Raw genomic sequence first — 72,089 nt, forward strand, 5'->3', positions numbered from 1 at the left:
ATGGCATTAACATTACTATAATACTCTGTCAAGCTAAATATAGTAGCTGTTTTAACACTAAGGATAGTTTCAAGTATTGCACCATGTCCATAAAAGTTCCATTCCCAAAGACAAAATTAAGGACGGTTGAGAGGAAGATTGAAGCTGATATAGAATATTTACATAGAGAAGAAATACGACAGAACCGGCGAGTCTTGGGGAAATTGTTTCGATACACTTGGATTTAGCTTGAAACAAGAATGTTACACATCGAAGGAGCAGGGCCTGAGTAGACAAGTTTTAAGGTTTTCTACAGCAACCATTCTTGGTAGGTTTTGTCAAAAGAAATGGAGCTTTACAATTTTTTATTATTAATCACTTTCACACAATTTCCATGAACAAATTTGTGCTTGTTTACTAGGTACAGATAACAATTGGAAAGAAATACTTTTATAACCATGGTTAACTGTGGTTATGAACACTAGATATGAATTAATTACGAATAGAATCTATTTTGATAACTGCTTCATTTTACATTTTCCCTCTCTCCCTTCTTGTTTAAAAGAGGAGGCTTAGGGTCACATGAGTTGAGACATAATCAAATTAGGTCATATATGATGACATATCGGGAAAGATATGTTTTATACTGGTATTAATTTGATGACTGCAGTTCCCAATTTTAAACCTTACATTTTTTTATTGAGACAGCTAAAAACTACTGGATTCCAAAAAAATAAATAAATAAAATTGTCTTTAATTTATCAAGAGTTAAGATTGCCACAACCTTTATTTTCTTTCACAATAACATCAAAGATAAGACTTTGGCATGTCAAAAACCAATGATTTTGGTATTAGGCCCTAATGTAGATTTTGAGCATAAAAATTTTAATTGTAACGTAACTCCCATAACCGAAACCCCTGACAACAATATAGTAGATAACTAATAATGATTAGTGGCAGATTATGATGAGACAAAATCATCATCGAGGTCACCAGCCTTGCACTTAATGGTTGTTTTGTAACCTTGTCTACATTTACTATCAGACTTCAAAGAGCAAGCATTTAAAGAATGAAACATATAATCTCCAAAATAATCCTTTACACCACTAATTGATTATCCAGAAACTTGGTCATCCTGATTTGTCTTGCGTACTTTATTCTTGTTTAGCTGGCATGTTTGGCAATACAATATTGTATATTTTTGAAACTTCTTGGCAATGGAAAGTTTTCCTAAATGGCAAGTTTTGATGTTTATTTAATTAAATAGGGTCTACTTGATGACAGTAATGTTTTGAGCAAGAGAACTATTTTTGAAGCAATACTAGAAAAACACAGAAAGGGAGAGAGAGGTCTTACCACCTAGATAGTAAAAATAAGTATTAAATAATTCAACAACAACAATTAGAACAGTTTATTTGAACAATAGATACCAGGAAAAGCCATATTATGGAGCAAAAACAAGTTTTGAACATTTGAATAAAGCGACTCTTGTACATAATCCTTCAACAAACTCTGTATACTGCAACTGAAAGACAAAATAACATTACAAAACAGAAGGAGTCGATAATAGTGCTGTGCACTGTACAATTACCGACATATGTGCACTATACATTCATTCTGTTTACAATAAATTCAACATTTCAATTTATACAACACCGTCCTCTTTGTTTCCGACTAGAACTTAAATCACATCGACGCTTATAAACTCTAACAAATAAATCAACACTCGCAACACACTCTTTCACTCTTAGACGTCGTAGATCCCGTGATATGTGTAGCATCGAGCAAGCATGGTCACTCCATCGAAGCGTTGTGAACACAATATATCGACTAAATCTAACATTGACATAAACGTCCACTGATACTAAGGTTTCCAGTGTATTCTCTTACCACAAGCTATGTCACATAACAGAGGCAGAGTTTGAATATTGACTTGTTCCATTTACGTTTCATGAGCAAAATCAAAGTATACTTCATCACTTGATGTACAAGTAAACTTATTTTTTAAGCAAGGTGATGTTACTCAATTGTTTGGATAGAGAAATCAAATAAGGGCAGACACATTGCAGACAAGACAACAATTTTGACACAAACAGAATAAACATATATAATTCATTCAATCATTAAACTGTCAAAGTGCAGTGGCCAAGTCGAGAAATCTGAGATAAATAAAAGAAACAAATTAGCTTAAATCTTTTCAAAATGTTACATATTTCAATGTAGTTAAGGTGTAAACATGGATCTTTATGGGTACAAAACCACATAACACATTTTTTAAAGGTTTGATTAAACTGAACTATCAGAATTCAGTACTTAAATTTCAAATACAGTTCCAGTTATACTCCGTTTACAAAATTAAGGCAATTTGAGGGGAAGCAATTTCATGCCCTCCACTTCACCCCAACTATGAAATAACAGCCAGCAAACATTCCCCTTAAACCGCCTTAATATTTTGAACGGACTATAGTATACTCTGTGTTCTAATTACATTCATTGTGTAAAAATCGATAGAAAGTGAAATGCAAATTAATTTTAAGCAGGCTTTTGGAAGAGGTTAACAAATTTTCAAGTCAGTCCGTTCCATTTAAGAATATAATTCTTTTCATTTAACTCGCTGCCCTTGAGCCCTTTGTTGTACCTTCAGATCTTTAATTATAAATTAAGCTCCTTTACATATAGTACATTGTGGAATTTAATTTTTGTACCATCCTATAGTTGACAATTATTAATGATACTACTCTTAATTGTGTTTCATACAATTGACATAAATTAAGTTTACTTTTGTTTCATACACTTATGAACATAAACATTGCAATTTCTATTTTTATAGCAGAGTAATTAGTTGTTTATTTACATAACCTTAACATGTTGTGTACTAAATAAAAAATGTTGTGTGATAAAAAGTGTAAAAAAAACTAAAATAAAATCTTTAAACATTACACTTGAGAAAAAAAATTCTATAAACAAAAAGCTCTTTGCAAGCCTAGTAGTGTAGTACAGAAAAATATATCCAAACGGAAAATTTCAACCGAGGCAATTCCTAATACTGATTATTCAAAAATACTTATGGAATGTTATGAAACAGGAAAAGTATGTTTGGTGGAAATTCGTCTCATGAATACTATATGAATTTCTCCAAACACATTTTATTCTTGGAACACGAAAGAAATTATTTGTCTTTGTACATAAATACAAAAAGTAGGGTCTTAACTTGCTCTTGTATATGAAAATCAGTCTTGATGGATTGGTTATGAAAATGGAAAATACCCTTTTGCCCTGTTACCTATTAAAATAAATGAGGAGTATAAAACTTAGATCAAAATCTGTTTCCTATTTTTGTGCTTCTCTAACACTCAACATCTTTCACTTTGTCAAGAACAAGCTCGTGTTGTTTTTATATTACAGACGACATCAAGATTTGAACAAGTCGTTAATTAATCCAAGCTTTTTTTTATATTTCCTTAAGTAATAATCTAATGAATGCAAAACATTGTTTGAGAAATTACTTTTCATTATGAATTATAAATATCCCCGCCGCAGCAAACCTGCAGACTAAGAGAATTTCCATTTGCTTGATTGGATTTAAACGAAAATTTGCAATGTTTCTTGTGTCATTTATCACAAGGCTATCAAGAAATCTTCAAGAATAATATATAAATATATAATGAATTTGAACAGATGGTGTTTTTGGCCTCTAGGGACCTCAAAACAAAGAAAAAAAAATCGGTCCTGCGTCCAGGTCTTACCATGAGTACTACGGTAATAGCTTATTCGCTATATGGGAAATTCGCTAAAACAATCAAACTAAAGGATAATATTGATTTTTTATTCCGATTTTAATTGATTTTTGAAACCAACAAGAAAAGCTTGAATAATTTATAAGTTCAACAATTGTTTAAGTTTAACAAATTTTCAATAAAGGTTTGGTGGGTATACAGTTAATAATACGTAAAAAAACCTGAAACTAATAAATTGAGCAGAAATAAAGCACACAAGTACTTTAAGAGAATAAATTAATTCCTATTCTAGAGGTCAAAACAAAAAATAGCAATCTCATCTATAATGTATTATTTTGTATAGGCATTTTCTAATACAGTAGCCTATTGATAATCAGTATTTTAATAAAAACTCAGAGAAATACTTATATGGGAGCAAAGATTTGCTGATAATTTTTATAATATAATCAAATTTAAATGGGTATAAATTGGTGTAGTTAAATGGCAATAAGAATGAGTACCGTAACTTTTGATAAATTATCGTGGAAGTTGTTTACGTCCTGACATTTATTTTACCAGATGGAAGTATATAATACTTCAACTTGATATATTTTGCTAGCTTGAATTCAATGTAAAATAATAAGAACAACATACTTATGTGTCATAGCATAAGTATCTGTTAAGTAAAGTGGGACAAAATCTGTATGAATTAGTAAATTACTTTACCTCTCAAAAACACAAGCAGTTACAAAGATTTCGCAAGCAAAAATTTAACAAGTTATTGTCTTTGATAGCGCATGTATGATTATTTTATAACTTGGTTACATACAATAACGAGACTCATTAACTTTGCGAAAGCACTAGAAAGTAATTGACATAGTTCGAGGTATAATTTGTAAAATATCATGAACAGTTGGGATTTTTTTACCACAATAAACTATTGTACACTCAGGTTTTTGTTAAGGTTTTGAAAATTCATTTCACAATTAATTTATATGTTGATTTATTTGACTAGACATATATATTTGCATTTTTGAGAGGCTAACATAATATCATTATATAGTATAGCTATTTCAAAGTGAATATACTATCAACAAATGATAACTGTATAACGTAAGTAGCCCAATTTTCACCGACTGGTGGTCTATTTATTGCTATCATTCTTAAATTGTTCTAATTATCACAATACCTACCTATATTCATTCAATCTTTATACACTAGAGCCCCTGTTTGCTTTGAGATCTGCACTTTATACACAACTTTGTGCCCGATTTCATTCTTAAAAAAATTGTTTTTAACAAAACCGACACTAAATTTTTACATATAGAACAAACAGAGGTTATTCAGATTATGTACAGGTTAGAAAACAATATGTTCAGATATTGAAGTTAGAAATTTGAAAAACCGTTACATTAGAATCAATAACGTAAAATGTTTTTAAGATAAATAAGTATGGCAGTGAAGATTTCTTTTCCGCGTCCGATTCTTACTTCTGACTCATGACGTCGTTTTCAACTTCATCATCGCTAGCCTCTTCGTCTGCTTCTACCCCTCTTTCCCCGACTTCTTTCCTAGAATCTTCTTCGGTTCCGGTCGATGAACTCGGCGTCTCCACAGAAAGCTCTTCTGTCTCGGCAGTCGAGCCCTCTGGAATCTCCTCTTGGAAATTATTTTTTCCATTAACGAAGCCTGGGCTCACCTTTGGAGAGGACTTGTCTGAATCGTAGGCTCCCCCCATTCCCGGCGACTGTGGTGACTTCTCAACCGATAAATTGTGAGGAAAATTATTGGAGTTAGAGAAAATTTGGCGGTTGTGGTTGCGACTGGGTACGGCGGGAGGGGTAGAGACTCCGTTCTGGCCGTTGTGTTGGGGCTGGTACACCCTTGGAGGGGGGGTTCGTTTCACCGAACCATCACTAGTTGGCTCCTCAGTATCGTCCGGGGAGGACTCACTGGTCGGGGAAGCTACGACGACTGGCGTACATCGGGCTGGAACTGACAAAACAGTCTGTACAGATACTTGGTTGATTGTTAATACATATACTCTAGTCAAATATGGTATGTCTTTAACAGTTAATAAATGAAAAAGTAGATTATTGGTTCTAGGACTGCTAAAGGATTGTATGTATGACAACTTAGTTTTGGTAAAGAATGGAACTAGTTGTAGGTTTGTTTAATTTATTCTTATAATGTCAGTGGCATTTCATAAGGTTTTATCTTTTGTAAATAAGTGTTCAAAAACAAAACAAAAAACTAAAAAAAAAATGGAGTCTCAAAGGAACTTGAGAAAAGGAATACCAAACATCACTGAGAGTAAGTCTGTTGAAAAAGCAAGAGTTGGGGAGAGGTGAAACAAGTTTATTCAGAAACATGTGAGGTGAATGACATTTGTTGCAGCTCTGTGTCCTCCCTGGAATAAAGGTTGGTAAAGTAACCAAAGATAGTGCAAACTACAACACCAGTGTTACCTGCAGGAGGAGGCTTGCGGATCCCCTTGGAGGGAGTGGGAACGACGCCACCCTTCAGAGGGGAGAACCCGGGAGGTTTGACTGGCAGAGGGGGTGGCAGTGGCAGTGGCGAGGCCTTGGGGGGGCGGAGCGGAGGGGCTGGTGTAGCGGTCAATAGCTCGCGGACTGCCTGTGAAAATTTGACCTGATGAACACTGTCATAACCACTAACCTAAGTCACAATATGTACAGCTAAGTATAAAGATTTATGGCTAGTGAAAAAATACTAAAAGCAAGCTTCCATATATTAAGTGTGATAACTACTAACAGAGGGAATGATTTTATAAATACAGCTGATACATTCCTTTTAAAACAATCTAGACATCAACTAAGCTCTGTAAAATCTGCATAATTTCAAGAACAGCTGACTCACAAATAAAAAAAACTCACATTAAAATGTAACAGCAGTGTTTACATTACCTGACTTGACAGGCCAGATTTCGAGGAGGTAGCGGAGAGCGTTGATTGGCTGATTGAAGTCGAGAGGTTTGTCCGGGCCTTCGCTCTGCAGCATGAACACAGGGCCGAAACAAGCAGCGAGGTTCTGAGGAGACATCTTGTTGTGCTCAGACTGCGACACTACCAGTGCCAAATGGTCCATCAGGTAAATAAGTGTGGCCTGCAAAAACACGTACATGAGGAGACAACCAAATTACAAAATATAAAATCCATATTATTTCCTAAGCAGGTCATAATATAGAATCAGCTATATACCTTGTTAAATAAGCAATCAAAATAAAATATTTTCATGTCCCTAAAGAGGCTAAAAATATGTACTGGTAGGATTGTTTTGGCGTCACATAAGTGGTATTTCCGAAAAATACCTTTGTATCATTGCCCTGCGAATGTTATCCCCCTCGTCAGCCTTTTAGGGAAGGGGTGCGGGTCTAAAAATATCTTCAAGGTCTAAATAGAGCACTCACCCCTTCCCACTGCCCACTCGACTCACGGTGACCCGCGCTCCTTTCGAGCTCATTGCCCAACCCCTCCCACCTTCTATTGTTTTGCCTTTCTAGTGTTTCTGTTCCAACTTTTTTAAACATTAAATATAGATGGGTATCTACTCGATGTTTCGGGTATCCGCACACCTCTAAAACCAAGCTGTTTGAAAATAAATTTTGACATGTGTAAATTGTTTAAAATTTGTCAAAAAAATTATTTTTTTTTCAAAAAATGGAACCGACACATAACTAATGTGTTTCAAGTGCGATTAGACATATTTTTTTATTTTGGTAAGTAAAACTCCTCATATTAACAAAAAGAAAAACGTTGGTTTTGCTATCCCGTTGTTCCGGGGATTGAAATACGCTAATCCCAGGATCCTGGGATTTGGAATTGCGGAATTGATATCCCTATGTGTGTTTGGTAAATTCTAGAATGGTTGATCAAAATGATCTGGGGTCACCACACAAATTTATCACTACAGTTCATTTGTATACTATAATAGTTCATCTCTGTCTTTGCTATTTTTATTGTTATGTTCCATACATAAGCCTTTGAGGGCGATGTAGACAAGCAAAACCAAAGTTAAAAGAGGAGTTTCAAGGTAAAATGGAATCCAGAACTACGGCTTTTTACATACCCTGTTAATCCTAGGAAGGCAGTCTAATATGGAAAACATGAGTTTGGCGTTGCCTTCAGGGTCGTCTGGCAGACAGACAGACAATGCGTCGATCATCATTTGGTAAAGACACTTTGTGAACAAAGGCTCCGGTAGCTCTCGTAGATAGTCCTTCAGTACCCCTGCAAAAACATTGTAATGGATGAAATAAGAAAATAATACATCAGTTGGAAATGTACCCTGCTGTATTTGTAACTGTTGTATTTTTGCCCCGTTGGGATAATGCTGTCATGTTATCCTCAAGTAGTATCTTATGTTATTGTTTTAAGTCAAACCCACCTGTGATAACATTAATGTCAGGAACATTGTCAGGAGATAGGTCGACAGTTCTTGCATTCCTCTCAAAGGCTTCTCTCAATATCCTCTTCTTGGTGGCTGACCCACATAACCGGTACAGACCTAGAAAATAATTACTGTCATTAGCCTATTCGATAAATAAGGCCTGAAAATACTCCCAACAATAACAGTAAACACCGACTGTAACATTAGTAAAAAAACAAAAACACCAGCAAAACAGAAATGTGTTTTCCAAACAAGAAGTATACACGCCTGTCCCAAAAAACACAATTTCTGCCCAATAATTTATGTGACCAAGGGACACACACTTCACCATTATCGGGAAAACTGTATAACTGCATACATCTATTCTGTGTTTGTTTTGTGGTTTTGTCTATCACATCAACAATTCAATCAGGAAAGGTCATAGATGTTTGACCAGTTATGTTGATCTAAAGATAATATAACATCACTAAACCCACAGTCCACTAATTTTAAGTCAAGTTTATTTTTGGGCATTGGTCCAAACAGACATACCTATGATGTCCAGTCCTCTCCTCTCAATCTCCTCCACACAACGTCTCACTATGATGGGTACCAAGGTGTTGGTGCCAGTTGCCAGGGTGACGGAGGTGGCCACGCCTCCTGGCACGCCACCGGTCAAGTTCTCTCTGTTGACAACCGTCTCTAGCTCGGTGCCGAATATACCTGCAAACACAACATTTCAGATTCTATCTAGTGTGTTTGTTGAAATATGAAGTTTAAACAAACAGCTGTTAGTGTGTGGTATGGTATCTGTTAAGTGTAAAAAATGGGCCTCTTTACTTCAATTACACACAAATTGTTTTTTTAATTTGTCTATGAAATAATTTGGAAAACTATCAGTATCATGAAAATTCATTGAGTTTACTCATGTTATGGTGTAAGTAGATTTATAGAAAAAAATAGTTATGTTTGAATTGAATTGATTGATGATTTCATGACAAAGCATATTGCCTGACGTAAAACCATTACAGTAGAACATTGATCCATTGATGATTTTGACATCAAAAATCCAGACCGTCAGTAATCCAGATGAAATTTGTCTCTAGCAACTAGCAAAAAATGAAATTCTATGCTGTCTTTTAACACAGACTAAGAACTTAACTGCAAAAAAACGAACCACCAGCACAGTGTAAAAGCCTATCACATATTTTCAAAGCTCAAAAGTATGTAATGTCTGATGCTTTTACTGTACACTGTACACATGTTACAATAAATGAAATACGAAGTAGTGCTTGAAGCAAAAAACTTTAGTAGTTAATTTCACAAATGATTTGATACATTTGAAAAGCTACGAGATGAGTCAACTAAAGATTGCAGCTCACAGTCCCGGGTTCAAATGCTTATCCTGAAAAAATGTGTAAAACGATTCCATGCTAGAGTCGTAGGATGTGATGGTGAGACGTGACAAAAATTGTAGTTGAATAAACAAATGATTGACTGACCAGAGACGAGTGACTTAGAGACGCCAGACCGTGAGGGCAGTAACAGCTGTTTACTTCTCCTGAGGAACGTGTGATGCGGGTCTGTGTGTCTGAGCCGAAGGTACAGTGTGCCTCGAGGCTCTATCTTGAGTGCCAGCTGGTGTATGGGTGAATCTCTCAGTAGAGTCGCCAAGTGTACCGAGCCCTGCGACAGGATGGAGTTATCATACCACAATTAATAACTATATGTAAATATTACTTTCATTAGATCAACTTAAAATAGTGTTTTTTTACATCTGTACATGTGTCTTCAAATTTAGTTAGATAAATAAAGAAAAGAAACAACTGATATATGAATAATGGTTAGGGATGTACACTCTTGTGTTTGAAAAGATTCCGTTTGAGATTGTAAATACTATGTTGTTAGACCAACAACTTTTAGTTCGTAAAAAAATCAAAACCTTGGAAAATTTCAAATGTTTTTCTTTTACAATAATATGACACTCAGGTTTTTGTAATGGTGTATGTCACTCAGAGAAATAGTGAAATAAATCTGTAGAAAATCAATGTTACCAGTGAATATAGAACTAACTAGAAACTATGCAGCTGTTAAGGATTTTTTGATGGGATGCAGGCTTAAACCTGATTGGAAAAGAGTCCTTCTGACATAAAACACTCATAAAATTTGAATATTTCACTTTACCGTCATAATTTTTAGTCAAAAAGGTTTAAATTAAATTAATGTGAGTGACAGTGAAAATAAATATTCCAAATATTGTGTACATGATCAAGCTTTAGTGTTTCTTGTGCCACTCAAATTTAATCCTTCTATCAAAATAAAAACACTCACAACCTGGGCTTATACTATATTGTTTGGCTGAAAACAGTAAGAATTATGAGTATTGATAGCTGGAAATAAACCAAAGTGCAAACAAATTCAGCTAATAAAAAAAAACTAGTAATACACACATATTTTACCAACCTTATAACATAATTTGTGCCTGTATTGTGGATCCCATGAGTATATTAACAGATCCAATTCCCTGTTGGACACCAAGTCCAGTTCGAATGTCTCGTCCCAGTCAAACACCAAGTCACCTGTCCTGACCACAGTCCTGGCCTTGTGTACTCTGTCACACTCCAGCACACAGTACAAGTCTCTCATGCCACCTGTACAATCAGTAACAAGTCATTACACTCATAGCTCTGAATACAGGGAAGAACACAGTAGAGAATAAATTGGTTCTTTGGAACTGCAGAAAAACAGTTACACAAATCGTCTGTTGATTATAGAAATTGGATAGTGCCACTTTAAAAAATATTCTCTGGTTCAATTTAATCAGCTGGGTGAAAGAGTAAATTTTATGACTTATGTTGAATAATATCAAAACAGCAATATCAACAACTATAGTAGAGTCCCACTATTTTGAAAATCCACCTATTCCAAAATAAAGTTCAGAAAATCTTTTAAAAACGTTAGTAGAAAGCTCACTATGTCACCTCAAACAAAATGTTATAGTTGAAGTTGAAACTAGCAAGGTTGTGCAAAAAGCAGAAAAGCTTGCAATGTCACCCCAAACATCGAAGCAGCAAGTAATTTTGCCATCACAAACTTCGCCAACGCCAAAGTTATGCTGTGAACGCAAGTAATGATGTCCATCAGTATGAGTTGTACAGGACTGACCTGATGATGATGTGACGGAGGACCTAAGTCCGCGGCCAGCCAGCAGATGTATCCACAACAGTCCACTGACACCAGCCACCTCACTGTTGAGTACTCCGGCTGGCTTGTCCATCTTGTACTTTAGGAACTCTGCAGACACAACACTATATTAGCCTAATGGTCGTTACACTTATACACAATATGGTGTTTTTTTTTTAAATTTTACACCAGTGTTTACGAGGGAGGTCACAAAAGAATAAATGTTTAGTGGATGTGCCGGGATTTGAACCCATCCCCCCACACCGAAGTCCGAGACGCTAACCACTAACTAGGCTAGCAACACAAATAATAATATAATATAATAAAACAGCTTAAATGCAACAAGTGTTTCCATATCTACTAATTATTTTTATGTCAAAGCAATTAAAACTCCTTTGTTTAAATACAAATTAATATAAGTCGGAGACTAAGAGAGCTCATTAAAAATTAATTTATGAAGTGATCCGATCAATAATTTTCAAAACAGACCAGAGCTTTTCTGTCTTCAAAATCAATAAACAATATTTTTAACAGGAGTTTTTTACATTCAGCATATCATCAATCCATAAGAACCAAATTACGGTTTCTCTTCCTAGACACCAATCATGCAAGATTTTTCAGATAATTTAAAATTCAAACCTTCCTATCCATTTAAATCTAAAAAACGATGTTTCATTGAGAAAAATTTAATTTTTTTAAATCCGCAATAAACTTTGGATTTTTGCTATGAAATACATTACAAATACTCATTCCTTGTCATTCCACTTATTTAAGCCACAGAAACATCCACAACAATTCCTGCTAACCAACCTGCAGAGTTATTCTTTTCATGATAATCTATAAACTACTTATAATTTAGAGGGGATTTCTGACACATATTTGGATGGTCAGTTGGTCCCACAGATCTGCTAACTAACCTGCAGGATTAATTTCCAGTACTCTGGCTCGGTCGTCTTGAGCCTTGCGCTCTCCGAGGTGTTTGGCCTCCAGTTCCAGCAGGTGCCTCATGCGTCTGAGCGAGGTCGAGCGCTGGGACAGTGTGTGCCGGTCCAGTGTAGACGTGCCTGTAGGTGTGATGGGACCCATCGTTGCCAGCTGACCCGGCCTGTACGACGAGTACAGCAGCTCTGACTGTAACAACATGACAATTAAGTTACAGTACAGTTTATTTAAAACAATTTGTTGGATTTAATTTCTTCATTGCACACTAGGGTGCTTTATATTCAGCATTGCCTCCAGGATTGATTTATGACAAATGAAATAGATTTACATACCTTTCGTCATCAAACTTTATTGTAGTCTCAGGCGACTGTTATCAAAACAATTGTTGTTTCAATTTAAGCTTTTGTTGTCAAACATCAAATTATTTAAACACATTGTCGTCGTCAATATACACATGTTTTACATTTAGGACACACAAAAAGAACGAATTTAATAATATATTTGTTCTTATCTTGTGTCCTAAATGTAAAACTTTAGTATACTGACGATAACAATGTGTTTAAATAATTTATTGTTTGACAACGAAGGCTTGATAATGAAACTACAATTGTTTGGAAACTAGTCGCCTGAGACTACAATAAGGATTGACGACGCCAGGTATGTAAACCTATTTCATTTGACACTAGGGTGAAGCTAAGTGGAGTAAATAGAATATGGCTTCAAACTAGATGAGTGTTGAATGCATGAGATGATAGCTTTGTTACAAAAAAGATGAGTTCTTTAGTTAGGAAAACCACTCATGGTTGTTAGGACCATTTATGTACACTAGGGAGTAGGGGTCTCAAGGGTCCCCAATTTTTTCAAGTTGGATCGAGTCAACAGTTGGCCAGACAAATTTTTTGACAAGCTTAGATTCTATTTATGTGATCACAGAGAGTATCTGTGAAGATGCAAAATGGAGATCTGCCAATTTTGACACAATCGCAAGTGATGTTTACTGTTTTGCTATAATCGTAGGAGAGGTTGATGATATTACAGTGATCGTGGAAACACGTTCTTGATTTCTCTTTGATCTGGACAGATGTTCTTATCTGTGACCACAGAAGATGATCACAATCTTCCCGTGACCCAAATGTTCACAATTTCTCTAGGACTGCAGAAAATATTAACAGTTCCACAGCAATATGGGGATGATCATACTCAATATTGTATAAACGATTGTAGTATTTAATTTTTTGACTGAAGACAAAAACATTTATAGTTATAGAAGTTACTAAAAGTTTCCTTCTGAGAACTTTATTTTTAGAGGATGAAAAAGTCTGTTCATATCACATTAGCAAACTGGAGTTAGTAAAGTGATGAAGATGGCATATCCTACCTAATTCAGTAAACCCTCAGTTTATATTTTCACGCTTTTCTGTCTGTTGAGAAAAATGAAATTCACATAATACTTCAAGAAACAACATATACAGACCTGTCGGGTCCTCTCAGGCAGGTTCTCGGCGCTGAATGTGAACCGCTGGCCCTTCTGTCGCAGCACACTGGCGCTGGTTATGTTGTCTCGTGCTCGTATCCTCTCGTAGATGGCACTGGTGCTTGGCGCTCGTGACAACCAAGCGCGGTACTCGTCTGCTGTGAACACACCGGATGAGAGACCTACACACAACACATACTCTAGCGACCCCAGCGCTCCGTCTCTCTGTTAGTGGTCTGGTCTACGCGTGCAGCACATTCAACTAGGGACAAACAGCTACACAAAGTATACAGTAAATTGGGTTTTGAAAAACATTATGCATACCCATGATGATGAGGTGGAAATACTACATGTTTACTAAAAGGATTAAAAAACACTTAACACGTTCGCTGCTGAGCGCTAGATGCCGGGACGGCGCCAGTTGCTGAACTAACGCTCGGCCGCTGCGTGACATTGCCACCGATACACTGAGTTACAGTAAAAACAACAGTAGCTATACTGGATGGCAATGTTCTGCAATAAAACTGGCTTTGGATATAGTACTAAGTGATTCTGATAGATAGCAGCACTACCCAGGTTACAGTCAGTAAAGTAGTGTCGCTATCTAGCAGGAAAGAGGTAAAACAAAGCCCTGTTCCAAACGACCCTGGTGGTGATTTGGGAAACTATATTTTTTATTGTCAGAAAAGTACGTCCGTACGAGCTGCAAAGAAATATAGAACGCTTGTGACGTGCTGGCTTATCCATAGCAAAGTTAAACAACAATGAACGGTGACGTTCTGGAACGTTCTTAGCTCCTGGCGCCGTGGCCCGGCTGACGTTCCGGAACGTCCGTAGCAGCGAACGTGTTAAAGTACACCTTTATAGTAGACAAAATATTATTGTTGTATTTTCTTCTTTTTATAGTTCAATCAATGCCATTAAGTTTAAATTGGACAAGCTATATATTTTGTACAGTTACGCATGATGGACTAAATGGTAGGAGCAGCCAATTGGGTGAAAAATTAGAAACACAGCTATATCGGTTTGCAAAGTGGATATTGGTACAGATGAGGGAGGGGACCGAAGGCATTCGATGGTTCTATTGCTTTGTACCATCCAACATTCAACTACAAAAACACACTTTCTAATACTACTTAATACTTAATAGGTTCACTACAAACTGTGTTAACATACCGATGCATCAGGGGTTACATCTAGTAGAGTGGATAGTCAATGAAATAGTCTACCAATGATTTCTAAGAAAACAGTCAAAATTGTTGGATTTATACTTTGTTATTATAGAATGATTGTAAGAAAATAATACCATTATTGTATTTCTTAACTCAGCATAAAATTTATAATGTTTTGCTACTATAGTTGGGAAAGATATATAAAAACAAAAACTTGTGGAGCTCATTCCACAGTTAAGAATATAAAATGTGAGGAAAACAGTAGATTAGAAAAGATTTGCTAGCAACACTTCTGAGAAAGAATAACGTTTTCCTGTTACAACAAAGATAAACTCATAATTTATATCTCTAATGTAAAACAACAGGGGATCAAGCTGGTATAGTGGCAGAGCTCGAGGCTTCGGAGCCTGAGGTCCCTGGTTCAAGTCCTGCCAATCACTAATGGATTTTACCTATATGATAACGCCACCACCCTCTAGGACTAGGTTGAAGTAATATGTGAGAGTTCCTGGCTAGAACCTTTGACTATTAATACAATACAACAACTGTAGCCAATAGTCAATGCTAGAACCTAGCATCCTAGTATGTGAAGGTGGAGCTGGTGAGTATGCACATTTTCATAAATTACAAACCTACATTACTCCAGCTAACACTAAACACAATATAACACAGAGGTGGTAGGGTCTACACGAATGTACCTCGTTCTTTTCTCCTGGCGATGGGCAACTCAGGGGCAGACAAGGCTCCATCACTGTCATCTTGGTCCAGCAGTGACCTTGAGTCCCTCTCAAACCTGACTCCACTGGACTGCCGGGAACTGAATATAACATTACCATGATACAAGGGCTGGCTAGACCGTAATTCTATAAGATATCAACCAAAATTTATCATCAATTTGTTTAGTATCTAAATCAGTATACAAAATTATTTTGTGAGGCTACTACTTGTACCATTTATTGTGGGCAATCTTAGCAAGTGTGTGCAGAAAATCTATCTTAAAAAATCCAAAGAAAATTAAAACTTTGTAAAATACAACAATTTTCACACTCTTAATATCTCACCAGACAAAAAGTGTAAAGTAAAAATGCAACAAAATTAATTATTTTCAAAAAGTGTAATATTTTTAAAGTTAAAAACTTGATCAAAAACCTAAGATGTGTTGGGTTAAAAACCTCTCTTTCTATGATCAGATTGAAGTAGATGTTGGTTTGATTCAAATTTCATCTATATTGGATAGCTTTTACAAGAGTTATCGTGTCACCCGTCACTTGACATTCAGGAAATCATCGAAAACAATGATATCACTGAGACGATTTTGCCGTAACCTCAAAAACGTTCACGATTGCAACATGACTGTGGAAGATGGTCAAAACTTTGAAGTGACCACGGAAGCAGTTCAAAATTTTGTCATGTCTACTAAAGATGTTCTAGATTTTGCTGTTATTGCGGAAGACATAGATTTCATCATGACCACTGAAGAAGTTCTTGTATCAATGTGGTTTGGCTTTTCTCGATTAGCTATGAATCATGCGCTTTCCTCAAACCTAGACTCAAATGACGTGACTGTTACCTGACAGTGTGTTGAGCTAGTGAAGGTATCTGATGATGACTCCTAGATCCTCTACTGTCCCTTGGTAGAGAGTTGGACCTCAAGCTGATGCCCCGTGGTGTGGCTACGGGGTTGGTAATACTGTTTGGTGTGGCGGAACTCATGTGCGATAATGTTGACACTCCTGCAACACACTTGACTTACTGCCTGTCCAACGATAGGTTGACCTACAGCTGTTTGATGTATTGAGACTCCCTCTTATTTATATTTATTCAGCATTGCCTCCAGGATTGATTAAGCACAATATAAAATAGGTTTACGTACCTTGCGTCGTCAATCCTAGTATAGTCTCAGGCGACTAGTTTTGAAACTGACGTTTCATTTTTAAGCCTTGTTGTCTAACATAAAATTATTAAAACACGATGTTGTCAAAATACATAGATATAACATTTAACACACACGGATATATTAAGCCAGCGAAAAATGTGCGGCTGGCCATAACACGCACAACGGACACGACTCAACTACCTACTGCCGCTGGTCTGGGGACATTGACCTTGGAGGGGTGAGACAGCTGATTATGAGCGCCTTTGTTATCAATGTCCTCGATCCTGTCAAATACTATGCTGCAACCAAAATTTAACTTTTCATTTAAGATGTGTTTTAACTGGTGTTTACCTAATAAATGAAAACCACGCCAACAGCTGTAGTGATAGCCTAGATATTTTACATAAATGCACCAAAGGCTCCTTAATGAACAACAATGCTTGAAAATGAAACGTCAGTTTCGAAACTAGTCACCTGAGACTACTAGGATTGACGACGTAAGGTAAACCTATTTTATATTATATTTCTTAGGATTTTTTGAGAGGATAGCAGGCTTACCTGAATGGGAAAGAATCCAAACTGGCACAGGAAACACAAAACAAAACTTTACACTATATACACAAAACATTAGAATATTTCACTGTCACTGACATCATTTTCAACTAAGGAAGAGCTATGAACTATGAGCTATGAACTATGAGGCTCTTCCTTAGTTGAAAATGCTGTCAGTGACAGTGAAATATTCTAATGTTTTGTGTATATAGTGTAAAGTTTTGTTTTGTGTTTCCTGTGACAGTTTGGACTCTTTCCCATTCAGGTAAGCCTGCTATCCTCTCAAAAAATCCTAAAAAATCTAGGCCCTTGTGCTCTATGCTACACCCTTATATTATATTTCATGTGATAGGCCTATGTCTTCTTTGTTTGAAATTCATTATTGTTCATGGTGAATTTATGCTACCTATAAGAATATTGGAAACATTAGCGAAGTGGAAAAATATGCACAAATTTTTTTTTGCTATCATAATGTGTTTATCTTTTTTGTTCTTTTAGAAGAACTCTCAACTGCCTGTTACCTACTGGCCAGTCAATGATCTAAATTCAGTAATAGGACAGTGCAGGTGGCCGATTTCAACAGCAGCAGTCAGGTTTATCAGCCCAAGACGCAACTAATCAGCTACCATGTCCGTATTTAGATGAAAAATTGCCATAAGAACTATACAGACAGGACACACTGTAGGGTAAAAATCTTCCACGACTAAGCATTTATATTTTCTCAATGGACTACATTTGAAAGATAGTTGAAAATTCTCAACTCCTATTTCCCACATTACAAAATAAATGGTCTGATTCAGCATGTTTGGAGTAAAGTATGTAATATATACACCCTTAAAGGGCATTATTATTAATGTCAAACTAAAATTTGTTATCAAACTTTGGGGTTTAGTTTCAAGTAAGAAATTCTATTATAATTTTCAGTGGGTTTCCACACATTTTTGGCTGTTTTGTATCCATGACTCATCAGTTACGACACATACTTAATTGTCATATGTATTATTCAAAAAAGGAGAGTGAAGCCCCCAAAAAAGTAACCAACAAGTTAACCTTACCTAAACGCATGTAATTTTAACTGGGAAATTCTAGTTACAACATTGCAGCTATCATGCTGTTAAGCTTTACCTATGTCTTATTAATAGTCTTTTAAATAAAATATCTGTGTAGGATTTACCAGTGTTCCGACTACCTGTAGCAGAAGGCCGGTCTCTGTAGTAATAGTAGGAGCTACAAGTTGCCTCCGTGTCAGATGCGTAGTCCAGCGACCTCTGACGACGTCCGAGGGTCCCACTGACACTCATCGGTTGTCTACTGCCCAACAAACCGGTTATTAATTTCCAATTGTAAAGAAGCACAAATTATTATAAAACTTTACTATTAGATATATTTATTTAAACTTAAACTAATGGTAGAATTTAGTCAAAGTGATTGATTTACATTGACACTAATAACCTTCAAGGAATCATGAAGGTATTTTTCTTTTTTTCCCTCATAAAATATTTATCAAACAACTCTTCATAATACATAAAATATTGAAATATTGGTAAAGCTGGACTTGAATAAGTATTTAACTAGGTAAAGGTAATGCATTAGCACAACAGACATAATTTATCGATTGACGAGAAAATCCCATCTTGTAGTGGGGATCCCCCCCCTCCGCTTATTATTTTAAATGAGAATACATTTGTAAAATCGTCTAGACTAAAACGAGTGAGTGAAGTAACAATGATTATGTCTTTCTACTAACTGCCACCATCTGGAAATTATAGCCTTTCTGTTAAACTAATTTACAACAGAAAATCAGGCAGAAAAATAACCCTGAATTGGAATGACGGGTTGGAACGTATTGGACAAAGAAGTGATAGGTGACAAAAATAATGGTATTATTTCCCCTATGACTGAAAAGCTAAGGGACGTTCCTGAATATTATTGCAAACCTAACTGAACCCAGTTGTCCATGATCTCATGACATACCTGCTGTGTGAGCTGCCGTGTGTACTGCGGTCAGTGTAGTAGCTGCTGATTGTCCCTGGCTTGAGACTAGAGCGCAGCAAACTGTGAGTGCCTTGCCTGTGTGTTGTGGCGGGGGAACCTGCACAGAATATAATACAATCAGAAATAGTCCTATGTTGTTAATTTTCAGAAATATCTTATCAAATAATTTGCATTGTAGCATACCGGTACTTGAAAATATATAGTTCTACTTTTCAAGCTATAAATTGAAATCCATGTTTTAGCCCCTGAGCTGTGATATAACAAACGTCAAACATAACAGGCTTTACATTTTTAACAGATCAAACAGTTGTAACTTGTGTTACGGCTGTTTCGACATTACATTGCCATCATCAGACATTCCCTGAAGATTCAGCTAAAGCAGCGTTGTCAAAGTCAAAACATAAAATGAACTACCTTTTCAACAAACATACCTATATGAAATAACAACAACGAACAGTCCTGTGACACACACAGTATTGGTTGCTTGACATTGTGATGATTTGAGCAAGACGCTGAACTAGTAAGTACTGTGTGTGCAAAAGGTCTGTTTGTTTGTAATTTTGCATGTTTGGTAAATGTTAGTTCAAGTTATGTGTGTTGACTTAGACAACACTGCTCCAGCTGAATCTTCAATGTCTGAGGATGAAAATGCCAAAAACTCCTGTAACAGAAGTTGCAACTGTTTGAGCTGTTGACAAAGGTAAAGCCTATTTCTATTTTCTATTCAAGGTACGAGTTTGGGTATACAATACAGAGTGAGCTATATAGAGAAAGTTATCATTGCCTAAATAATCTATCTTTTTTTATTTTCTAGATATGTGGAATTCACTACACAAACCTCGGTTAACACATTCACTGTGGCAAAGCGGCTGCGTCACCGAGGACACAGCGTGCAATGCATTGTTTGTCCAGTTATAATGGCTCAGGATCTAGCCGAGGATGGTTGGTAAGTGTTAGTGTTTTGTCTCTAATACCAGACTATAATTGTGGTGTAGGTTGGTAGTAATTTTCCCAGCAAAATTTCCGTCTGGTGAGGTAGGAATCAACTTGTTGTCCCGTTTTTTCTCCCTCCAATTGGCAATACAATGGAACCGACTACGTTCCAAGCAGTGTTGCTATCTGTGGGTGTTTTAGGGAACTACGTCGACTCTCGTCGTAACGCAGCACATCACCGCACGTTATTTACTATTCGTCAGATCGAAATATTAGAAAGCCAATCGCCCGGCAATCGGGATTGTTCCATTTTGAGTTTGTTCGCCATTTGAAGGGCCGCAGCGAATGTGTTAAAAGCTCTCTGTGTTTGGTGGGATTCCTGCATTCCTACAAAGGCCTCTATAACATAACTCCGGCACTTTTACTACTAGACCAGCCCTTTACTAAATTTCTAAACATACAATACTTTTCCGTAATGCAATCCCTGACTCACCATAATCATACTCCACCCTAGGCAGATGTTGGTCGCTGCCAGATCTAGTGATCACTCTCTGATTGGGCCGAGCGTAGTATTGTGACTGTAGTGAGGACAGGCGAGTGGTAGACGACGTGGCGGACATGCGTCTCACCGGGGTTGTGCTCGAGTTGGGGTAGAACGAATGAACCTACAAAACACATCAAACTATCAGTTTTACAGCAACTGACTTGAGATACCAACCTTGTGTACCTGCCATAAATCTACATGATTTGGGATTGTGTCTACTCTTGCAGAAAAAAATCCTAATTAACAAATAAATGTTCACACTCAAAGGTAAGAATACAATATTTTCTAACTCTTAATTTTTTCCTCATAATATGCTCACTATATTAAATTTTGTCACAGCGATGGAAATTAAGAATTTGTCTATTGTTCACAAACACTATTGTCTTTTGGGTACCAGTGTATCTAAATAGACCTGGTGTAAACAATAATCAATTTAATCAGAGTATAGTTGAAACAGAGTGACAGAGTGAGCTACCTTTTTTTAGCCTTTTTTACTTGGTTTGACCTTTTTAAATTACAAAAAAGATGTTATATGGTCCATATAAATGGGAGGTATACTTCAGTACCTATCCAAAAGTCAGTTAGCCAACAATCTTCCGTGGCAAAAATCACTTTTTGATCATAAAAGGTCACCCATAAAATTAAATTCACAATTATGACTGAAAATACATATAAAACTATATAAAAACATAATTAGTGCAACAATTAATCATTGATTGAACAATAGAAAACTTTTAATTCAATGCATTACTTGAACCACTGCTTAAAAAATAAATTATATATTTTCAATAAAGTGTTGGGCCTAGTTATTTTTTAAATCAAACTTTCTTTTAACAAAGGGCTGTCTCACAATTTTACATAATTACATACAATTACATATAATTTTGAGAGGGAATGAAGTCTGAAGGTCACAAACAAAACACATGATGTATGGTAAATGAGCTTGCTTAAAAATGAGAATTAAAAATTACACAGTTTGTGCTTTGTGTTGCTCAAAGATTTAGAGTTTTTGGGTTCTGAAATTTCAAAAAAGCCATGCATAATCTGTTTAGATGCTTAAATTTACAGTGGTTGATGTAATACATCAATGTCCATACAAATGAAGAGACAAATTATAAAGGGAAACTTAAAATAAACATAAGTGTCTCATGCTCATGCACCATGCAGAATAGAAGCAGGTAAATAAGATATGAGAAGTGAAATCAGCAAAGTTAGGTTGGTACCCAAATAGCATGGGAGAAATAGTGACAAAACATTGTTTAGTCAGTCCTGTTAGCCCGTTATTATATTAGTCCTGTTAGGTTATGATCATTACTTTTTATGGCACTTCAAAGGGCCTAAGAAACACTACTACTTGTTCATCTTTAAATTTTTTCCTTTGTAGGCTGAGACCAATGTGGATGGGCAATTTGAAGGATAAAAGAGGTCTCCAAACTTTAAAATACATATAACAACCAGCTATACTCATGTTTTCAGTTTTGTATAAAATTGTTTGACCAACAGAAAATAATCTGAAGTTTAGATAATCCCTAGGCTTAAAGTTGTGTTGACATTACAGGTGTGTGTAGTTTCTCATTATCAGCTAACTAGTAATTTTGTTTTATTTTCTTTAAGTTTATTATGTTATATTGTTGAGGTCAATTTGTCGTTTTGATAGTTGAAATAATTTGTTTGACAGTGTAATCGAAGTATGAAAAACACTAAAGTTCCAGGAAAAGCATTGAAGAGTATTGTTATATTCTTTAAGATTATACATTATTTGATAGTTCCTGGGGGAATTCAAATATACAAAACTGTAATTGAATAGATTTTATGGATTGTGCCAAGGCCACACTAAATAAACAGACCGTAATGCTCCTCTGGCATGATGTAATCGACGTAATAATCTACGTGTAATGATGTAGGCGACGGCAATGACGTAATTTTTGCCGTTTGTGATTAGCTGCTTGTTTTCTTGGAAAACGAAAATATAACAAAAAAATAACCTTACGTCATTTCCGTCGCCTATGATGACGTCATGCCTGAGGAGCATTACGGCCTGTTTATTTAGTGTTGCCTTGATTGTGCACAGATTCTTAAAGGTATATAGCATATTGTAGTCTTATTAGAATTATAATCACTTTTAAAGTTAACATTATGTTGGCGAGCTGAATCAAATTTAAACTGTGCAGTATTTTGTTTTACCCAACTCTGTCTGTATTGTCCCAATGAAATTTAATCTTAACTTGGACATAAAATTAAATACACAAAACTTTAAACAAGAAATCAATGATATATTTTACTGTAAGGTGAAGACATAACTTAGATAATGTACCACCACATCCCCGATGACAAAAAATGTTTAGGCCTCTGGTTTGTTGCATCCCAAAGACAATTTTTATTATTTACAATGTTTTGTCTTTTCGCATTGTCGATTACACATTGTCGTCAGCGTCTAGCATATTGTAGGGAGAAACACCACATTTGACTGTCTAGTTTCATAGTGAATGGTTTAAATTAAATTATCATACACATTTTTGCAGAGACAACTCTTCTTTTCAAAGAGAATTTTTCTCCCACCTTGTAAAATTAAGTTTGTTAGGCTGATAAATAGACCTATAGTTTAAGGCATGTACTTAAAAAGGTATTAGACACTACGTTCAGTTAATCGGCATTTAACATTTCTGGGCTAGAAGTGTCAACTTGTGTTAGGTTCTTAAACTGTAGATAAGGCTAAAGTTCACCCCGTAATTATATAATAGATTGACATTGGGATTTGCCTTCAAATTTGAGAGAACACAAGTAGTCATTGCTATAAGTTCTGGGAAAACTGCTATACAAGTTGCACAGTTTATTTGTGAATGAAGTATATGTGAAATCACACAAGGACTACCTTAAAACCTCCCTAAGAGTTTTAACTAGTTCAGTAGTGTAATTATATTTCTTAACTTTCTTCTGCAGTGGTTGTTTAAACAATTTGTCGGTCAAAAACACTTTTTGGCAAATTAGTTCAAAACCTGCTTCTAAACATACTATTTGATTGTTCCTACTTGATTGTTGAGCGATGATAAATACAGTATCAGATGTAAGTCTCGATCTTAAGGTGGGTTCTAATGAAACACCTTTCACAATACATTAGGACTTCAATATCTCGAACCTTAATATCTCAAATTTTTTATAATCCCATTGACTTTTTTAAAATTATTTTTTATTAATTTCTCATAAGCCTCAGTGTTAAAAGTACCTCTATCATAAGTCAAAGGTTTTAAATTTTTTACCCCAATAAGTCAAATTTGAACTGGTTTCTATCAGTAATACTCAACCTCTATTAAATTTTCCAGATATCGAGCCTCAATAACTCAACGTTAACCTTTAAAAGTGGGAGTTTGCACAATGTGCCTCAATTACTCGAAGTTATGCCGTACAGTGCAAGTAAGGTGAGTTTTGATTCCTATCGAGACATAAAAATTCAACTTCCTTTGTTTGTCTTGCAGTGGCTAAAACTGTTAGTTTACCAGTTATTGAGAATATTGAGATTATTTTGAGTGCGTTGGACGTCATATCGTCAGTTAAGCATGTATAAAACGTTGACACACAAAAAATTGTGATTTAAGGCCGTTGAGAATGGGTTACAGAAAAATTGTGGAATCACAGGGAATTTGAAATTCTGCCTTTATTGACAATTTTAGAAAACCGGGTTGAAATATAAGGCTGAAGGTGGATTAATCAATAAGAAAATATGTAAGAACGGTGAGTTTTAACTTGGTTAAAACAATGTTGAGATAAAACATTCCTACAGAACCGATTTTGCAAGAGAAGAACATTAAGTATAACATGTATGCATGGTAAATTTCGTTATTTTGCTTCCACAGTAACCCTTCAGTACATAAAAGTAACTTGAGCTAGATTTTATAGAGATTTGGGATGTAAAAGTTGAGCTATAAACAAAGGTTATACTGTAACATCATTGTCAGAATCCAACACCTCGGTATCTTAAATTTTCTGTATAGCACTTTCATAACTGGAACCTCGCTTACTCGACAAACTCGATGTGGTAACTCAAATTTTTATCCTAGCCCCTTCAGATTTGAGCTATCGAGGTCCTCTGTCAAATAGGGGTTGTACTGCTGAAAGATTACATGGCAAACTAATTGCATTTTAGTATTTTACTGATGAATTTACAGATACTATAAGCTACTGTAAATTAATTTTTAAAGTTACTATAACTTTATTTGATTTGATATACAGTCATAATCATCGCAACACAACAGGGCGACAATCCATACTGTTAAACATTTCAATAGATGAAACACCTTTCCCAGGACAAAATAATAAGCTTTTGGATAGTATTAATAGGTGATCGCTATCACCTTTTAAACCTTGGTTTGGTTGAAACAAATCAGCTGGCCTTGGTCAGTAATGTCTGCTTAATGTTTATAATAAGTAGTTAATCTACTAAATAAAAAAAAAACACTCTTGCTGACAACAGAACCAATTAACGGTTTAAAATATTGTCAATATTTTAACATTTCCAGGATGAAAATCCAAACACTGAACGACAGATCGTGGAGGAATAAATTTACTTTTAACGTTTTAAATATTATGAAAAAGTAAGATAAAACTGTGACAGAAATAAATAGCTTGATTTAATCTTCTGGTCTAAATAACTCAGACGAGTTACAGTCACATGGGTGCATTTAAGCCTTGTAATCCAGTTTATTGAAGCCAATAGCTATACTGTGTAGGCCCTACTTCTACCTCAATGTGTTTCCTGGTATTACACTACATTTTTTTCAATCCAGAGGATACCTAACTTTTATTGATTACACAATATACATAGTAATTTTAATGCTCTACACTTAAGTAAGGTTAGAATTACATATATAGGTCACAACTGACTCTGATAAATGGTTTTGATCATTTTATTGTTTTGGGTCACACTTACGGCTTTTAATCCCATTAACTCAGTCCAAGCCTGATTATATATGGGAGTCTGTGCTGAATAGTTTCACCATAAAATATAGGTGCTGACCTGTTAGGATGAGTTGTTTTACCTAACCTGACCGAGTAAAAGAAAATGGGGCAAATAGCATCTAGCCGTGGTATTATCCTGACCTGTATCATTTACTTATAGAATAAATGCAAACAGACAAAAGCCTATTTAATGTGTGATGCCATTCAATTTGTAATATAGTGTAACTTATTACTCCCCATGCTAAATAAGGCTTCAAAATTACCCTGCAACATTCATTGCCACAAAACAAGTTTAAAATAATGTTAAAATTAAATTTAGATAATGATTTATACTTTTTTGAGTAATAATAGATCCATAAACATTATCTTTCCATTTAATTTTTTCAACTAGGAAAATTTGCACACTTTTTTCCGAGTCCTACTGTTTAGTATTATAGGCAGATTTATATTTTGACTTAATAATGTCCAATGTATCATCTTTGTATGCTTAAAGACGATAAAAACCTTGAATCTTGAACCTCACCAAGCCATAAATAGAAACCAAGTTCTGCCCAGAATCGGTTACTGCCCAAAACCACTGTGCTTAGAGGCAACAAACCAAAATTGCATGCCCCAAAAATAGCAGTGGTGCGTCAAGTGCATGAATTGTGAATCCTGGTTACGCCTGGCCAAGATATATATCTGGTAGGACAGACTGAGTGATGACGTCACTGCTTACACAGCTGTGGTGGCCACCATGTCATGTCACACATGTTGAGAATGAAAAGCAAAAGCAGATTTTGTAAAAGAAAATAAAGCAACTAATGACAACAAACCGCGTTCCAACACGTCTCACGAGGAAAGGTGGCCGCTGCCTAACGTCATCACTCAGTCTTCTCCATACATGTTGACGCCTTGCAGAACACAAGCACCTGAGTAACAATTCTTGCTGAGGGACCTAAGGGTGGGATGAGTGCGAGTGCAGAGTGCATGACGTGCTAATGACCTACTGGTGAGTGTGTCTATGTTCTACATTAGGAAGGGGTGTGGGGCTGTCAGTTAGTTAAGAACATTTACTGGGAAGGCTACACCTAGTCTGTACACACTAGACTGTACGGGTACTCACTTTTTCAGCAAGGGATTCTAATGTTTTAGGATATGCCTTATCGTACGGTTGGAAATGCTGAGCCTTTGGTTGTTCTGTGATTACGGGGGGTGGAGGAGGTTGATAAGACCATGTGTTGCTACCGTGGCTTGTTCTTCTATCTAACTGTAATAACAACCCCATTATTGCTTCACATTCTACGACCCCAATATACTGTAGTGTCAGTGTGTAAAACCAAACATTTTAGTTTAAATTAATCTAAAAAAGTTTTTCCCTGGGTGAAATTTGTGTATCTTTTAATAATGTTAATTAGTTATGTTTAAGTGTTTCAGGGTATGTGCATGGATTCAAATTGAAGAAGAAAATTGAGTCGGTAAATTACATTGCCGGAAAGAGGCCTGAATTACATATATCTGGATTCCTCATATTTAAGTATTTAAACAATTTCCTGTTTATTGAAGATTTACAATTTGTAGGACAAATTTGATAGTGAAATCAAGGAGTGAATAATTACTGGTTGTTTTCCTAGGTAAAAAAAACAACTTTTAAATGATTTAAAACAAAATATTGATACACAAGTGAAATGTTATTTAATGGAGGTAATTGAAATATCCATGCAGTTATTTGAAAGTGAAAAATTAAAGGGTATCATGCTATTTTCATGTTGTTTGTTGGCAACCAATTAATAAGTCTGTGAATTAATTGTCATTCTCGTGCAGTTGTATAAAAATGTTGTTTGCAAAAGTTAATCCAAATAAACAGAAATTCAAGTATGCTTTGTTTTGACCAAATCTTTAAAATTGGTTTTTGAAAACTATACTGAATGGTAAATGTGAAAGCGGTTTGGGGCGAGTTTTGCCAGCAAATAGCCTAAACTACCAGCCAGCAGTAAATACATCAGCTCAACCAAATACCTGTGCTAAGTATCTACAACACTATAGAAAATAACTACAAAACAATACTCTGATTCAAATATTCACAAAAGAGCTTTGCATTGTACAGCGTAAGCTTTTGTGGCTGGAATACATTTGTCTTAGTTAGAAATTAGTAACGTTACAGTAGATAGGAATACTTAAGAAGCTTTCTAAATACGTGGAATACAATGTTAAAAGTAAAGCAAAATATTACACCAAGTGAGCATAGATTTACTTTTGTAACTCAATGCTCTAATATACCAGTTATGGGAAACTCAGCAGTGACCATTTACACTAGCCTAAACAAAGTATGAAACTCTAATAAACTGATGTAGCAAGAGTCTGTTACTCGAAATTAAATGTTTACTTCCATGTCATTAAAGTCACTTACTAATTTTATCAACCTCAATGAATGGATCTGTAAAACATTAATGGTTAAAACCTATATCCTACGTGTTTGTAAATTGAAATGTGTATTGAACAAAACTAATGACTTTTGGTGATTAAAAGATTTGGGCGCCACAACTGGTACACTTTGTCTCAGTTATATCTATTATCTAACTCTTAAAAGGTAAAACTATTTTTTGTTTACTTTTATTAAATTTTTTATGCACTGATACAAAACCTTACAAAGACAGCCGTTAAGGAGATAATTGAACTGCAGATATGTGTCTTCATGATAAAAAGGAATATTAGCCAGAGAGTCTAAATATTAAAACTTCTTTAAATTTGAACCTGTGTAGATATAGTTATAATAATTTGGGCAGATATTCACTTTTGTAGAATAAATGTTTCTAAGATATGTTGCAGGAAGTAAATTTTACTCTGTGAGCTTTGCACTTTGGTTATTAACACCACTGAACAAGTAAATATTTAGGATTTTATTTATCTGGTTGTATTAGTAGTCAGTAGTCTAATAAGAAATTAAACATTTGACATGCGCACAATCATGTGTGCACAGCACTAATACAGGGTATTTTGTTGATGATTTATGTAGTATCAGAAGGCATTTCCTGCGAGAATTTATATTGTTCACTTATTAAAATCAATCCATCATAACCCCTAAACTATATTTTTTTATTTTTTTTTATTATCAATCATCACATTACATCAAGTTAATTGACAGGTGATTTGTCCATAAGTCTTAATTGTTACTAAAAGTAGACTAAAATTAAAAATAAGAAAATTAAAATCTATTTTTGCTCTGATAAGAATTCCTCAACACTGTAAAAAGCCTTCTCCAATAACCATTTTTTACTAATAACTAATACATGACAAATAACTGATGCCAGCAAACTATTTTATCTCCCCTTTGGGTCATTATGATTGCAACATGTTTTGTTATTGTTGTGGCATCATTAAATGTTACAATGCTCTTCACTTTTATGTTCAAGGATTAATATAGATTGTTTAAATTTTCAATAAACAATAAACTAAAATAGTCTTATTTACGGGAAACTGATTTTTCTTACTTATCTTGTCGTATTTCTTTTGTTTAACACAATACTGGAGTTAACTGATTTTCCACACATAATGTGTGGTTTGGAAACGCAACTATTAATTTTTTCCTAACTTTTGATGGTTGAGACTTGTTTTAGATTGAGGTCTCGTCCTGATACATCCAAAAGAGATAGCAGCTAGCTTAACTTTGGACTAGGAACGGATAGGTCTAAAACACACAGAAGACACAAATCTCACAAAATGGTTGCTTTCACAGCTGTTACCGTAACCATTTTGTGAACTATCTTCGTATATACTTGAAAAGTTTCCCTAGGTATAAAACACATTCCTTCACCTTTTCTCAACTAAAAATATACAAAACAGACGGAGTCAACTGTATATTTTCACTACTCACACTCATGGCAGTGTGTTGCGGCTGATGAGGACGAGAGTTGTAATACAGGTCTCCACCTCCCAGCATGTAGTTGTTGAGCTCGCTGTTGTCTTGCATGTTGAGACTCTGCTGTGACGACCTCAGTGACGTCACGCCCAGCGCCAGGTGAGACCGAGAGGTCTGCATGCGCTCCCTGCCCCCTCCCACCATGTCACGCTCGTCACGGTGTGTGCGCCGACTGCCTGTCATGTCCCGGCGCAGGCTGTCAGTATGGCGTCCGTGTGATCTGCAATAACCATTTCTTAGAATCTTTGAATGGATGGATTACATTCTTGTGTTCTGTTGCCAGTATTTTTAGGATAAATTGTGTTGACGCCAATTACTGATTTTTGTTCTATACGCCTTCTCTTTTAGAAAAATAACAAGCAAAATAAACTGAAAGGACTAACAAGTAAACAGTAGCACCTTTTTTGTCAGACTAACAATCATAGTATGGAAAATTAAGGTGAAAAACAGATTCTGTTGCACACTCTGTAGTGTCTCATTAACTGTTCTATTTTGACAGAAAAATGGTACATTTGGTCCTATTATAGGATGTCTTCTTTAGCATCTCAAGTCAATGCTGGAACTGATCAAATCAGCTGTTTCTTCAGCCGTTAGTATTAACCATAAACAAAATTATCAAGAATATTGGGTCCAATTTGAAAAAAATCCAAAAACTATTATATTTCTGCCATCCTGCTATATGTGTTGTATATGTCTCATGTAGCAAAGGTGTTTTGTAAATTACAATACTTTCAAAATCTAGCCTATAAATCTAACACTAAATTTTGTCCAAAACTTTCTGATCAATCATGGAATCTAAGCGATTTAGCATTAACCCTTTGCGGTCGAATGGTGAGTATAGGTCGCCTCCTGCCACTTTCCCAAACAATCAAAAATAATGACCTATATATACTAAAAAAATAGATATAAAAAAAATCATTTTTGCGGTTGAATGGCAAGTATAGGTGTCTGTGTGCCATTTTCCCGACCGTTCAAAGGGTGACCTATATACTCACTGGAAAAAAATTCTACCTTAAAGGGTTGATTAGCACTGTGATTCCCATTTTAGACACTCACATGTTGTACCGTCGGTCGCTGAGGCCGTTCTCATCATCGTCGTCATCAGGCTCGTCGTCCCTGGTGAGCTCCTTCTTGATGACCACCACAGGGGGCGGCTTGGGCTCCAAAGTGCGACTCTGTTGTTGCGCCGCACTCAACACTCCACGGGGCTGTCTGGTCACTAGCACTAGCCGCCGAGGTATGCTCATGATGATGACAACGTCATCCAGACTCATCCGTGTCACATCCACTAGGTTCACTGCCAGAATTTCATCTCCGACCTATTGTCAAAAAAACAATTATAACATGAACAATACAGTAGACGCTTGCTAATCCTGTTCAGGACGTTGGCGGTGCCATAGTGAACATGCCAGATTACTAGATATCTTCTAGAACAGCCACTGTTGTGGGATTTGCAAAAACACTGCTAAATTTAGAACCAACGTCACAAGGAAAGCGTTGGCTGGGGAGCATAATATTGAGTTTCATAGTGCATTCTCTTATTTTAGTGGTATAAAATTCGGAATATAAAAAATAGTTAAAATAGGCATAAAACAAATTCAGTTAAGTTCAACCATAGACAAAATTAATTAAATATAGACTGTCAGCTGTGCTGCGGTTACCATAGGTTCTGGCGCTCACTGCTGGGAGCGCCATGTAGTTACGGCCTACGCGCTACGTAACTATACGGCGTTCCAAGAGGTGTGCGCCAGAACCTATGGTAACCATAGTAACCACTGCACGGCTGACAGTCTATATTTAATTCTTTTTGTCTATGTTGTAACCGACATCTGCTATTCGCTGGCAATGTCTGCCATTTGCTAGCGATATCTGCTATTCGCTGGCAATGTCTGCCATTTGCTAGCGATATCTGTTGTATGCTTGCAATGTCTGCCAATTTCTCTCGACTCTGCTGAACAAGTCAATGATTTACGAATTGTGAGTTGAAAAATCTTAACTCATCATGTCTGTGTGAAAAATTGAACACTAACTAATTAAAACCTCAGCATCTGATAAGCTAACAGTCCTGATTTTCTAGGAATGAATTTAGTATATAAGTTTCTCACAAACCAGTGCCGGTGTTACTTAAAACCCTGTGAGTGACCCAGAAAAACCAAAACTATGGAACTAGGTAGCTTCAATAGTTACATGGTACATTGCCTAAGCCATTTGGACATGAGGACATTAAACCGGAACTTGCAAGGCATACCAGACTATAGCAGCACTGGCTAGTACTCTAACAAGTCAGTCAGCAGAATAACCATGAACTACTGTAGAAAATGTAGCAACTAGGCTGTAAGCATGTTTAATAGAATGACAAAATGTACATTAAACTATGTGTACTTTTTTAAACCATAGTTTCTTAAACTAAACAAATTTAAATACCTCGGAGTCTCAGTTAACTGGAATAACGAAAGAGGAACAGAAATAGAAAAGAGACTGATTGCAGCAACCAAATGTTTCTGGGGTGTATCAAAAATATTTAGTTCAAAAATACTATCCAAAAACACAAAATTAAGAATCTATAAAACTTTAATTCAACCAGTCCTTTTATATGGTTCGGAAACCTGGACATTAACTAAAAAATCATGAAAACAAACTTATCATTTTTGAGAACAAAATTTTGAGGAAGATTTTCGGACCTATAAATGAAGAAGGTATGTGGCGAATAAGAAAAAACCGAGAGCTCCGAGAACTGTACAATGAACCGGACATTGTAGCCATAGTGAAGAGTAGACGACTGAGATGGGCAGGCCATGTAGAAAGAAGGGAAGAAGAAAGTATGCTTAAGAAGATCGCCAATGGACAACCACGAGGCACTCGCCCGCTAGGAAGACCGAAGTTAAGATGGAGAGACCAAGTCCAGAAGGACCTACGCAGAGTGGGGGCATCTCTTGACATGGCGGCAGACCGGCAGCAGTGGAGGCAACTTGTTGGCGAGGCCAAAAACCTTCTTAGGTTTGAGTGGCCAAGGAGGTAAGGTAAGGTAAGTTTCTTAAACTCAACAACCTTGTATTACGCCAAGTTTGTGTGATTTTAATTACAATATTACGGTAAAGGGAAATGTAGATTACCTTAAGACAACCGCTGTTGTACACAGCAGACTCCAATGCTATCCTTGAGATGAACACTCCATCAGAGCGGTCCATCCCGTTGCCTTCTCTAATGTACAGACCCAGCGTCTGACCCGGCCTCTTGACAATCTCCACGATGTGCACCGCGTACTTAGAGTCCTGTGTACCAACATAAATAGATAAAAACTCTGAACTAGCATTCTACAAAACAGCTGACATTGTCTAAGCATGTGGTGCATAAGAATTGTTGTCACACAAAAATCTAATGCTGTAAGATTTTTCAAATTTGGGAGGTGAAATAAAATATTTACTCGTACATCAAGTCTCAATCTTTAGAAATTGTTACTTTAACAGGGTAGCCTATTTAATTTTTTTCTGATGCAAGCCCCTAAAACTCAGCTACACATCTAACAATTAAGAAGAATAAGCATAATAGATCAATAACTGTTAAATCATAGCTGTGTTTCTTACACAAAGTATGTGGTGAGAAAACTGTCTACTAGAAGTGTGTGATTATTTCTAGTAGTTATTCCGTTGTGTGTAAACTAGATAAGGTACAATGTTAGGGATTTCCATAATCTTTTAAATATGTCTTTCTACTACATACTGTTTGCAAATCAAATGTCTATTTGTTTGCAATAAAGATTAAAACATGTATCAAACTTTAGATAAAATTTGTTTTAGTTCATAAGGGTATAATATTTGTTTTGCATTATTGCATTTTAGCTCTTTATTGTGTATTAAGAATTATACTCCACATGTAATCGTACAAAATGTTAGATACATTTTGATAAGTGTGGCAGATAAAATCTCATTTTGTCTAAAGTTCAGTCAGTAGCACATTAACCACACTATTCTTTATTTTATGAACATAATAACGTAGCTAGAGATATGTCCAATGTTTGCATCTTAGTATTACTGCAACCTTAACCGGGTGCTTACCCAACTACACAATTTTACTACAAGTAACTGAATGCAAGAGAGTCAAAGAAAGGCACATTTGTAAAATAAAATGAAAGTTTGGAACTGTCAACCTTCAAAAATTTAGCAACGAACATTTCGCAAATCTCTGCAGTGTTCTTATCAACTAATTATTACAGGTCATTATAGACTAACCTGCAATGCAAGGTATCGCTTATCCACATCAGCAGCCGCACAACCGAGATGCCTTGGGTCTAACAGTCTTACCACCATCTCCCCTCTCCTCTCTACTGCTTCCAATGCCGCAGCTGTTGTTGCGTCATGGTCATTTTCTACTGTCTCGATCTGCCGAAATATCTCGTTGGAGATCCCGCTCACCTAGGAAATAATATTTTTTAAACCCTTATAAATAAGGCCGATAGAATCTCTAAGATGTATGTTTTAATAAGCTTACAAACTGTATATCCAATATAACTTATAAGTATAAGTGAATATAAATATACAGGGGTAGGCCGATAACTGCTAATAATATCCAAAATAATTCAAACCAAATCCCATCATGGAATCAGGAATCCACATTGTTAAATTGTTTTAAAAAATATGTGTAAATTATAGTAAGCTTACCTAAAAAACCCCAATCCTATCAAACCATTTACAGTAGAACACCTCATATCCGACCATAACAGGACCAGACCATGGTCGGAACATTGGAAAAGGTTGGATATTGGGAGGAGGAACCACTTGTTTTTACAACTAGTATGAAAGCTTATTTATTTAATACAAAAAAGACTGAAATACATAACAATCTATATAAATAAAATTACAGTTTTGTCTGTACATTGCTTAGAATCATGCAGTTTTTGGTTATTTTTACGTTTCATAGCCTAAGAAAGCCGAAACGAGTCTTATCTCAATTTCTGTCTGTATGTCTGTTTGTCTGTCCATTCTGTGACTTCGTCTGTAACGCCAAAATGTCATTTTACGCGGCCTACTCCTAGAAAACTAGAGTACCGATCAAGGTTCTAATCATTTTTCTGTATTTACCGGATTGGTGAGAGTGTCTTTGGCTATAAAAACATGGCCTCGCTTCTTTGAAAACAAAATAACGAACCACCAAAAACCCAATTTTGTTTGATTTTTGTCAAATTTTCTCCCAATGTTTACTATTACATTTTATGAAATAACGATCAGCTGTTTGGATTAGTTCTCACTTCTAGCTGTCACTGATATGTTTACATTAAAAGTTGTTTACAAATACCGCAACCATTTCCGATCAAGTTTAGTCAGCACATCCAAACCAAGTGAGATTAAAAACGTCATGCCTTACTTAACCGGTTTAATTAATCGCAAGTGCAACGATTGATTGTTCTTGAGTTTTGATAGCCGGGTAAAATACCGTGAATCAGTGTTTTATTAGTGCAAGGAAACTTACATTTTTTTAATCATCGCCACCAATACCGTAGCTTTCAAAGGTTTCCACTCATTGACGGCGCTTCAAGGACAGTTGTGTAAAGTGCAAAGTAAAAAATCACAACTGCAGTGGGTGATCGTGGATGTTGCCTTGTGGATGTTGCCTTGTGGATGTTGTGGAATGACCTTGGAAGATCTTCCTGATTTCGCTGTGATCGTACCGTAACGGAGGTTTAACTTAACAGATGTAGCTAAACTCGCTTTTCCAATATGTCACTTTTGGTTTCTACTTACTTACATTTCGACAACGATATCGGTACTTTTCCTACTTAGGAAATAAAACTACAAACGTACAAAACCCCAGATTTGTGTGTTTTTTGTCACATTTCCTCCGAATGTTTGCTAGATAGGCTATATGTACCGATTATCGTTTAGAGATTACGTAATCTTTTAAATAAGAAACCTTTGTTTGGATAAAGGTGGTTTCTTCAAACTGCCATTAATATGTTAACATTAAAAGCTGCTTACAAATAATGCTATTAATGGGAAATACCTTTGATTTTTGAAAACTTAAAAAAAATTTAAAACCAAAGGAGATTAATAACTTCGGTACAGCACCACATCAAGTTAAAGTTTTTTTAGCAAACCATAGTAAGTTTTCCAAGCTTTACGTTGTTAACGTTACATGTTACATGTTTTGTGGCCTGTGTATTTATTTATTTATATATTTGCCAACAGATTAATTAAAACCTATAATACAGTTTGATTAGAAGGACAGTTTAAATAAGTCGTAAGTACTACAGTTCTTTTTTCAAATGTAAACGTTGGTTGTTGGTACCTACTGCTACTTTTCCTTAGAACCGGTGGTAGCAGTAAGAATCATTTTTACATACAAACACATCACTATTTTCACTATTTATTTATAAACACTGCACCTTATTGCTTATTAAATTTAATTGATGTCTTACTGTATAATTTTTAGCGTTTTCTGTCTGGACTCAAAAATGTGTGGACTCAATTCTGTATTTGTGTGTGTATGTCTGTTGGTAACGCATTAATGTCCTTATTTTTCGTGGAAAAGACAAGAGCACCATTGTTAATAAAAATTTCAACCCGAATAAAGTGTGCAGTAGTGAGGTTGAGGTAGTGTTTTAACTACTTTTAACCAGTGTGAAAAGTAACTTTAAATTACAGGCCTACCTTATTAGGGCTATGCCTCATAGATCTATACTGTAAAGCAATTCCTTTCATCGTTTGATATAAAATATGGACTAACACGATCGGGTGACATTTAATTGCAAAGCATTCGTTTTGGCTTTGAAACTGTCAGATATTGTATTTGAGAAGGTTTATATGTATTCCTAAACAGTTATAGTTTTGCCATCATATCTGGAAAAATGCACACTAAATATGCAAACCAACTCCTATTCTGAATACAAGGTTTTAACTTACTACTAGATTCCCGTACGTAGAACGGGCAAACAGCTAGTTAAAACAAAATTGTGAATATTTCTTTAGAAAAAATTGAGTAGACTTATGTACTGTACTTAAGGGTTCACTGGAAATCGTAAATTAAAACTGTAATATGCTTACTGTAGGCCCTACTGCAATACCTATACATAGCATTACATACTTATACAAAACCATGGAAATCTCCTACGGCCGTTTGTCATTATATTTGTTGTCTACAATCATGGCTAAATCTTGGGCATCTACCATGTCCATCAGCACTGTCTCTGGGGTCTCGGAAAAATATTGACATCTCCCGCTGTCGCAGAAATATCATCATAGTCTGCTGTGATCACCGAAACTTTATCGTATTAATCTATGTAAAAGCGTGACATTTTAAATGTGTGATTTATGCAGACAAGTCCTACAATTGCTATTACACTGTAATCGTAAAAGCTCTGCTCAAGCTCATTTTGCGTCTCAAGCTTATAGTATAGGCCTAGTCTTGACTCGGCTGGAAAATCGAGTCGCTCACACACCCCTATGGATATATATATAGCTTTTGATGATACCTGATGTGATCATCCTGTTATGCTGGGATCAGATATGAAGGGTTCTACTACCTATTGATATGCCTATAATCTCAAGTTTCAATCACACCAACACACTTTTAATTTGTGGAAAAATGTGTGTTTAAGATATTAGTTATATAAACAAATGGACTAGTTGAGAATAATGGTAAATCACTATGAATATCAGGGATTAAAGCTCTAAATCATATTGAATTTGAGTAACTTAGATTATAAATTAATTAAACCGTGTTAAATTTGGCTGTTTTACCTATTTTTTACCTATTAGTCTTCCTTCAATGAGCTCTAATAAATGGAAATAAGGAAGTTTCTTCTGATTACAAAGACTTATAGGATAGACTAGGATAGCAAAACAGTTTGTGTCTGAGAAGCCATGAATTTTACAAAGATTTCATTCTATACTGTCAACTTCAAAGACTAAAACCTTACTTACAACCTAGACTTTACTTTAAGGTTTGAATATCCAAGTTTTTCTATTTTACTAACCTTTCGGAAATCCCCCTGCACAACCATGGGTGGTGGTTCCTTAGGCCGCGTGCTACCATTGGTTCCCTGTCCTTGGGCTTGGCGGCGCGGACTAGTGGCCAAGTCCGGAGTCGCCTCTCGCCCCTGATTAACACAAAACATTATCACTAAGTTATAGACAAACAATATTTAAATTAAAAAGCTTAGTTTGGATAATTTGAAATTCATTTTGCATGTTGTAAAATCTTGTGGAAGGTAGCTCAAGTTGTAGGTCAAAGTTATACCTAATTTGAACACTGAACCGTCAAATTAAGTCGTGAGGTAAAAGTCTTTCATATCAGTGTTTTAAATAAGCATTCTTGCTTGGCTTATAGTTATGCTATAACTTAAGGCAGCCTAAAGTGAGTTTGAAGGATTGATTAACGCATAATTTATGAATTGCTGAACATGTTTACCGCTGAGTTAACGGATAGTGGAGTGGTAGTGACGAACGCAAGGCTCCAGTTTGATTTTCTAATGCTTTGTCTAGCCTAATTCAGACATAAACCAATAGCCTACTGTGATGACATAACACTCTGCCCTAATCCCTGCTCACTGAGATTCTCCAATACAGTCACGGGACAAACTTAAATATAGGCCTAGGCCTAGGTTGTTTTCCGCTTTTCCTAAGAAACGGTGCTTTTCCGGGGAAAATGACAATCATTTTTGAATTCAGGACGTTATTAACTTAGCATAAAAAGAATAGTGAAAAAAATATACCTAGTTTTAGCAAGACGTCAGTGATCAATATAACTTAATTAGGCCTACCCATATTTTAATCAATATGAAATGAAAATTTAATCCGATAATATAAATTATTGTAGGTTCTCTGCGGAACTGTACCCCAAATAACATTAGGCCTAACTAAAGCCTAACCTAGGCTAACAGGGTTGTATATACATAAACCACAATGGTTTTTTACACAGCCAAAGCCAAGCCTAAAGTAACCATGAAACAGTGAAGCGGAAAGCCACAACCTTTTAATTTAACATAGCCTGTTGGTCATCAGTTCAAATCAAGAGAGCCTACTAGGCCTACCACTAACTAGGCTAATTTACTTCCACTACAAAAGAATTCCTGGATATTCAAGAGGGATTAATAGGCATGATTTTGTATCATTTGCTCGGAACATAAGCAATAGGACTATAAGGCTGGGGAGGGGCAAAATGTCACCATTAAAAGTAGGGGCTGTCACACAAGTTATGAAACAGTTTATCATGAACACAGTTAGGCATTGATCAAGAAAAAAAGACTATTATTACAAATTGAGTGCCTCGTGTTAAACAAATAAGTGCCAAAATCAATAATAAATAGGCCTAGGCTATAAAGAGGTTGAATTTTAAGGCTATGTAGATTGGAAACTATCCTTTGCATTCGTATTTTAGAGCCTCTCTGTGGTTAACTTGTTAGCAAAAATTAAAAATACATAAGGTTTTAACATACCTAGGCCTATAGTCAAACATTTCACGATTATCTTCAGTTGTAACCTAAAAATGCTTTACCAACAACAAAATAATAATATACATATTATGACTTAAAATAGAATAGAAATATGATGGAATTCTAGACACAGACAGAGGATTTAAGTAGAAATATAACATTTTGACAGATTCGAAATTTGTTTATACTCAAACTGTTTTTGATTGGTTAAAATGCTGATGTTGAGTCAGTTGAGTGCAGACGAACGGAAGTCAAATTATTGATCTTCCTAACACCTGTTAGTTCAGTCATTGCTGACACTGCCTTGTGAATTACGTCGCTCTATACTATACACATGTATATTATATACTGTGGTAAAGAGAATCTTGAGCTTTTCAACCACCTCGGAAGAGGTCAGGAGGTATAAATTTGAAAAGTAATTGACTCTGAAATGAAGTAGACTCCCTCCTCAAGTCCCAAGTATCATCACCAAGACAACACTAGTACAATCTAGCGCCAATAACGTCGTACCAACAGACCGTGTTAAATTAGCATGAATCTCAATTTCTTTATAAAAAATGCCACCATTCTAATAATTAACATCAAAATTATGTTCTCCACTCAAATAAAATATAATAAAATTCAAAATCTAAATCGTCAGTTTAGTTTAATTATAAGGACTACATTCTATCGTAATTTACAACAAAAACTTTGAAACCCCGATTGAAAAAGTTTACTCTAAAACAAGAATTTGTTTGTAGAAACACTATCCTCACTGTGCAATGAATATAATTGATGAATTTAGCGTTTATTGACTCACAATAGCCCTCACCTTTCGTGTGAAGAAGCAGCCAGAACTGGAACCCCGATCACACATAATATTACACTAATAACTTCGACTATAAATATAGTATTAATTGATAAAATAAGCGTAGTAATTAACCACAAGAATTGTCGGCATTTTTACCGATTACGAAGGAAAACGGCCATGACTGAACGAGGCTCGCGGGCGGGGAGCACTGTCGGGAGCATGCGCCCTTCCACCCCATTCTACTCCCGTATCCCGTAGTATCTGTCCACTCCAGTTTTGATTTTCCCAGACCTGGATTGTGCTTTGGTGGGGCAAGACGAGACGAGACACAACACAGCCGTTTCATGAATTAAAAACCTAGCAAATCACATTCCTGGTTGAGAAATGTCTCTGTTAACCCCACAGTTTGATTGATTACTCTTATATAGAGGTCGGATTATTTTTCTTGTATTACTCTCGTTTTATGATGATTGTATTTCATAAATCTTTTAAAATCATAATAAATACTACATAAAAAAATACCAAAATCAGTGATTCAGATAAAGTTTAAATGAAATTTGTCCGTTACGTAGACTTACATGATACACCTTTTAATCAATGAATAATTAATGATATAGCTAATATTATTAAAAATAAAAATACTAGCGTTACACAAATGAATATATTAGTTTAATCTGGATTACAAGTTTTTCGCATTTTAAATTAATGTCTTAATTAATTTCTAGGGAAAGATATTTCACATTTTCAACAATTAATTTATCCTTAAATCATAGAATTAGAGTACACAATTTTTACTATTCGATTCGATTGAGCTCTAAAAGAACAGTTTCTATCCAAAAGCTAATTATTTTGTAAACCCAGAATGCGCATATAGATTGAAAATAGTTTGGATCTTACTGCTTCCGTCATCTACTTTGATATGTAAATTTCAAGCCTTGTTTATACAAGGGATAGTAAGCATAAAAATCTTGACCCCATAAACCCATCCTACACTCATCTCCATTCATACTTGGCTTAAAATACCTACTTTGTATGGTCGTAATTTCATTGAAAAGTATTAAATTATTAAGTATTAAACTATTTAAAACGCCATAGATGAGACGAATCGGATGATTCACTTGTTCAATCAAGTCTTTCATTCACTACACACTTTCTTGTGATCTGATAAAAACCTAACACCACCATCTTTTTGGCAATACTTACAACTAAAGGTGAGTCAAAAATGTCAAAAAAGAGTTAAAAAGTTGTCCAAATAGTGAAACATAACTTTCTTTACTTTTTAGCGTTATTATAAGCTTGTTTGGATTTATAAAAAGATTCATTTGTCCCAATTTTGTTTTTAACTCTAACAAAATCCTTATATTTTGGATCCAGGCAATAACTTTCGATCACATCTATAAGTATAAAAGAGGATGTTTGTATATATATATGTTTGGCAGTGATAAACTCAGACACCGCTGAACCGATTGCCACGAAACTTGGTACATACGTGTAGAATTTCATGGAATAGGTTTATACACCATCAATTTCGTGATCCGTCCAATCGACTTCAACCAGGATGTGATTGATCCGAATAGAAAGACCAAAAATATTGTCTACCCACTAGCATTAATAGCAATAATAAAGAATCGGTTATCCTTTGTACTATTATGTGTTTCATTAGTTGTCGTACGTATTTTAATTAAGTTATAAGCACTTCATATACAATAAGACAAATAAACGTTACGGTACTTAAATTATAAATAGTCAAAGGCAAGACAACATCTGCCGGGTTCAGCTAGTTTGTAATAAACATACATACGATTTTGTAATTAAGTTTTTTACTCAGTCAACGTCTAACATCTATAATAACTGGTTACAACGTCCAACTGAAAGTAAAGAAATTACACAGCCTTAAAAATTAAACAAGCAGTTTGTACATAATTTAAAAACGGGTTTCCACTTGTACATAAAACTAATGCATTTTACACAAACTATAAGATCAACAAGTTTGGTTCAAACCAAAAATATTTTCAGCCAATAAGGAGAGTTTCCCAGATTATCGGAAAAGTCTGGTAAGTTTGAAAGTAGAACCTTCGTTTGACTATTCCAATACACGACAGCTTGGAATAAATCTGAGATATATTGGTAGAGGACAATGGAGCCAGAGAATGGCCATGATAGTGGGTCAGTAGAGGACTTGTGAGCATGCTGGTATGCGAGATTAACATAGCTGAACAAATACTCACCACTTTTAATATGTCCAGTATAAATCTTATACCTTTTGAATGTTTGGTTAAAAATATAAATTTGTTCAACAAATAGTGGGTTGTGTTCATATTATATCCGTGTTAACTTCAGAGTGCACAACAAAATCTGTTTATCTTTAACACGTTCTTATTCTTACGTTTTAAACTTTTTGTTGTGAGCTCAGGAGTCCGAAGTAAATGTGAAAAGTTCTATTCGTAAACACTTAAATCTGTCGAAAATATTTATACAAAACGTTCGTTCGAAAAAAATTAGGCGCAGCTGATTGACGTTTCGGCAAACATCAACTGTTTAGTTATTGTTTTAGAGGTATCAAGTGGAGGGTAAAGATTTCTTCCCCTAAAACCCCCTAAATGTTGTGAACGCAGTATAGCTTTATTTGTATTATTGTAAACTTTGGCTTGAAAAAGGTGTTAAAAAACTCCTGTCTGAACGAGGCTTAAAAAGGTCACATTATTTCTATCAACTAGATTGCGATGTTTGCTTGGGTTGGATTTATACTTCACTTCAGCCACTATAATTATTGTTGTACCAACGGGAATTAAAATTTTCTATTCAACAATCGATATGAACTTTTTATTCACAATCTTTGAGCATCAATGATATTTGAAATTGGAATTGGCTTGCTCTGTTTTTTCCACAAGAAGCTTTAAGAGAGTAACTTTGTTTGACAATGATTAATACAAAGTTTGCCAGTATAAGTCATAGATTTTGAGTCATCTGAGATTTCTCTACAAGTCGTATAAATTATTGTGTGATATTTGTACGGATAAAACCATAAATGGAGTCCAATGTGTGTTACTATGTAAGAAAGGGGGTTTTACCTAGGTAAAACCCTGGCACCACACTTACCTGGTTGTTAAAAGCACCAAATTTGAGCTAATTGGGTTGTTTATATTTTCAGTTACGTAAGACAAATGTCAATGCTAATGATACTGTTTTAAGTGCAATAAATATTGTTAACTACGGGGCCTATTTAATTATTGTTGGTTTTGGAATATAACTTAGGTGTTGAAAAGGATGCTCGTAAACCTTAACTCGTGTAACTCATTGCATACAACCAATACTAACGTTTAATCAACGTATACTGCATAAGAACAGAGAATATTCAATTGCTGTGATGTGGGTAATTATTTACTAATTATTTCAAAACAAAACATTGGAAACAAAAATTCTAAGCAAACTAAGCCTCGGCTTAACTCACAAATATGTGATGAGGTATGAGCCACGGGAAAGTCAAAGACCACCAAAGTGACGCATGCGATTAATGACGCCAACGCGGGAAAGTGGCGGTTACCAGCGGATTTACACGGCGATGACAATAGATTGTAAATAATGATGGCGATTGATATTAATCGTCAGTTGACATGCAGCTTTCGCACCTGCGATGATAGTAAATTGGTTGCGTCATCAATAGGTGAAATGGATGTAAAGTGTTGTATGGATGGGACCGCGTCTCGTTGTCCCTCCGTCTCGTTGTCCCTCCGTCTACTTGTACCTCGAGGCCTAGAGACAACTAGTCGTAGGTACAACTAGACGTAGGTACAAGTAGACGGTGGCTCACCCGACTAGTTGTACCTGCAGATTTTTAGGAGGTACAACTAGACGTAGGTACAAGTAGACGTAGGTACAACTAGACGTGTATCCCACCGACAAGTAGTATCACCTAGCTTGTACGGATGCGACCAGTTGTCCCTACGACTAGTAGTCCCTACGACTAGTAGTCTCTACGACTAGTGGTCCCTCCGTCTAGTAGTCCCTACGTCTAGTTGTACCTACGCGTATTTTGCGTCCTTATAGTCTAGTTGTATCTATCCTTCAATTCGTTACCCTGTTTAATTGATTACTGCACGAGTACTTTTTAATAATACCCTTAATTAAATCAGGAACTGCAGTGTTCCGAGTCGATTGAGTATGATTGGCAAATATTTTTCACCGCAATACGATGTTTTAGTAGTTTTACAGACGTTAATTGGAGGCTGAAAGCTACGCATTGCTGTCCAGGGTCGAAATGGCAGCTATAGTTGTGATTAAAATTTTCCAGCCCTAGTACCGAAAATCGCTTATTTAATTAAAACATTTATATATATCATTAAATATACAAGCAGTATATCCCTAATGAATTGCAATAGACCGCTGCCCAGCAATTATGTATTACTATTTTTGCTGATTCCTTTAAATATTTTTTCACATAACCTTAAAGTATTTGCATTGATTAGTGTGCATATCTTATAGTTTACAATGGATTTCCCAGTGATCAATGAACAATGAAGTGTACAATGAAGTTGAGGTCCAGCGGTTGAAAACTCGACGCAATGTACTACACATACTTCTCCATTTAACATACACTGTAAATAATAAATGTGATTGGAATATGTTCCATTTGTTTTGATTTTATTTTCATAATTAGTTGTTATTTCGTCACCAGCATAGCAACCCGTTAAACCCATGTTAGTTTTAAACATTTGTAATTCTTTTTTTATGTCTTTTTAGCCTATTTTAATTTATAAAGGCATTCTATAGATCGACAGGAAAATACATTTCCACCGATATGCGGATATTTTCTCTGTGATGTTCACGAGCTGATAAAAAGGTTGTAAAGAAACATGCTTGCCTACATTATTGATATATTTTCTCAGTTTTGTATAGTTTGGTGAAAAACAGCAATCGTACCACGGACCGATTTCATCTTCGTCTCGAACTTAAAAATGATCCCGAGCTGAAAAAAAGTCATTTTCTGAACTAGGTACGAAATATACTCTTACTAAACTCTATCTTGGAATTGCATACACTCGCTCCTATCTTTAAGTTTACGTTGTTGCCATACAATAAATGTATAAATAAACACAAAAATTCACAAGTTTTGTTGTAAGTACCTATATCATGTATAAATAAAAACATACAATAGCATCATGTGTAAGTGTATTCTGTAAAACTTTAAACAAATATTAGTAAAATAGTTTTCAGGTAAACTATTGTTGAATGAATTAGTTTTAAGTTGTTAAATTAACCTCGACCCGTGCTATATGTTTAATGGAGTTTGTCCGGAAAAATACCATAGTAAAATTAAATCAAATAAATAAAATCAAAAGCAATTCATAACAAAAGAATAATAGATACAGAATGAACGTAATTTCTGAAAATCGACAGGGCCCACATATGCGAAGCCTGTGCGTGGGGACCAAGTTGACTCAATAATTGGCAATTTGTCATAGTCTTGTAACATAATTAACTAACACTACTATAATTATCAATACATTTTTAAAGGAGAAACAAACGTCCGATTATTTCTAGGCAGCCACAACAGATAACTTTAGAAAACTACGTTATAAGAATTAGAACAACTCAAAAATTAAATTGTTAACATGATTTGTTTAGCCTAACGAAGAAAATCATGAAAACCAAATTTAACTCCCATAAGAAAAACATGGGGAGCAATTTCGTTTACGTATAAGCCGAGTGAGATAATAGAAAAATATACGCCGATGCTTGATGGCAAATCTGTGCGTGCATACCTTTAATTTGAGACCTCAATAATAAAAATGGTCGGGTAGCAGAGCCAAACGAATAACCCATTTTCTTAAATTTATAAGATTATTTAATTATTTATTTTTTTTAATTATTTATTTATTTTACTTGACTGTTAATACCAAAGCAAAAGCTTCAACTTCGTATGCGTCCGGATTACGAATAAACCTAAAACAATCTTACACCAATTTACCAATAAGTTTAATAAACCAAAATTGCACATACTCCGGACAGATTTCTTATAAAGAGATGCTATGACAATATGATCAAATCTCTATTTAATATCGTTTAGGTTGTGTATTGATTAGTCAGGACATTGATTGAATAAATAAATATTTAAACAGTATATATATATACTAAAACATAAATACAGCACAAAACAAACATATAAAACATAAATGTACAGTACATAAATAGCCTAATTGTTACAATAAATTAACAATGATCATTTGTTAAATTAATCAGTTCAATGTTATTTATATAATACGACCATAAAGATAGGCGAATGTCAATCGTGTTTATTAGGACAATAACACAATATACCTTATTGTTGATTCAGGAACACGCCATGAACAGCTATTTCTGAGAAAGTTGAACGAAATACCTGTTGTAAAATGCAGCTAAAGACATCTGCTACAACGTGTTTGACTTATTGTTTAATATAAGCAAAACCATTTAGATTCAGTACTTGGAAAGGCAAAGGAAATATTTTGTAAACAGCGTACAGAATGTCCCGTTAATCCCCACACGTTACTCCGAATGGACTTCATTTGCAAATTCTTAGAGTTTCCTTTCACAACAATCCATTCCAGTTATTGGGGTGTTGGGTCAGCCCTCTATCGCGTAGTTGCGAGAAAGTGATTGACCTCCAATCAACCTAAATATTGTTTTGATTTTACGTAGTACTGTGGTAGTTGCTAAAAAAAACTCTTTCACTCACAGTATTAAACATTTTCAAAAAAATGTTGATTATATCAAACTGTTATGAACAGTGTGATTTTTTATTAAAAACATAAGCTTTTAGTTGAGTATTTTAAACTCCTTGAATGACAAAAGTTTTAATGTAAAACAGATCTATAATCTGATGTACGCTGCCCAACAAAGACGTTATTTATTTATTAGTTTTGAAATAATTCCTGGTAATACACATAGCTTAAAAATTAGTCGATTTCGAGAAACAGGTACACTACATTATAGTGCAAACAAAACGTAAATAACACTTAGATTTTCAATCCATTACTGATTTTATACTGATTTTAAGTCTAAATCTACACAGGCAACGTAACTTATGAAATACTCTTAGTTTATGAAGGCTTGGTATAAAAAGTCTTGTAAAGTGCCATTCTTGTGTGTTCTCTGGTTAGGAAACTAGCCTTAATATTTAGTTGTTTATGATATAAGCGGTCTGATTCATACCTACAGTGTATTCAGGTTTTGGACTGGCTAGGCCTATATACAAATATGCATGAGTGTTCGATGTCATCATGAGCGTTGGAATGTTTACCTAAAAAAAATGTCGTAGTAGAGGGTGATAGTGTAAATCATAGCTGTTCCCTGGTCCATCGGCCGGTGCCTCGAGGGATAATGACCGACGGACTAGGGATAGAGCTGATGACTCATCCGGTCATGTGAACATCGATATATTAACTAATACTATTTAATAGTAACTAGGTGAAACCCGTCGAAATCGACGGTTACTTTCAAGGATTACGTTAATTCACCTAACTGCGATAAATTGGATGAAATATAGGCTACATATTTTGAGCATTTAGCATTGTTTAAAGAATAATAAGTGTAAAAACAATATTGATATTAATTGCGTTAGTCGCCAAATTCGGTTGATCATTCAATGAATAAAATATTCCCCTTACCGTACGTCATCGGAGTTATTATTAGTATGTTATCTGGTATCTCTTCCTTTGGAAGAACCTTTAAATAGTATTAAAATCGTATTGGTGGATCTTTTGTAGTTAAACACTTCCGTGATTTCATCAGTGTAATTTGTGTTGTAATTTTATACTGAGCTAGGTATGTGTACACTGGCTATGTAGTCTGCAACTAAACCAAGATTAGTTTTACTAAGAACTAATAAGCGCGCGCAAAAATAGTCATATCTGGGTTATTTTTTTAAATGGTATTTCAATACTGAGCTTTAATTACGTTTGCGTAGAAGGTAATTAAGATGTTTTTTTGAGAAAAGTTAGTAGTTAAGTGTGAAATAAACTAATTCGTCAAAGTATATGCATCAACTACCATACTACGCCAGTTTACGTAATATCCATAAGAATAACATATACATTTTTAATTTGAACTTGTTGTAATATTCTCCTTTACTAATACCGTACAAAAACACTTTATTATACTCAATTACTTGTTTTTGTAAACTCTGAATTTATTTATTTAAGATAATTGTTTAAAGTTGTTGTTTAAGCAAGTTAATGTTAGTTTTCTATAGAAAGGTAGAGTTTAAGTGGAAAAAAACAATGATAGCAGATCTTGACAAGAAATAAGGAAAACCAAAGTGTAATATGGATAAGGACTGACCAAGGGACACAAGTACGTTGTTGTCAAGAACAGGGGTTTCTCAATGAGCTGCAGACAAGCCAAATTTTCCTGGCTTTTGTAGCAAGTTGTTTATAATAAATTGTTGTAAGATTGTATGATTTTTAAAGAAATAAAATAAATCTCTTAAACCGGTGACAAGTTGAAGGGGAGATACAACTACAGCCGCAGGTACAACTAGACGTAGGTACAAGTAGGCGTAGGTACAAGTAGTCGTAGGTACAAGTAGTCGTAGGTACAAGTAGTCGTAGGTACAAGTAGTCGTAGGTACAAGTAGTCATAGGTACAAGTAGACGCAGACGTATGAGGTACAAGAAGACGGTGATGTTCCCGACTAGTTGTACCTGTAGATTTGTAAGAGGTACAACTAGACGTAGAGACAACTAGACGTAGAGACAACTAGACGTCCGCACCATCGTCAAGTTGTCTCTACAGCTTTGGACGGGGTACAACTAGACGCCTGTCACCAAAATGCAGCAGGTACAACTAGACGCCGGTACAAGTAGACATCGCCCCGTATGGATAGCAATGTATTGTGTATGTAAAATTTAAACATTTTGACCGGAGGAAAATGTGGTTATGTGATGTATTCGAGCTGAAAAATCTTCCGAACCATAGGGGAACAACGCAAAAATGTTCGAAATAAGAGTGGTTTTAAAAGTGATATTTACCCGTATCCTTGTTCAGTCAAAACTTGTTATACACAGCTGTCCCACTAAGATGAGGTGTCTGCTTCAGTATCCAAAGTCAATATTTTGTCAACGCATGAGTTGATCAGATAATCATTATCATTTGAAATAAATAAGAAAACATAATGCTAAACTCTATCCAATTTATAACATCGCCCTCAATACTGTTAAATTCCTTTTGTTTATTTAGATAAAACATACTTTTAAACACTTTGTAATCATATTCACAAGGAAATATATGTACATGATACACTAAAAGCAAACCGGGCTACACTCATTAGGAAAACACAAAGAAATTCACCTCTTAACAGCAAGAATTTTTTAATTCAATATTTTCATAAATTTTGCTTTTTATTTCGAATTGATCATTCAACACGAATAAACTAAATTATGTTTAAGTGATGTTTAATTATAACAATGTCACTGTGCAAATTATCATGATATTTTAAATAAAAAGTTTATAAAATGTTGAACTAACCATACAACCAACACTGTACTATCTGGATGTCAGTCTGCAATGCTCCTGCCGGGTGGCTTTTATTGTATCACAGATTTTATTGTCCGAGTGTGTACTAGATTTTGCGCATTCAAATTAAAAAAGAAGTAGCTATTTATTTTTTATATCCCACTTTACAGGATCCTAGGCTGCTAGGATCTAGTCCAGGGTAATTTTTACATTTCAGGCTAATCCCAGAGTTTGCGGCATTATCCATCGATGATTGACAAGATTCGAACCATGAACCTTGGTTACCGAAGCCCTAGTTTGGTTTATAAATAGAAATGAATTAGTTTCTAAAATGAGGTTGTCATAACGTAGTGGCTGAAATATACTTTTGATTTAAAGTTGATACGAATAAGAAAATTAACAAATAAATAACATACCTAAATCGGTTGAATGATATTCAGACTTTGTAAAGGCCTAGACAAGAAAAACTAAACAATTATTTACCTGGTTTACCAACATTGTTAGCAAGCGTGAGTTCAAAGCGTGCCGGATGTCAATATGATTACAGCTACATTCCGTATATTAGGTCAATTAATTGCGATCGACGACATAATTAATTGGGTTTCATCAGGCGAACGAGACATGAATATAAATAACTAGTTAATTATTGTTTGATCAAACCAGCTAGGGAACTTTCTTATGTGATTTCAGGGTCCGTACAATATTGTAGATACTCAGAAATTGTGTAAAGATATAGAATAAAATAGTAGTTATTGTTTACATTTTAAAGTTACATGTTTTATGCATACATAGTTTGGAGTCTTAACTCTTTAGTTGATAATGTTCAATATATTTAAGAGAGAATCAGAGAGGTTGTATTCCAAAGTAAAATTTTAATTAATGCCTAGTAATACGAAATGTTTAGCTAATATTGTGGAATAAACGGTTATTTTCAAAAAGACTGACAATAGCCTGGTAATGTTAACAGTCAAATAATAGGAACGATGTAAATAATAATGGCAAATGTTGTAACATTTTCTAATAGTTGCCTGAAAATGTGATTTGTACTGTTAGGAGCTGGATGTGGAGGGAAAATGAGGATAAGAAAAACATATTTTTTTAACTAGATATCAAAATACGACCTCTTGAATAAGGTTCGTACCGTAAGGAGAGGGTTCATCAAACGGTACGCCTATACTACACGGTACGCCTATACTATACGGTACGCCTATACTACACGGTACGCCTATACTATACGGTACGCCTACACTACACGGTACAACTATACTACACGGTACGCCTATACTACACGGTACGCCTATACTACACGGTACGCCTATACTACACGGTACGCCTATACTATACGGTACGCCTATACTATACGGTACGCCTATACCATATGGTACGCCTATACTATACGGTACGCCTATACTACACGGTACGCCTATACTATATGGTACGCCTATACTACACGGTACGCCTATACTACACGGTACGCCTATACTACACGGTACGCCTATACTATACGGTACGCCTATACTATACGGTACGCCCATACTACACGGTGCGCCTATACCATATGGTACGCCTATACTATACGGTACGCCTATACTAAACGGCACGCCTATACTATACGGTACGCCTGTACTATACGGTACGCCTATACTATACGGTACATAAGATCGGTAAGAGTGCGAACGGTTTTCTTAAAAGTTCGTGATCCTTATTAGGTTTATGATAGAACGCAAAATAAGGGGTGGTTTACAAATACCGGTTGGTCATAAAATTTATAGTAGAAAGTTTTCAGGCTAAGTAAGCTTACTAGTTAGTTTAGTTTCATAAACTTCAGAGCAAACAAACTTCGCTAGAGTTTGTTTTCGTTACTTAGGAATATATTTCTTGGAAAATATTGAGAGATGGAATGGAAGAGACTTTAAACTTACAAACTTTGAATAATCACTCGGGTTATAGTTTATATAAATATAAGACACTATCAACATGATTTAAATGCAAACTTTGTTCATAAAAATCCTGCATGTTGAAATTGTAACAGGTAACAGGATAAATCCATATTGATTCATACGAAAACAACACTATAATATGAGTGAAAAGACAAACCAGATACTTAACTATCAAGAGGCATAACAATAAGTTAAGTTCCTTCAGTAACTTATCTTACCTAAGCACACCAATCCTAGCCCAAAATGTTTCAACCTAACCTAGATTAATATAGGCTGCCTAACATAGCCTGATCTAAGTACGTAATTCATAGTAACATTTCAAATATGAAGCGTGTACAGAAATACTATAAATATTTAATTCAACGAATAAATAAATACTGTACACATGTTTAAAGACAACCAGTACAATGGCAGATAGAGAAGGCTGTCAATCACGATCATACGCTGATGGTAATGCTTGTATTAATGCAACTAGGTCAAACCTGTACAAGTGTACAATCTACATAGAGAATTGTTGGTTAGCAAGTGATGACCATAGTATAAGATTCCAGTGAGTATCTATAAGAATAAATGTGATGTTAGTGACGAGACATTACTAAAGTAAATTTGTTTGGATCACGTGTTTTTATGAAAATTTTCAAATACAGTATTATCAAAATTTAGTTATGATTTACTGTTTAAAAAGTAAACATTTAAACTACTGTTGGTAAAGCTCAAAGCTGGAGTAAAAAATGTATAAACGTCTCCTTATAAAATAAATATCAAGCAATTTTAAATTAAATCGTAATTTAAATATATTTTTATCCAATCACTGCTGAGGTCCCTATTTGTGCTATATTTTCTGTGAACGATAATTTTATTTCCAAGTAAATCTGATTTGTTCTGACGACCATTGTGTTCAAATTTCATAGTCAAATAAGAGGTGTACATATACTCGTAAACAAACTATGCTATTCGGTACCGAACTTGTAAATATGATTACAAAGCTCATTTTAAAGCTAATAAAGCGAAGACCATAAGAAATATTTTTATGTTAGAACTGTTAGTGAAAAAAAACTCCATGAAGAAGTTACATTTTTAAAGTAAGGTATATACGATTCACAAACATCCGAATGACAGACGATACAATTTGATTAGCATGGACGTACCTTTCACGTTGTGCATAATGTATTACAGTGTTTGCCATTCGGTTAGTTAATTTAACAGATAAAATGAAGAATTCAACTAAAAATACCCAACCAAAAATCGTTTTTAAGGTATAAAGCTGGTCTATAGGTTAAAACTCGGGACTTCTGTCCGTAAGATCCGAGTTCAACTCCCTCCAACCACACGTGGATCCCTTTATCCATGCGATATTGCCTTAACACTGTGGTTCGGATATCATGTTATCCGTAACAGAAATGTTTGTGTATTGGATAACATCATATCAACATCAAAATAGTAAACCCGGACATTGGGACAACTCGTGATATTTATATTTATACTACAGTTAAAAACACATTATAAAAAACTGAAAAAGTAATGACATCAAAATCACTTATCAGTTAAAGCATGAGATTGATGTGATGCAGTCACATCTAAATGTAATGCATGTGTTAATGTGAAACTCATGAATATATAATGGCATAGAGAGGGTTACACACACACTGCACTTGCAGTTGACAATGACTGTACTAACTGACAAATAGGTTAGTTGTAAGAGATTTGGTCTACGAATTTTCGTGCCTGAAATTGACTAATCAATTTTTTTTAAATGTGAGATACTAACTGTAATAGGATACGTAATATGTAATAGGACTATTAGGATACGTTAGGATCTGTAAAATTACATTTCTAATTGGTTCTTAGTATCAGAAATCAGTAATGTAGTAATCAGTTTATAAAAGAGTATTTTATTTTGGGAAATGTTTGTGTCAATCATGTTGCTAGTTATCAATATCACCATTGAATAACACCTGAACAATATACTGAATGGCAAGGTTAGTTTGAAAATAAATATTATGTCTAATTAAAAATACGGCTATCAAAGGTCTTCAAGTATAAGAAGAAAACAAATTTCCATTCCCAAATAATATCGATATGAAATGCCCACGCCACAGTAAACCTGCACCTAAGTGAATTTTCATTTGCCTTATTATTGTTGTAAAAATTATTCAATTAAAATGATAAGCTCTTGCTTATGACAGGAATATTTATTAAGCTCATTTTTTATGAACAATGATAGGTTAGGGGATCTTAATCCTTTCACTTACCTATACGTAAAATATTCCCTTATACATGTCAAATTTATTCCCATAACATAACATGAGGTTAAACGGGTACAGTACTTAGGTTCGCTACAGGGAATGCAGTTAAGTGCGATTTTTAGTCAAGCGGAAATACTTAAGTATGAAATAAATATATTTGATCAGAGTATATTCTAAATGAACAAACATTTAGTCAGCCTTTATAAAATGAAGACGGACAAAATGAATGAGTTTTTTTAAGAAGCGACGAAAGGCTAGAGCCAACCAATTTACGTGCTGTCTCGTGAGGATATTAAAATGCAAGAACCTCCATTCATGGGAATGTGCATGTCACTGAGCAATTGCTGGTCTCGGTTACTGGCGTTTTACATTCAGAAAATTATACCTAACATATTTCAATAGAACTGTGCAAATTGGTGGTTTTGATGTATTTCGTTACACAGAAATTGCATGATGTTTGAAGGTGGTCCATTGTAACTTCTATAATAAGCGATACTCTATATATTAATAGGCAAGCATGTTTCTTTATAACATTTTTTCTCAGCTCGTGTGCATCGCAGGAAAAATATACCCATACTGTTAGATATATTTATAATATAGATACATTTATAGTATAATATATTTGCCTTTAGATGTGCAGAATACCATTATAAATTTAAAAAAAGGCTCAAAATAAGCACAAAAATTATTTTAAAATTTAAAAAATTAACATGGGCCTTATGGGTTGCTATGCTGGTGACAAAATAACAACAAAATATAAACATAATATCATAACAAATGGAAGAAATTCCAATCACATGTTTTATTTTCAATTTGGGGTGAAAATGGAGAAGTCTGTACATTATATATTTTTGGTCGAGTTTTCGACTACTAGACGACCTCTAGTAATAATCTATACTTATTTATAATTACTAGTGTCCCTGTTGCTCGAATTCGAGCAATTGCTAAGTAAATATTTGTAGCAAACTGTTATAATACTATATTAGCAAACTTATTGACTGTTTAGGATTAACCTATGCTCTTCTTCTCACTTTTGATTTCTGACAACAGCTGAAGTTTCATAACAATTTTTGTTTCCAATGTTAATCTTATGGAGAAATACGAAACTTTAAAGGGCTCCAGGGCCTCACCCTCTCATTATTTCCCTAAAAAGAAAGTTTCCTGCACAAATTCACGCTACGCTCTTTCCAATGACACCAAAAACATGACAATCGGTTCAGTAGTTTCGGAGGAGTAATTGTCACAAAAATCCTGCTTGCGTATTAAATAAGTATAGATTACAATTAAGTAAATCTTGCTTGAACAGTTTTATTGGGGAATACTTTTAAAAGGAAGTAGTGGCTATCTACTGTTAAAAATAGGGACGAGGCTGCACTCCAAATATGACTGGTAATTTTTTACTGTAACATTTTGTAATGTTTTGAGATTTAAATTTTTTCATAAATCCAATATGAATAATAATACAAACCATTTAGAGTAGTTAATTTATTTTCCATATATTAGGATTTTTTATGTGTAGAAACAGTATACTTAACAGTAATAAATAAAAGATTTTGCAATTAAGGATATAGCTCAGATTTACACCATTCAATAAATAGCTAAATCTCAAAATACTTCAACATTTATACATGCTGATTCAAAAAATTGTAATCTCTGAAATCTTACACTCAAATATAGTACAATTCATAGTTCCATGGGTAGGAAATACATGAAAAAGTTTTGCTTTTGTGAAGTTTTCACAATCTTTGGTGTCCTTCGCAGATCATATTATGACACAAACCACGTACATTGTGCGACCAGTCCCCAAGCTGGGTACAAAGAAGAACACATGTTTCTTCCCCTAGCTCTTCACCCCCTCCATACGTCCTCTCTACAGCCCTTGCCTCTTAGTTTATATCGAGCGTTTCTAATTACCTTGGATTACACACATAAAAAATTATAACTTCAAATATTAGTATAACAATCGAGATTTAGGTAACAAAAGAGTTTTGGGAAAGGGTTGTTTCTAAACTCATTGGGTTAGCAATGTTAGCATGAATAACGCGTTTTTGAATTGAAATTAGGTTGAACTGTGGATTTTGGTTTGAGGATAATATGTCTTTGAATTATAACCTTGTTAAAATGTGAATTTTGTTTGGCGATAAATTATTTGGAATTATTGGTGTTGTATTATAAATCTTTGGAGGTAAATTATTATAGCATAAAATTATAAATGTGTGGATTTTTTGGATCAACTAATGGTCTACGCCTCGGAATTAGAACTTAATTAGATTGTAGCCTATCCAAAAATTGTTTTATTCCCGACAAAGGGGTTTCTCCAACAATAATTCTACACTCCAACAATATAACGAATTATTATACAGACAAACTACGTTAAATTATATTATGTCCTTAAACGTAAACTAAATAAAAACGAGTAAAACTATAAGTAAAACTAAAAGACTAAATTTATCGGCTGAAGTGTCATAAACCATCGCCAGTTGAAATTGACACTAACAATATAAAAACGAATTGAAAGTAAAGCCGATTGTATGTTAACAAAGACACGGCGACACTTGTTTGCGCGTAGATTGAATCTAAGCTTATCAGCTGTTTGTTTTGGTGATCGTTTTAAAAGCTGGTGAAATTTATCTCACTCACTGCGATCTTTCGCCCATATAAACCCCTGTGTTAATTCCGTTGAAGTTACGGCTTCACGAGATGACAATTGGTTGTTAAATGCCAACCAACGATAAATGCTTACATTACAATATAATATAAACTACCGAATTTAGATATTACGTAGAGTTTTCACCTGATTCTAAATTCTACATGTTTTATTAGTGTTTATTTTAATTTGAAGGTAATTTCTACTAGTGTGTTTAGTTTAGATTTCATCACTTATTAAAAAGTTTTATCTGGGTACAATGAACTATGTTCAGAACAACCAGTATATGCATTTATACTCACTCAGGCTGCTTTCGCCAATTATATCTAGTCTTTCTTGTGGATAAATACATTAAAATCCCAAACATTCGTTTTGAAAACTTCCAGCAAAAAACCAGTAGATCTATTTCGGCGTCAAAGGTTTTGCAATCAGTAGACATGCTTAAAAACTACACAGAAAATTATTCCCTAATGCATTTTTAAGAAATACTTTATCCAACTTAGCTCTATTGTTTGAATGAAGTATTACGATTATTCACGATTTCAACTCTTCACAAAACTCATATTCCATAGCCTACTGTACTTAGTAAAGGTCGAAATGTTTTTACATATAATATAAAAAGTGCTATTAATAACAAAGAGGTTATAACCTTTTTCACGCCTAAAGGATACCTTTAAAATTAAAACTTTACAGTAACCAATCTCACAATATAAATATGACAAGCGGAAACATTACTCTGTAAACTACACCTTCATAATGAGGTGAAGTTTTAAACTGTGTATGTAACTTCTCGAGTTTACAAACTCCATCATGTGCTTGTTATCTGATGGATGTCGGGAAACAATCTGATGGCGGATGTAATTGCAACCAAAATATTATTAAAACGTTCTAAATATGGAAAGTTTTTGTAACTAGATACCTTTTATTAGCCTACTATATTTGAATCTTAATACTCAATATATATTCGCCATAGTTTATAGATGAATTTAAAACTAAACCGTAATGAATACCTTATTTTTTTAGATATGGCCATTTATACTTCTCCAATTAAATAAATCGTCTAAGTATGGTCATGGACAGACACATATTATGTTCCTGCAAAAATCCATATATTTAATAGGCATAAATAATTTCCCAACCGGGAAATTCAAAATCAATACGTAATTGTACAGTTATTTTGAATTTAATCATCCGAATTATAATGTACTCCTCGGTATTCCTTATGCTTTATATTTTCAAATTTTAGTTCTTAAGATAATTATTTAATTTTTTAAATACTAAAATGAAAGAGTCTATTCTGTTTTCACGCTTATTATTTACCTATGTAAAGACAACATAGCACTCCCCGTAATATAAAATTAATTTAACTTCAATTATAGGCTACTTAGCACATCATCATGAGACCGATCTTTATTCTGTGTTTCTACTTCATTGAAACAAATAATTTACATTACTTTTGTCTTTGCAATAAAACCCACCAGTTGCACAATGTCGCATAGCAGTTCTCGACTACTGCAGCCTATTTATCTATTAGCCTATGTAACACACTATCATTGTATCGCCATTGCTATCAAAATTATAATATATTAGGATTGATTGTCAATAGGACAATGATCCTCCATAGAATGAACAACATTAACATTTTGCTGTTTAATTATTCTATTTTACACATTGACTCAACACAGGATTCAATTCAATGTATTACTTCTGGAGTTATGGTTTATTAAATTACAGTAGTGTTAAATGAGTTGTTGAGTTGTAATTAACATCTTAAAATACTAAACCGTCTAAAAACTTACACAACGGATGTGTAAAGATAGTGTTACCGACACGAGAATTTAAGGTACGAGCCTTGGCGAGTGTCTTAAATACTTCTACGAGTGTCTTTTACACTATTTACGAAAGTTGAGTACACTACTTTACCTACGACAGTGTTTTAATTACTAAAAATCACTACTCATATTATCTAAGAGAGGTTATGTTTTCGTTTATAACCTCTCATTGCCACTATTGCCACTGACAGTGATGCAACGAAACATTGTAAAAAACACGCACCCCTCGACAATTAAATTGTCATGAACAGCTGATTAGTTGAAGTTCGAATCATTACAATTTTACTTCTCCTCTCTCAATCCTTGAACATCATTTGTCCGTTACCGGTGTTGTTATGAGTAAAAATATGCTGTTGTGGAAGTAAACTATGCTGTTATGTGAAACCTTTCATTTCTATGAACTGAACTGAAACGGATAATTTAAAAAACGTTCGTATGTAAAATAATATACCACTTTACTAAGAAATAAGAGTGAATTCAGTTTCTGAAATATTTTTTTTTTTATTATTTGATACACAATACTCGTATTTCACAGTTGGTGACAAAGTAAAGGATAAACCCAATTGGAAATCTACAGTGGTCGTCGACATCGAGGAGATGTTTGTTTTATTGATCGAATATAAAACACTTCCGCTGTTTGCGTTGACAGTTGGTTTTTTTTTATTGAAACACAAAAAATCTAAATCCTCTTAGCACCTCTTTCAATTCAACCAATTAATAAAAAAAAGCACAATTGATAAAAATTTATAAATTCGAAGATTGTTTTAGAATTGTAATATATTTATTTAACAAAAAATATTTTTTCGTCATACTGCGGCAAAACTGCAGTTTTCGATGCATTCGTTGCGGATCTAAAGTAGTTAGCATAACGAGTAAAAATAGTTTTTCCTACAGTTACCTAACAATGTACATGTTCTCTCACTGATTTGAGAAAGCAAAGTGGCCAATTCGCTCATCAGTGAGACAATGTTAACATTGTCTCACTCTAATTACTTTGTCTCACTCCAGATTTGCAACGTGAAGGCACGAAATAGTGAGCGCGTAACATGCAGGCAACGTCGTATGCGCGCGAAATACGTTGGCAGCACTGGCTGTAAATCAGCTGGTCAGCTGTTGTAGTGTTGTATTTGTCACTTCACATTAAATGTTATATTAAAAGTTCTCACTTCTGTGTAAAAATAGGTTATGTTTCTTCACAAATCTATTTGTTTTATAGTAACTGTAGGAAAACTTTAATGTGCAACTCGAGTTCAAAGTACAAATGCTCACTTTTCTCACTAGTTGCACAAATAACTATTTAGCCCTAGGGAGTAGAAATCAGCTGTTGTCAACTAAGTTGTTAATTCACATTTATCGAAGTTATGTATAGATTGTTTAATTGATTGTAGTTAGTTATTGCCTTATTGTAAATACTTCAGAATATTTTTTTATTAATTTTTTTTTTTATTTACTTTACAATCTGTTCTATTATATATTGAACAATAAGTAAATACTATGTAATACGAAAAATTGACTTTGGAACATTAAAAATAGCTGTTAAGCACTCTCAACAACAAATTTTTCAATAAAAACACTTTACAAAAATCTGTAGGGCAGGTCGAGAATTGATGGCCTCTTAAGTCTGTAAATTGTATCCATGTTGTTTAATAAGTTAAGAGCTAAATGATTTTGATGAGATTCCAATTTCGTAATATATCGTTCACTTATGGTCATGATTTCGTCCTTAATTGTAGGCATCTTAAGGTCTTGATGTAGTGTTCTATTGCTGACATACCATGGTGCATTTGTTATCTTCCTCAACATTGTCGATTGGTATCTTTGGAGAATTTCTATATTAGAAGTACTCGCTGAGCCCCATAGTTGCACTCCATATGTCCAGATTGGTTTCAATATAGTTTTATATAGCAATAATTTATTTTCTAGACTAAGTTTTGATTTTCTTCCGATGAGCCAATTTAACTGATTAGATTTAAAATTTAGTTGTTGCCGTTTTCTCCAAATGTGTGTTTTCCAAGTTAACTTCCTATCTAAATGGATACCTAAGTATTTAACCTCAGTTACTCCGGGAAGTTGGGTGTTGTTTATTGTGACAGGAGGACAAGAATTTTGATTTAGAGTAAAAGTAATGTGGACAGATTTAGTTTCATTAATTTTGAACCTCCATGTCTTAAACCAATCAGTAATTTTCAGATTTTGCTGTAAATTTAGAGAAGCTTGAAATGGATCACGATGAACAGACAAAACCGCAGTATATGATGTAAACTTCAGAATATGATGTACACTAAGACAATCGTAGTAGACGAAACGATTGAATAATTTACTAAACAGCTGCTTGTTTCCATTAGCAAATTAAATTGAATAAAAGTTAGAGACAAGTTGGTTTTTAGAGGTTGTCTTTGGATAAAAATAACTGTTAGAAGTACTGTATATATATTCTCTACTGCCTTCCATTTGAAGATAAAACCATGTGTTTTATTAATTGTTATGATCTATTTATATTATTTGTTTACATTTAATCAGTTTTGTTCTCAACCATGTTAATAAACCAATTGTTTTTCATCTCTTTTATCGAGTAAATCTTATCAATCTTGCAATCTATCATTAACATTATTGGTCTGAAATCGAGACAGAACAACAGCATATCAAAACAGAACCAGACCTCAAGGAAGTACCAACTAATAGACTTTCAAGATGGCAGTTGTTGCAGCAAATGTTACAAAGTTTCTGAAAAAAGGTGGTCAAGGGAATATCTTCAGCAACTGCAGACAATATATAAATGGAGATTTCCAAACGCAGAACTTAAAGTAGGAGCAATAGTCCCTATTACTGACGAACAATATCCTCCGTCAAAATGGCCTTTAGCAAAAGTCATAGAAGTTCATCCTGGGCCTGACAATCATTCGTGTGGACTGAAGACAGCTAGCTTTCAATTCTAAGAACTTAACTGAAACGGCTACTTTAAAAAATGGTCGTAGGCAAACATATTTTAACCTTTAAATGCTTAGCTTTCGGGATGTTTTTTGTTAAGCCATAATGGTTTCAGGCTGAAATGTTATGACGTTTTAGGCTATGTATCAGTTCTAACCTAACATAACATAACCCAAACTAACCTAGCTATAATACGACTTATGGATAGTTAATTATGAAAAAAACATAATCTTAGTTGCATAATGGCAGAGGTCAAGGGTTCCAAACGCAAGGGGGTATATCCTAATTTAAAAAAAATTCTTGAAATTCAAGATCCAAGGACGATTTGTTCAATTCTCTGAAATAAAACACAAAACGATCCATACGAGGGCATTCGTATTCATTCCATAAGCTTGGTATGAATCAGGTTATCAAGTTAACATTTTATCATGACGGAATAATAATAAAGTGATGGCTAGGGATCAGCGAATGTGAAGTGACATTTGTTTATGTTGGTGATTGGATTTTAAAACGTCAGTGTTTGCTCTGGTGATCCCAAAAATCCGATAAAATGATTTTCATCGGTTTATACCATTCAAGTTTAACCAAACACACATCAAACCGTAGTGATTCTCTTAGCAATAATTTACACTATACTGTAATTAGAGCTGTATACTTTCAGTGTTTGAGTAGCTTGTGAATTTCTGTGTCGTGATATCTGTTTGGGTTTCACATACATATTTAATTCATAATCTATATGTAAATTAACACAATACCCATTTTTAGTACTTTTGGAATTAAATTACACCACACTTTCGTCTATAGAATCGTTTTCGAGTTTTACAATTCAAACTATAAATGTGAGAGTTATTAGGTTCATTAGTGTAGGTACTTAAGTTAGTTTATAACCATACTTAAACATTACTGAACATTTAACCTAATATTGATCATTACGCGTTGCAACCAAATATTGATGGTTAACTACTTTGTTACCCAAAAAATTTAAAATGTACAACCGTAAACTATATTTATTGATTTAAAATAACTCAAATATTTCTTATTTAAGGCTATCTTTGGTTTCACTAGATCTGTAAATCAGTGAATATTGTGTAAACAAAATTAAGTGACCAATACGATGACAACCAGAGGTGATAATCCTTTTAATTTACACTTGTAATTGTCAAGTACAATCCCTACTGTAGTGCAATGGATTTAAACTTCAATACAAATTCACAAACAATATCTAAACAAGATTTAACTCTAGGGTAAAACTATTGAAAACATTGTAATGAATACAGATCGGTGGCTTTGGGTATTGTTGGTGTTTATCAGGAAAATAGAACCATAAATTCTCTCATCTCACATGAATTTTATATCGTTTATTTTTGTATAGCATTGAGATAGTTGTAAATCTGCCGAAATGTTGTAGGTGTAATATACATTTTCTACTAAATAAATCTGTACATATCTGGAATAAGATTTTTTCTGCTTAGTCAAACTGTGTTACGTTTTTTAATCACTCTTAAACAGTTAAATATCTCTTTTATAGGGTACACAGATTTAAAATATTGATTCGTAGGACTTAAATTGATGGACTTAATTAGTAATTAAACGTATATTAATACTAACAAACCATTTGTAGCCTCCCGTAGCTTGATTCAATATTTATTTTAGTTTAATTCTTTTTGTCTATGGTTTAGTTAACATGAGTTTTACCTCTTTATAGACAGACCTACTTTTTATCCTGAAGCGAATTTTTAACTCTATACTTTTAAAGTTTTCTAGCCACAGTGACCACGGTCACTAGTGTGAAGGTGGCCTAAACAGATTCATTTTGGTGCATATGGTGACAGTTAAAAACCCTGAGCCAAAAGAAAAAAAATATTATAATTTAAATTTTGTCGAGAGTGCATTATCGGTAGGCATTTGACTTTACTTAAGATGTCGCTACTAACTGGTAGCTGAGTCGTTCGGTGGTCATTACGTGTGTAGTTTACAATTGATTAGTCATCCTATCTGTTTAACTTGGTTTAAAGTCCACAAATGCGACTGAAAATCAGAAATTCACAAAGCGCAATCTATTGGTGGCTCACAACAACTACGCCCATTTTCATTAAAAACTGGCAACTAATTTAACATGGGGATGGAATGTCTAATTGTATCAATGGCCAAAGGTCTTAGTTTAACAAACAGCTTATCTCCATCAGTAGTAAAGATACACAGTACCTCACTCCTTTTTTGCACATGCCTTTCATACATATTTACCTTTAAATCTAACGCTAGACTCGATTTACTGCGTATCTTAGATTGATGAGAACAGATTATGATAGAGGCGAGTAACAATATTTATAAACATGTAACTCACGGTTTGGATACACTCAGGAAAATACTGACCTGAAAAAAAAACACATCGGTTAAAAACAAAATTTACTCTACATTATGTTAAATCATTGCTACTTCTAATGAAATATTTCAACCACTGTACTTAATATTACATTAAATCAGGTTCTTGAAAATAAGTGTATGAATTTCAGCTCCCATTCTCATAGTAAAAAACTTTATAAGAGCTTTTAACTCTACTAAGGCATTAATCTGTTATTCTAGTTTTCCAACAGTGTTGTATTTTAAATTGCTATTTTGAGATCCCAAGTTTTCAGACGAGTCCGACCAACAAGCAGGCTAAGCTGAAGCGACATATTCATCTCTGATATATGTTTTGTGTTTCACAAAAACAACATGACCTCTCTAATCCATTATTGTTTACAGTCGCCACAACAGTATATAGGGCATAGCAGAGGTCTGCACATCCAGCCTTTGGCTAAAGTAATTATCTTTAACTATACTGAGAGGAGAGGGACGATTTTGATTCTCGTAACACCTACAAATAATATGGGTTTGTTTGGACCACTTAAAAAAACAGTTTTTTATCTAACAAAATTTAGAAAAATGCCTCAGACGTAGACATTATCCAAAACAAACAAAAATATCAAATTGTATCACGTATAAAGTTTGACAAACGAATGACCACCTTATATTTTACACTTTGTTCAGTTGTTAAATCAAAATAGAATACCTAGTGCACATTGCTCTTGTTCTAAGTAAAAATGCACAAACATCATTTCCTAAAGACCTGCGTCCGAACCGAAATTTAAGCCACGATATTTTTCAACTGAAAATAACAAACTGTATTGAGGGTACGTAGTTATTTACATCGTTGGAGGGTACAGTAGTAAACCCGGTTATGTTACATACCAGACGCACAGACACAGGAATGTCTGGTACTAGGGCAACGATAAGTTAAGTAAAGTGATAAGTAAGTTAAGTGATAAGTTGGCTGGTTTACTGCCACTCGCTACCATCCAACAATTAGGTCAATGTAGTTGAAACGAGGACCTACAGTGTTATGAAACCCCTCATACTTGATAATATAATTGTTAAAAAAACAATAATGATATGGCTATTGTTGTAGAATATTTTATTTGATGTCTTTAAATATTTTGACCTACAACGATTTTGAAGATAGTCAATTTTTAATGTAAATTATGGATACAAATTAATTGTTTATAATAGTAAGTTGTTGATAATAAATTAGTTTGTAAACATTTTGTAGTCTGCCTTACATTTCTCAAACGATTATGATTAGTTAGCTCTCAAATTAATCAAAAAAACATGTCACGAATACATGCTTTACGTAGTTCTTCAAATTTTTTCTATTAATAACAATCCATAATCATGTTTACCAACAAAATAAAGTATTATAAGGAATTCTTTCACAAAGTTCTAAAAAAATGTTTGTGCGGGACACAACCTGCTCTACCTTTTTTAAAACGTTTTTATTAGCTCGCTTTCTTGTCCGGTACAAATTTTGAAATCAATTTTATACTAACTTCCCGACCAGCTAGAGACTTGAAACTTGAAACATAGCTCACAAATGGAAGACAATGCAATATTATATCATTTAATTTTCATATTTCCTTTGGGCTACGCCCCATGGGCTTGTTTTTATTAAATCACTTTCTTGCAAATTTTGATACTTCCCGATGAGCTAGAGACTTGAAATTTGAAACATAGCTCATAAATGGAAGACAATGCAATATAATATCATTTAATTTTCATATTTCCCTTGGACTACGCCCCATGGGCTTGTTTTTATTAGCTCGCTTTCCTACAAATTTTGATATCAATTTCAAACGAAGTTCCCGATGAGCTAGAGACTTGAAACTTGAAACATAGCTCACAAATGGATGACAATGCAATATTATATCATTTAATTTTCATATTTCCCTTTGGCTTCCAAATTTTCCATGTTGACATTTTAAAAGAATGTAAACATATAAATAAATTTAAGTCAGCTGTAAATACTTAAATTTGACAGTTAGAAGAGCAGAGGTTAAGAGGTACAGGTTCTGCTCCGAGATATTCTAAAAATATAAAACGAACATTTCAAAGTAAAGATAAAACATCTGATTACAGATAATAAGGTTTTCGGTTTTAGTTAAGCTATATAAAATAGATTTAAGATATTTACACATTAAAGACTAAAAACTAGATAATAATTTATAAATAAAAATACTTTTTAAAAATGCCACGTTTTTAAACGCACTAAAAAGTATGAAATAATTTATTCAATTTTGAGAGAATAAATACTTGTCAGATTTAAAACGGAAAACGTGGGGCGCATGCAATAGATCATAATAGTTCAATAGGTGAAGATAATTGTAAATCAGCATGCGCCCCAAGTTTTTCGTTTTAAATCTTACAAGTATTTATTCTCTCAAAATTGAATAAATTATTTCATACTTTTTAGTGTGTTTAAAAACGTGGCATTTTTAAAAAGTATTTTTATTTATAAATTATATGTTTATTGATCCTATACTTTATATCAATGATTAAATAAAAAAATTAAAAAAATATGCGAGTGATTAAAATGCAACTTTGAACCTTTTTATGTACATTAAAACAGACGTAATCAGCATAATTCAGCAAACCGCTTTACATTTCTGTGAATTTCATCGGAAAGACAAAGGCAGATTTGATCATAGCCTGACGTCACAGAGCGAGTAGCGGTCTAATCACTAATGATACCATTGACAATCTAATCCGATCAACCTCCTCAACCTCCTCATTCCTGAACAAAGCTGATTAGTGAGTCCTTTTATTATTCTTGTCGTAATTCTGTTAGATAAAAGGAAATGGGATAAGAAACCCTGATGTCCACATTCAAATAACCTCGAAACTTTTGGGAGAATTTGAAAAGTTCTGTGTTCGCTGTACATGGTTGTGTTTTGGTTGATATTAATAATAATTAGATCATTATTGAAGGTATTTTAGTGAAAGGAATTCAGTAAAGAAAGAGTTTTTATCTTTATAGAAGACTTGGGTTTTGAGATCTCTTGGGGGTTTTGATCTCTGTCTATAAAAAATGTCCCATTATGTTATCTGTAGAACAGAGTCGATAAAAGAACTACTTCTTGTTATGTTTTATTTTACTAATTTTTTGTACTAGCTTTCAAAATGCTGTGACCAAACAGAACGATCAGATACATAAATATATAAATTATAGTGTTAAGATTAAAATTAACCTTAAAAAGAAAGAGCAATTTTCTTCTCGAGTGCACTGTGACTTAAGGAGTTCTCAACCGTTAAAACAGGTCTAGGATTTTATAACGCATTTTACAATTGAGTTTTATGGTACAATTTAAAAATATAACCCTACTTAAATTTTACAAAGTCGATGGTATGAACCCATATTGATATTGAACTATATTGACTATATTGCATATTGAAGTCAGTCCAGCAAAATATAAGTCGTTTTTGGGGCTTTATGTCTCGATGACCATGTTCGTATATAGATGTGCACAAATGACAATTAGTACGTTTCGTCAAACGTCATTGGATTTTAAGATGAGTTGTATGGAGGATATTTAACACAGCCTAAAGTAAAAAAAAATATTTAGTGTATTATTTAATTTTTCTTTCATAAAACAACTTTTAAGAAAATACCCATTAAAAATTGACTTGGCGTTCACAAACTGAATAAACACAAAAAGTCAAATCTTAATTTCGATAGAATAAGAGCTTTCACATTCACATATTGCTTTGGTATAGAAGTAGGTAGGTACTACCAGAAAATTACGTGGCAGTACCAAGAGAGTTTGCTCTTTGGGAATGTAACGAGAGATAGTCTTTTTCAGGCAACATATTTGTAAACAAAACTTGAGTATGAAAAACGATTAGGGTTTTTTGTCCCACGTTCACATCCTAGGACGCTGTGTTCTAGCCCGAAACTGTTTTCACATTACTTCAGGCTAGTCGTAGAGGGTCGCATCACCAAATTAGACAAAATCTATTGGTGATTGGCGGGATTTTAACTCAGGACCTCAGGACCGAAGCCCCGAGGTAAATCGTTAAGGTTGATATATTATGGAACTAGGTACTGAGTTTTATTAATGAGTGTTTTGTTTTGTTCGAAGCAGGAAAGATGACAGAGGAGGCATCTGCAGAGGAAGTACATTACAGTCTGTTGCGGTTTTGGTGGTCTAACTTAAACAACGACAACTACAACTGGCGTTCGACAGTCCTCGAAATTGCTCCTCTTCTGTTTACCGACTGTTCCTTACGGGCGTTAATTGTTTTCATGTTTGAAAAGGTAAACTTTGTTTAGTTAAAGTATTTATAAAGTGTTTGAACTCCTAAGTGAGTTCTATTTCTGCCAAATATCGTTCCAAAAGTGCATATTCAGGTGTTGTTAAGAATAAAGGATTCCACTAAATCTATATCTATATAAATAAAATTAGAGTTTTGTCTGTACTTTGCTCAGAATTATATACTTTTAGGTTATTTTTACGTTTTATACATTAAAGAAGCAGAAACGAGTCTTATCTCTATTTCTGTCTGTCTGTCTGTCCCTTTGTCTGTAACACTCAAGATGGCATTTTACGCAATCTTCTCCGTGAAGACCAGAGTACCTATCAAGATCCAAGTCATTTTAATGTATTCACTGGATTGGCGAGAGTGTCTTTAGTGATTTAAATATAGCCTCACTACTTTGTAAATAAAATTACGGACGTTCAAAAATGCAGTTTTGTGCGATTTTTGTCAAATTTTCGTTCAATTTTTATCACATAATCGTCTATGAAATAACGAACAGCTGTTCGGATCAAGATTATTTTTTCTAGCTGTCAATGATATGTTTACAAATGTTGTTTACAAATACCGCAACCATTTTCAAACGCTTTGAAAGCGAATCTCAACGAAGTGAGATTAAAAACGTTTTTCTTACATAACGGATTTAATTAATCGCAAGTGCAAAAATATAGTCTAATAGTGTAACCGTAAATGAAATTAAATTACTAGACATCGTCCAAATCGGAACCAGAAATTCTTTGAGTATAAAATGTTTCTTGAGTTTTGACAACCAGAAAGAAGACCTTGAATCAGTGTTGTATAGGGCTGGGACACTGAAATGATCGTCGCCAATAGCTTACAAAAAAGGTTTCCACTCATTGACGGCGCTTCAATGGCGGTTGTGTAAAGTGTAAAGTAAAAAATCACAACTGCAGTGGGTGATTGTAACAGAGGTTTAACAGAGGAAGTGCTAAACTCGCTTTTCCAATGTGTCACTTTCTGTTTCTACTCACCGTGTGATGCAATCGCTGGACCATACAGCCAATAGGCCCATAGCTCATATCTTGGGTACGTAAGCCTACATATTTATTCATAACAACCTTTTTGACGACGATCCTTGATACCGGTACTTTTCCATAGAATACATGGCGTACCTACTTAAGAAATATAATTACAAATGACCAAAACCCCAACATTGTGTGATTTTCGTCACATTTCCTTCTAATGTTAATAGATATACTAATCATTGTTTAGAGAATGCGTAATCTATTAAATAACAAAAAGTTGTTTGGGTAAGGTTGTTTTTTTTTTTCAAACTGACACCGATAAGTTTACGCTATAACTTTTTACGAGAAAATCCAAAAGCAAGAGATCAATAACCTCGGGACTAGATATTAATTTATTTAATTGGTCGGATGTACTATAGTTCTTAGGTAGGTTCTTACGTAGGTACTGGTTCTTTTCCTTAGAACCGTTGGTAGCTGCTAGAATCATTTTTACGTAGGTACCTACACATCACTGTAGTTTACAAATTAGTTATCGTTGGTGTTGCATCTTATTTATTAGAGCCGTCCGTATTCAATTTAAGTGATGTCTTAACTCTGTATAAGTTTTGCTTTTTCTGTCTGGATTCCAAATCTTAGCTTACCCGGTATGCTAAGAAAATGATAACCTATTTGAGTAAAACATTTGTTGGGCAAACCATCATGAAATGTTTACGCCTTTATATTGTTTATGTATCAATAGTTCGTGGCCTTTTTTGGATTGTTGTGTGTATGTCTGTTGGTAACGCATTAATGTCCTTATTTCTCAGTGTTTCACGGAATGGACAAGAGCACCTTTGATACTGAAAATGTCAACCGGAATAAAGTGTTAAATGGTGAGGTTGAGGTAGTACTTTAAATACGTTTAAGTTAACCGATGTGGAAAGTAACTTCCAATTATAGGCCTACTTTAGGGCTACGCTTCATGGATCTATAAAACATTTTTTAGTTTAATCATTTTACATATGGACCATAACGATCCGGGTGACATTTAAGTAATTGCGAAGCATTTATTTTGGCTTGAACTGTCAGATACTGTATTTGCGAAGGTTTATATATAATAGTTTTGCCAGCATATCTGCAAATATGCAAACTAACTGCTGTTCTTAATCTTAATATAAGAAGGTTTCAACTGACTACTATAAGATCCCCGTGCGTAGAACGGGCACACAGCTAGTAAAAAATATAATTGCTCAACAATGAAATTGATTACAATGAAGTCTGTTGGTATTTGGTTAACAATCAATATGCGTGGCTTGTCTTGGCAGGAGCTGAATTAATTGTATGTTTTATAGCTTTGGAGAGAATTTTGTTTTTGTTGCGTACTTCAAGCTAAATGTGATAGGAGGACGCGTGTAGAATGGCTTGATATAGCTTTATTACTGACTTAATGGTTCATGTAATGAAGGTAAAGGCAGCTGGGACCAGTTTCGGGTCACCAAAAACCTACTGTATTTGTCCAGAATCGAATTGGCAACATTCTGATTATAAGTTGAGTACTACAACCACTCCTACACATGTATAAAGCAGCAACATCATCCTGAAGGGCTCTCAACCAACTGAACTTCACAACCACAACACTATGAGGTGTACTCGTGTGAGTCCAGTGATACCACTAGCGACTAGCGTGTTTATATGTCGTTAGGTTGGCAGTAATGACCACTACCGTGAATTGAGCAATCGTACGCTGTACTCCATAATGTGAGCAATGATCTCACTTTGTATATCATGTAAGTTGTACTTTTACTTTTCCAATGTATGTGAAAAATACGTACTTTAAAATACGTTTTAAAAACAAATAGATATAAAAAAGTACAAGATGCACTCCAAACACTGGTCTTATTACTATTCAAGATGTAAATGTTGTTACATAGCATTATTCATTGATAGCCTAATTACAAAGCCTGAATCTGAAATCGACTCAGATTGTGATTGAACATGCAACCTTCGGATTTGAAGACACAACCGAGCGATATAACCACTATGCAACTACCTAGCTATTATTTTGTCAGTTTAAAAAGTATCTCTAATCAAATTTATACATACGGTGAATAAATTTAAAATGTCCACTTCCAGATCATCAAATAATTGTAGCAAGTGATTGTAACTTCTCGCGATTATTTTCAGAGAGAATTTCATTCCACTTCAGTAGAGGCAATATGATGGTCCTATGACACTTTAGGCACGTTTTCCCCATAAGAATAACATGGTGAGCTTTTTTTGACCACTTTTTTAAAAATCCAGCTCTCGGCCTATACAAGCCTATATAAATGTTCAATACCATTGTAAAACACTATTACTATTTCAAATCCACATCCATTCACAAAATCGAGCGAGGTTTGCACGCGAACTCGTGCGCGCTCCCCCATATAAAATGCATGCTACCCATATAAAATAATGTTAAATTTTTTTCTTACTTTTTGATTTTTTTATGTTGTAATATTGTTTATAATCAAAAGTTGACACCCACTACGTTTGCCAGAATTTCAACCGTTTTGCCGTATCTCAAGCCGTTTTCGAGATATAAGCGTTTTTAGATAGTTTTTACGGACTTAGACGATTTTTCATGGTAAATTTTATTCCTACCCATATAAAATAATGTTAAATTTTTTTCTTACTTTTTGATTTTTTTATGTTGTAATATTGTTTATAATCAAAAGTTGACACCCACTACGTTTGCCAGAATTTCAACCGTTTTGCCGTATCTCAAGCCGTTTTCGAGATATAAGCGTTTTTAGATAGTTTTTACGGACTTAGACGATTTTTTCATGGTAAATTTTATTCCTACCCATATAAAATAATGTTAAATTTTTTTCTTACTTTTTGATTTTTTTATGTTGTAATATTGTTTATAATCAAAAGTTGACACCCACTACGTTTGCCAGAATTTCAACCGTTTTGCCGTATCTCAAGCCGTTTTCGAGATATAAGCGTTTTTAGATAGTTTTTACGGACTTAGACGATTTTTCATGGTAAATTTTATTCCTACCCATATAAAATAATGTTAAATTTTTTTCTTACTTTTTGATTTTTTTATGTTGTAATATTGTTTATAATCAAAAGTTGACACCCACTATGTTTGCCAGAATTTCAACCGTTTTGCCGTATCTCAAGCCGTTTTCGAGATATAAGCGTTTTTAGATAGTTTTTACGGACTTAGACGATTTTTCATGGTAAATTTTATTCCTACCTATATAAAATAATGTTAAATTTTTTTCTTACTTTTTGATTTTTTTATGTTGTAATATTGTTTATAATCAAAAGTTGACACCCACTACGTTTGCCAGAATTTCAACCGTTTTGCCGTATCTCAAGCCGTTTTCGAGATATAAGCGTTTTTAGATAGTTTTTACGGACTTAGACGATTTTTCATGGTAAATTTTATTCCTACCCATATAAAATAATGTTAAATTTTTTTCTTACTTTTTGATTTTTTTATGTTGTAATATTGTTTATAATCAAAAGTTGACACCCACTACGTTTGCCAGAATTTCAACCGTTTTGCCGTATCTCAAGCCGTTTTCGAGATATA

At 34.4% G+C, this 72,089-nt stretch overlaps 1 protein-coding gene across 7 annotated transcripts; it reads right to left on the reverse strand.

The window, feature by feature from the left end:
* Positions 1–4,016: 4,016 nt before the first annotated feature.
* Positions 4,017–39,960, reverse strand: LOC128993904 (rho GTPase-activating protein 100F-like). 7 transcript variants are annotated; one of them, XM_054417997.1, is made up of 23 exons: positions 39,845–39,960; positions 37,576–37,698; positions 33,836–34,018; positions 32,720–32,878; positions 30,663–30,925; positions 29,562–29,826; positions 26,814–26,957; positions 20,705–20,876; positions 19,258–19,375; positions 18,458–18,591; positions 16,426–16,588; positions 15,554–15,672; positions 13,684–13,865; positions 12,185–12,398; positions 11,250–11,378; positions 10,548–10,735; positions 9,587–9,770; positions 8,637–8,807; positions 8,103–8,222; positions 7,785–7,945; positions 6,623–6,821; positions 6,164–6,328; positions 4,017–5,690 (listed from the first exon to the last, which is right to left on the reverse strand). In XM_054417997.1, exons 1-23 carry the CDS (start codon positions 39,887–39,889, stop codon positions 5,182–5,184), a joined length of 4,110 nt encoding a protein of 1,369 aa, XP_054273972.1. In that variant the 5' UTR covers positions 39,890–39,960; the 3' UTR covers positions 4,017–5,181. The 7 variants fall into 7 exon arrangements, with proteins under 7 accessions (XP_054273972.1, XP_054273973.1, XP_054273976.1 ...); XM_054417998.1 differs by having other exon boundaries at positions 18,473–18,594; XM_054418001.1 differs by having other exon boundaries at positions 13,684–13,838; positions 18,458–18,594.
* Between the last annotated feature and the right edge of the window lie 32,129 nt (positions 39,961–72,089).

The sequence above is a fragment of the Macrosteles quadrilineatus genome, unplaced genomic scaffold (genome assembly GCF_028750875.1).
Source record: "Macrosteles quadrilineatus isolate MER2022 unplaced genomic scaffold, UCM_ALF_1.0 Scaffold_5__1_contigs__length_97177068, whole genome shotgun sequence".
In the NCBI taxonomy this organism is placed as follows: domain Eukaryota; kingdom Metazoa; phylum Arthropoda; class Insecta; order Hemiptera; family Cicadellidae; genus Macrosteles; species Macrosteles quadrilineatus.

Coding starts and splice junctions, on each gene's coding strand:
- LOC128993904 (XM_054417996.1), bottom strand. CDS start 39,889: ATGTGTGATCGGGGTTCCAGTTCTGGCTGCTTCTTCACACGAAAG. Junction 15,673..16,425: donor CTAGCTCAACACACTGTCAG/GTAACAGTCACG, acceptor TGTTATATTCAG/TTCCCGGCAGTCCAGTGGAG. Junction 10,736..11,249: donor CTCCGTCACATCATCATCAG/GTCAGTCCTGTA, acceptor CTGATTGTACAG/GTGGCATGAGAGACTTGTAC.